The sequence below is a fragment of the Bombina bombina genome, chromosome 4 (genome assembly GCF_027579735.1).
Source record: "Bombina bombina isolate aBomBom1 chromosome 4, aBomBom1.pri, whole genome shotgun sequence".
NCBI lineage: Eukaryota > Metazoa > Chordata > Amphibia > Anura > Bombinatoridae > Bombina > Bombina bombina.
Genome location: NC_069502.1, coordinates 1,043,175,610 through 1,043,247,698, shown reverse-complemented (window position 1 = coordinate 1,043,247,698; position 72,089 = coordinate 1,043,175,610). Strand labels below are relative to the sequence as shown.

Below are 72,089 nucleotides of genomic sequence, written 5' to 3'. Positions count from 1 at the left end.
ACAGGCCGCTCTCATCTTCTTAAGTGGGAGAACTTGCACAATTGGTGGCTGACTAAATACTTTTTTGCCCCACTGTAGGTTGGGAAGGGATAAAAGTGGTTTAGTTATAGTGAGTAGTACATCATCTGTGAAGAGATTCAGCTTATATTCTAATTCCCAGAAACATCTGGGTTGGATCTAATTTTAGCCGCCAAGGGCTCAATACATAGAGCGAACAACAGTGGTGACAGTGGGCAACCCTGTCTTGTGCCATTTAGAATTGGGAATGGCTTGGATTTGTATCCATTAGAAGACACCTGCACAGTCAGAGATGCATATATAGCTCTTAAGTCTTTAATAAAAGGTCCTCCAAAGTTCATATGCATCAAAGTCATCATTATATATCTCCAATCTACTCTATTAAACGCCTTCCCTGCATCCAACGAGAGGACTGAATAATATTTATCAAGCACCTGATATTGCCTGGGGCCTCCCTGTCTTTAATAAAGCCCACCTGAGCCTTGTGGATCAGTTTAGGTAAAATATGTGTGAGTCCATTGGCCAGAATTTTAGTAAAGATCTTCAGGTCCTGATTAATTAGGGAAATTGGGCAGTTATTGGAGCATTTTTTGGGGTCTTTGTCGGGTTTAGGTATTACAACTATCTTGGCCTGCAACAGTTCAGAGGGAATTGGGTGTCCCTCCATAATATAATTGCAAAATTTGGTGGGGGACAAGGCTATTTATGAATAGTTTGTAATATTCTCCAGGAAAGCCATCTGGGCCAGCGGCTTTTGCCGGTTTTAAGGCCCTAATAGCTAGAACTACCTCTAGTTTTGTTATGGGATCATTCAGTGTTTTGTTTTGTTTTCCATAAATTTTTATTGAGGCGATAAAGCAAACATTGCAGATATTCACAAGAAAATCAACATTTAGTACAAGAGCTTTTAACAAATGCAGTATATGATAAACACATTAGAAGATTAACAATATCTCAAAACATGTGTGTTAAAAAGGTTCAAACAGAGTACTCTGAAAACAAAATTAGGACTCATGTACTTCAAGAAGCAATGATTTGTGGGCATATATAGAGACAACAACAAAAATATAACATCTCAATTTTTCCTTTTTTTGTTATTGCGTCTGTTAAATATAGGATGTCTATCCCTCTAGTGATTTGAAGCCACTTTTAAGCTTCTAGGCGTTTAAAAACTTTTTTAATAAGAGGGATAGTATATAGTTGTGACAAAAAGAGTCAAAGTAAACTAATAATAAACTGAAATGTCACATAAGATTATAATCATAGACAGCAATATAGGTAGATTAGAAGTTTCAACTGTATGAAGTCAAACAAATAAAGATCTATGCAAGGAATCTATAGGATATATTTCCCTTGGCTTATCTAAATAAGCGCAGTGTGGGGGGTGGAGCTGGGATTAGGAAAATAATTAGAATCTTCTTTAGGGTAGGCAAATATGATCTATATGGGGAGGAGGGATCATTAATGATCGGGTTAAGTAAACTAGTATAAACGACGTTGGCTAAGTATAAGGGATTTTAAACCTATAACTACGGAGCTTGTAGAGTTAGATATCTGGTATCAGTATATAGGCATTGTATGGCTAACAGAGCATAGAATCCAGTACTATGATTATATTCCCTCTTATCATGAAATAAATGTATATAGTTCAACAAGCAAAACACATAATGTTAAAATAGTCAATTGCCAAAAAACAGAATTATCACATATGACATAGTTAACAGGAAAATATTTGTTGCGTGTAAATATATGCCTCCTGCCTCTAGCATGCAATCTCAGAAATAACATAATATTATAATCCTTTACTCTAACATACAGTGAAAAGGTTATATATATATATATATATATATATATATATATATATATATATTTATATATTGAATATTAAATGGTATGGCTGGCTTATGTAGGTTTAAAGCTAAAATGTAGCCATAATATAGTAAGAAAGATATATATTTTCCAAAATCTCATATATTTAGACCTTATCACCCGGGCATGGGTCCTATACCCAGGCAACAGGTGAATTAACAATAGTATAAGCCAGAGTACGACCTGGTATTAAGCTATAGATCTCAACACTGCATTACTTTCTTACAGTCCTACATAAAAATACATAAATGCTGTTACGTTCATATGTGATGTTCAAAATTAAAAAAAAAGAATTAAAATATAATATAACCCTATATACTAAAGGATGACAACCCCTATCATTGGAACATGTATAGCTATGTGAAAAAGAAAAGGTAGTCAGTTTTAAAGATCAGCTTTTCTCATTGAACATAACATTTAGTACAGATGGGGTTATTCTTTGTAGTAGAGGCATATAAAATGGCACAAATCATGAAAAAATATTTAAACTATACTAAGACCATGTGCCTGTATTTGGTGTAATCGTGGAGGGGCTAAATTGGACATTCAGTGTTTTTTTTATCCTCCTCCGACAGCTTTTCTAAAGGAGTCATTTCTAAAAAATCTCTTGTGGATTTCTCCACCTCAGGTGTCTGATTAACTTTTTGTCCATTATAGAGTTCTGCATAGAATTCCCCAAAGTGTCCACTATCTCTTGGGGGTGGGTAGTGAGAGAATTGTCCCTTTTTTCAATAAGTGGGATGTTGGCTGTCCTATACCGTTCTCTAAGCTTGTGAGTTAAAAACTTATCTGGCTTATTAGCATAAAAGTACTGGGATTTCAGTTACGTAATAGCTCTACCTGCCTGGGAGTTCAAAATTCTGGCTAAAGATTCCTTCTTTGTTTGTAATGTGCGTAAAGGGAAGTTTCTCCCAGTGAGCCTATGTTATCTTTCTAAAAGTTCTATCTCTTTGTGTAGCTGTGTCATGTGGTTTCTAGATTTTCTGGTGGATAGCTTTTCCCTGAATAAGTGTTCCCCTGATGACTAATTTGTGGGCCGCCCAAACGTGATTTGGATTGTCAGTAGTTTCTACAATAATGTCCCAGTATTTTGTGAGATATTGTAGAGTTTTAGAGAGTGCCTCTGGGTCTTTATGTAATGTAGGGTCATATGTCTATAATTTTGTTCTGTGAGGATCACAGACACCCTCCTACTGAAGCATTACAATGGAGTAGTCAGACCAGACACAGGGGTGGGGAGCTGTAGAAATGAGTATTGGTTGTAGGAGTTGACTTAGATATATATAATCAAGCCTAGTATAGGTATTATGTGACGCTGAATAAAATGTAGTGTCATCTGTTCTACCATTTAGTGTGACCCAAGTGTCGATCAAGGAGTGGGATCTGAGTGATTCTTGAATGGAGTTAAGCATACTATTGCATCTTTGTTCTTTACTTAATATAGGCTTGTCCTTCTTGCCCTTTTGTGTTGACATGGGGATGTTGAAGTCTCCCGCCAGGTGTTCAAAAAATGTGTGTTAATTTTCGTTGGGTGCGTAGACATTACATAAAATTATATCAGTGTTATTTAGCTGGCCTTTAAATATTATATATCTACCTTCCACGTCTGTGATCGTGGATTCATGCACAAAGTTAACTGTAGATTGAATTAGTATAGACACTCCCCTTTTTTTTGTCCCCGCTGTTGCATGGTAATGTTTAGGAATTTTTTTAGCCCAATAATTAGGAATTTCAGATGTAACGAAATGGGTCTCCTGCAGGAACAATATGCTAACCTTAAGTGTTGTATATTGATTAAAGACCGTTCATCTCTTAATATCTGTGTTTAATCCCCTTACATTATGGGAAATAACATTCAACTTACTTGTCATACCTATGTTGGCTCGATTTACCTATCATATCTCGTTGCAGAAGAAACATATATCTATCATACCCTCAAGGGCTTGTTTCGGCTTTGGCATTGGTGGAATCTATTTGTGAGCTTCCTTCAGTCCTGGCATCCTTAAACATACAATAAGGTGAATAAAACATAAAAAATTTAACATAACAATAAACCTAAATATTGGGTCTCAGTATAAACATTCAACAAAAGTATGAACCCTGTTTTAGGGTGTCGCTACAGCAACATTTGACTATGCAGATTTCAAGTGGTGAACCTTAGAATTAGGTCTAACTTAGTAACCTTTCCACACCATAATCCTATATACCATTTTAATGAAGTGACAATAAAGAAGTAGTCCCAATGTCTTATCTTATCATGTATAGGGCATCTCAGTACCCCATGAAATATGGTGGTAGCTAAAAGGATACTCTTGTAGACTGTCACGGTTCCAGTGAGTCCTCTATAGTGATCATCAATAGTCCTCTAAACAAAGGTGTCCTGTGATCATGAATCAGGTATATAGCAAAGCCTTCAGGTCTTTTGTTTCTTTCGATTAGTTTTAGACCATTTTGTCGGTGATGCTTGTACCATTTTTGGCGGCCGAAGTGAAGGTGTCGAAGATGAAAGTGTCGGAGTCTCCAGTCCCAGTATTTTGCAGACTTCTGGTATATCATTGGGTTCTTTAATGGTGATTGTCCTGGAATCTTTGTTGATATAGAGTGCAAAGAGAAAGTCCCATTTATACAGTATTCGATGTTTCCTTAATAGTAGCTTTAGTGGCCTCAGGGATCCCCTGCATTGCAGAGTTAGAAGGCTGAGGTCCTGGTAAAATTGTATTATGTTTCCCTGGAATTTAAACATGGGATTCCTCCTTGCAGCTTGAAGGATCTTGTCCTTATCTTGGAACAGCACCATTTTGATTATTATGTCTCTGGGAGGCATTCCCTCCTTAGGTTTAGGCTTGAGGGCCCTGTGCACTCTTTCAATCCCCATGTTGAAGTCTTCAGTCTCCACTGTCACCTGATGAAAAAGTTGAGCTATATAGGAGAGGAGATCTTTATTGAGGATGGCCTCTGGCACTCCTTTCAGTCTAATATTGTACCTCCTACTCATATTTTCTAGATCTTCAATTTTCTCTTGGATCTCATTGAGCTCTTGATGTTGGGAAGTCACTGATTGAGTAATATTATTAGGTTCTTCTACTATGGTATCTGTATGCTCCTCCAGGGAGTCAATGCGACCCCCTCTATTTATCTATTTAATTCCATAGCTTTTCAAAGTTTGTTGCAATGTTCTGTTTAGAAACTAAATCCTTTAAGTCAACTTTAGTAACTGGTGTCTGGTCTTCTCCCATAGATGTGGGCTCCATAAAGTAAGCTTTACATGAACTGGCTTAATATTTGATGTTATACCTCTAAGGCCACTATATATGTAGGATCTCCTCCCCCCCCCCCCCTAGTGTTTGTGAAAATGTCTTTTGAGATTAAGGGAAACCTGATTTCTGGCTTTTAAAAACATAACCCAGAGGATTGTGAGGATACCCAGTTAAATTCTTCCTCTGGGTAGCTGGGTATCCTCACAATCCTCTGGGTTATGTTTTTAAAAGCCAGAAATCCGGTTTCAATCTTTATAAATCCAGACCGCCATTATTTTGAAGACAGGAATTCTAAATAGTTTTGAAACATATAATGGCACAGCAAAGCAGAAAATGAGAAAATGCGGCATAAAGTAAAATAGTTGTCCTATAAAAAAATATGAGAGTAGAGACATCTTATGTGCAGTTAGACAGTGTAGACAGTAGTAAAAATAATTATTGTCAGAATTTATTTTACTTTGTCCTATCTAAACACCAAATACAAATGTCAAGTTCCTATACAGACTGCATCTGACAACACCAGGGTCGCTACTAGTGATGACTCAGTCACAACCATGTGCAGCTTGGGCACAATCAAATTTTTCTAGGCAATTACAGTAAGAATCATTTTAATTAAACCATTACAACTTTTGTGGATCCATAGAGATTGGATGAGTTCTTAGGTGTTAGGATGGGGTCCTTAGATGTTAGGAAGAGCGCTGAAGTGAGGGGTACGACAAGTGGGTAGATATATAAGGCACTTAGGAATAAAGGGTTTCAGGTGGTGGGAGTTGTGGGTAATTTCATGGTGGGGCAGGCAGAGTGAAGTGGTGCCAGGAAGGATTAGTAAAAGTTAGTGTTGTTATGGTTGAGGCTGAGTCACACAAGTTTTTTTTGTTTTTGTTTTTTTTAAACAGATTTTTAATGAAGTTGTGATAAAATACAACATATAGGATTTGTCCAAGAATAAAAATAACAATGAAAAAGAGAGAAAAATAATGAAAATATACATTGATGTCCCACAGCGATTACATAGAGTATCATATAGCATAGTTCCACAAAGTAGATACAATGATCTTGGATGAGTATATGGTGGAGCCAAAATCAGAGAGTAAGAAGATATGATCTGAGCTCAGTGATTTATTGGGGACTAGTGAAGTCTATTATATGTGATGAGTATGAATAAATATATACAGACGTTTGGACTTAGTGAGGTGAAACTTAATTTTTATACTGTATGGTCTAGTAAATGTTTCTCACTTATACTGGAAGGGCCACTTTTGGACCCATTAGCTTATAATAAGTTAGGACGTGGTGAGGTATCTTTTGTCTTGGTCAGTCTTATGCCATATTACGTAGGGGGAGGGGAGTTCAGCGGGCAAGAGCTGCTCGTAATAAAGAAAAGTGGGATAAGAGGGGACGGAGCTTCCTAGTATGCCGCAGCTTAATTATGAGGGAATGGAGAGGGGGAGTTTGCAGCAAAAATAGGGGGGGTAGGTTATGGTTAAGTTTGAACTACCAACATGGAATAGTGGTTCATCAACCCATAGTATCTTGCGTGACAAGTAATATATATATATATATATATATATGATTCTAATAGGGGGAGAGCAACAAACCCAGGGGACCTGGAGGTGTATGAGTGAGGATGTCATAAGGAAGTATAGTATTAGAAAAATTGGGACACATATTGCAGTAGGATGCCCTTATGAACAAAAATACCCCTTATAAAAGGCTGACATATGTCTTACTTGTAATATCATATACTTAGAATATTAATTTACAGTGTGTGTGCTTAGTACATCTGTAAAATAATAGAGGTAATATATCAAACTGATCAGAGTACACCTATACGACCCTCTAATGTATATATATAGGGTGTGGCTTAGGACCTGCAAGCAAAGGTATAGAGGCCTCCCAATGAGGTTACATAGGGTATATCTACTGTCCACCTTGGGGCAGACCCTGTGTGCTAGTACTCTGCCAATGTGATTAGCATAACATGAATGTGTACTACCGTCTGGGATCTGAGAGCAGCAAAAGTTATGTTATGGAACTGCATACATACCAATAAAATAAAGAAAAAGAAAATTTGGCTTTCATAGGCCTAGATTTGGAGTTTTGTCGGTAACGACCCGAAAAACTAACGCCGGCTTTTTTCTGGCCGCACCATAAAAATAACTCTGGTATTGAGAGTCCACATAAACCTGCAAAAAAGCTGCGTTCAGCTCCTAACGCAGCCCCATTGTTTGCTATGCGGTAACCCTTCCTACGTCTGCACTTAACACTCTAACATGTATCCCAAGTCTAAACACCCCTAACCTTACACTTATTAACCCCTATTCTGCCGCCCCCGCTATCGCTGACACCTGCATTTTATTTTTAACCCCTAATCTGCCGCTCCGTAAACCGCCGCTACTTACATTATCCCTATGTACCCCTAATCTGCCCCCCTCAACGTCGCCTCCACCTGCCTACACCTAATCTGCCGACCGGACCTGAGCGCTACTATAATAAAGTTATTAACCCCTAATCCACCTCAGTAACCCTATTATAAATAGTATTAACCCCTAATCTGCCCTCCCTAACATCGCCGACACCTAACTTCAAACATTAACCCCTAATCTGCCGACTGGAGCTCACCGCTATTCTAATAAATGTATTAACCCCTAAAGCTAAGTCTAACCCTAACACTAACACCCCCCGAAGTTAAATATAATTTAAATCTAACGAAATTAATTAACTCTTATTAAATAAATTATTCCTATTTAAAGCTAAATACTTACCTGTAAAATAAATCCTAATATAGCTACAATATAAATTATAATTATATTATAGCTATTTTAGGATTTATATTTATTTTACAGGTAACTTTGTATTTATTTTAACCATGTACAATAGCTATTAAATAGTTAAGAACTATTTAATAGCTAAAATAGTTAAAATAATTACAAATTTACCTGTAAAAGAAATCCTAACCTAAGTTACAAATAAACCTAACACTAGACTATCAATAAATTAATTAAATAAACTACCTACAATTATCTACAATTAACCTAACACTACACTATCAATAAATTAATTAAATACAATTGCTACAAATAAATACAATTAAATAAACTAGCTAAAGTACAAAAAATAAAAAGGAACTAAGTTACAAAAAATAAAAAAATATTTACAAACATAAGAAAAATATTACAACAATTTTAAACTAATTACACCTACTCTAAGTCCCCTAATAAAATAACAAAGCCCCCCAAAATAAAAAAATGCCCTACCCTATTCTAAATTACTAAAGTTCAAAGCTCTTTTACCTTACCAGCCCATCCAAGATGGCGTCCCTCGAATTCCGATTGGCTGATAGGATTCTATCAGCCAATCGGAATTAAGGTAGGAATATTCTGATTGGCTGATGGAATCAGCCAATCAGAATCAAGATAGAATCAAGATAGAATCCTATCAGCCAATCGGAATTCGAGGGACGCCATCTTGGATGACGTCATTTAAAGGAACCGTCATTCATCGTTCAGTCGTCGGCCAGGATGGATGTTCTGTGGTGGAGGTCTTCAGGATGCTGCCGCTTCGCTCCGGATGGATGCCGCTTGGATGAAGACTTCAATCGGATGGAAGACCTCTTCTGCCCAGCTTGGATGAAGACTTCAGCCGGATCATGGACCTCTTCAGCCCCCCGCTTGGGCTTGGATCAGGACATCGGAGGAGCTCTTCTGGACGGATCGGTGTGATACCCGGTGAGGTGAAGACAAGGTAGGATGATCTTCAGGGGCTTAGTGTTAGGTTTATTTAAGGGGGGTTTGGGTTAGATTAGGGGTATGTGGGTGGTGGGTTGTAATGTTGGGGGGCTTGGGTATTGTATGTTTTTTTTTACAGGCAAAAGAGCTGTATTTCTTGGGGCATGCCCCGCAAAGGGCCCTGTTCAGGGCTGGTAAGGTAAAAGAGCTTTGAACTTTAGTAATTTAGAATAGGGTAGGGCATTTTTTTTTATTTTGAGGGGCTTTGTTATTTTATTAGGGGACTTAGAGTAGGTGTAATTAGTTTAAAATTGTTGTAATATTTTTCTTATGTTTGTAAATATTTTTTTATTTTTTGTAACTTAGTTATTTTTTATTTTTTGTACTTTAGCTAGTTTATTTAATTGTATTTATTTGTAGCAATTGTATTTAATTAATTTATTGATAGTGTAGTGTTAGGTTAATTGTAGATAATTGTAGGTAGTTTATTTAATTAATTTATTGATAGTCTAGTGTTAGGTTTATTTGTAACTTAGGTTAGGATTTCTTTTACAGGTAAATTTGTAATTATTTTAACTATTTTAGCTATTAAATAGTTCTTAACTATTTAATAGCTATTGTACATGGTTAAAATAAATACAAAGTTACCTGTAAAATAAATATTAATCATAAAATAGCTATAATATAATTATAATTTATATTGTAGCTATATTAGGATTTATTTTACAGGTAAGTATTTAGCTTTAAATAGGAATAATTTATTTAATAAGAGTTAATTTTTTTCGTTAGATTTAAATTATATTTAACTTAGGGGGGGGTGTTAGTATTAGGGTTAGACTTAGCTTTAGGGGTTAATACATTTATTAGAATAGCGGCGAGATTCGGTCGGCAGATTAGGGGTTAATAATTTAAGTTAGGTGTCGGCGATGTTAGGGAGGGCAGATTAGGGGTTAATACTATTTATTATAGGGTTAGTGAGGCGGATTAGGGGTTAATAACTTTATTATAGTAGCGCTCAGGTCCGGTCGGCAGATTAGGGGTTAATAAGTGTAGGCAGGTGGAGGCGACGTTGTGGGGGGCAGGCTAGGGGTTAATAAATATAATACAGGGGTCGGCGGTGTTAGGGGCAGCAGATTAGGGGTACATAAGTATAACGTAGGTGGCGGTCGGCAGATTAGGGGTTAAAAAAAAATTTTCGAGTGTCGGCGATGTGGGGGGACCTCGGTTTAGGGGTACATAGGTAGTTTATGGGTGTTAGTGTACTTTAGAGCACAGTAGTTAAGAGCTTTATAAACCGGCGTTAGCCCAGAAAGCTCTTAACTACTGACTTTTTTCCTGCGGCTGGAGTTTTGTCATTAGATGTCTAACGCTCACTTCAGAAACGACTCTAAATACCGGAGTTATAAAAATCCCATTGAAAAGATAGTATACGCAATTTACGTAAGGGGATCTGCGGTATGGAAAAGTCGCGGCTGGAAAGTGAGCGTTAGACCCTATTTTGAGTGACTCCAAATACCGGCGGTAGCCTAAAACCAGCGTTAGGAGCCTCTAACGCTGGTTTTCACGGCTACCGCCAAACTCCAAATCTAGGCCATAGTGAGCAGCAAATCTGTGAAAACAATCAAGGTTAAATAGATGACATTACAAATGGACTAGTTAAATAAACATAACCTATGGCATATGGGCCAGATAACACTGCTGGTAACTATACAAGGATTTCTGACTATATGGTCATCATTCGAGTATGTACAGCAATTATGATGTAGAAGCATAGCCCTTTTAAGGTAGGTTGGGAGTAAATCAGTATATAAGAGCATAACTCAGAAACAATAAAAGGTGGCCCAATTTACCATATATATGAGTTTGGCGTATGTGGTCAACATTAGTAAATAAAGTAACAAAATCAAATAACATATGATACTAATACAGTATATAAACAGTGATGAACTTGTGGGCTAATATGTATGCCAACTACAATATGTGTCATAAATGAGACGTATCGGGATAAATCAGTTCTTTAATCTGCTTTAGACTATGGCGGAGGTTAAATTCAGTGTGCAATTACATTTTGTTAATGAATTGTCTCCTTTAGAATAGGGTGGCCTCAGAGATCAGTAAAACACTATTAGAATAAGTAATGTGTGGCTAAGATGAGGAGTACCCAGAAGTGCACTAGTCTAAACCCATAGCCCTGTCTCGGCCGCTGACAGAGCATAGGCATTATGTTTAAGGGATAGCACTCCTTATCAGTAATAAATAGTTAAATTCAGGGGGCATTTGTTGCAACTATAACTCCTGAGATGTAAAATTAAGGTGTAAAATCTGTGTATAGGCCTTACTTGCTGCCCCATTGACTACTCATATAATAGGTTAGATGTTGCATTTAGATAGATAAATAACTAAACCAAGTTGTTATAGTAAGCAAACCTAGATGAACATGTTATTTTGCTTAGCATTCAGTCCACTATAGCAATTGCATATAAAAATAGTAATACACAGCATTCCACTTGGATAAACAATAGTCCTAAGATATGTGCAAGTGAAAGCAGGAGGGGGCAGATTTCTAACATGCATAACTAGTCTCATCACTGATGTTAGGTTAAATTTCTCTATCCTGCTCCCTTATGTATTAGTACATAATACATATCAATTTCCTAAGAGTTATCGGTCAGAGTAAGAAGGAGTTACAGTTAACTATTAACATACAAAATTAAGAGGTAAAATAATCAACAGGAGAACTGAAAGCATGCAAGTAGATCACAAAACCGGCTCCACATAAAACCGTTAGGTATATACAGTCAAAGTGGAGAGTGTGTGAATTGGCAGGTCTTTACCCTACTCTGGTTCTAAGTTCCAGAAACCCAAGAGCCGCTGGGGAGTTCTGCCCAGAAGCCGTGTGGTCACCTCAAAAATAGACCTTCCGAATCTGTAAGATGGGTCCGGTAACAGTCAATGAGCCGTATGTGTGCAGTGTCCCCTCCTGATTCATTACCACAATCAGGTTACCAGTCACATACTTAGGATACCAGGGAGGGCCAGTGCTAAAGCCGAAGTTGTGGGGGATCAGGTAGTAATCTGAACCTAGTCCAGGTCCCATCACATTTGGGGTGACAACAAAAAGGCTGCTATCACACTCAGATGGCATCACACCAGGCAACTGACATCCTGCTCTTTCCCACGAGCAGACGGTATTACCCAGTGCATGAGGGATCCAGGGAGAGGAGGATACCGAAATCTGGTGTAACGGTGTTGTAGCACTCTGTTTCACAGTGATTGGAACCTGAGGTGTCTGTGTGTGAAACCGGAGATCCACTCGTTCCTCCATTGCCACTGCAGATGCCCCTTTGTACTCATCGGATGATGCTACTCAGGCAGTTAAATTGGCTCGTCATTCGATGTTGTAATTCCATTAGTAAGGGTCTTATTTCATGAAAATCCTCCATTGTGCTGTAGTATAGCTGATAATCCTTGGTAGATCAGGCTGACTTTTAGTTGTAGTAGGAGTGCGGTATGCAGAATGGTGGTCAGGACTGCATGGCTTCACTTAGGGGCACATGTTGTTCGTATATCTGCAGAAATGGTGTGTTTCTGTTTCTTGTGCAGTGTTAGGCATGTATCTAAGGTCTTCAGCATATGATAAAGAGAAAGTTTCAGGGTTTAAATTAATAATTTAATCCATAAAATTGCTTAAGAACCAGGAGCTGCATGAAAACACGTCTGGACTGCTCAGTAGTTGGCTCCGCCCCCCGAGTCACACAAGTTTAATTGTATTAAGTACCAAGTTTTATAGATAATTGGGTTGGGTGGCCTGGTCAGATAGTGCTATTTATATGGGTTGGGAGTTTGCAGATGTTCTTCACTCTAGTTCGGGGGAGTTTTGAGTTAGAGTTAATGGGCAATAAGACAGGCACCTATATGGTCTAGCTATCAGTGTTATCACAACTGGGATCAGCATCAACTTACAAACTGATCATTGTGACCAGTCAAAACGGGCCACTATTAATAAATGACAAACAAACGTGTTATATCACTAAAGAAACGCTGCATGGATGCAATACATGTACTAGAGGATTTATTTTCATAGCATCTCAGTTTAAGGGATGATCATATGATCTAGCTCATGTTTAGGCATACCTGGAACATACACATACTACTGACAATGATGACTATAGAGTCAAACACACCCAACTGACTGTGCGCGCTGCAGAGAGGGAGCCACAGATAATCAAAGAATAGGCAAAAGCAGCAGCACTTGTCAAAAAATAAAATACACTTTATTTAGTGCAGAGAAAGATTACATCTACAGGCAGAAGGAACCTAGAAACATATAATAGTAAATATATGGCTTAGTGCACTTTGCTTTGTGAGGAAACAGTAGACTCCCAGGACTGACATAAGCAAGTGAAATAACTACATTTTACATACAGCACATAACATTGTAAGATTGATTTTAAAGATAAGCTAACGTAGATCATTGGGGTCAAAGTGGAAACACTATGGGCAAGATCACAGTAAACAGGATATAAATTGCTCTTTGGCACCTAAACACTTGCACTCCTGTTAGTATTAAAGGGAAAAGAAAGAAACAAAACTGCAGCCAGAGACTTCACGCAGACTTCACAGACTGCACACTGGTAAACGGTACGCCTGAAATATCAGACGTCTAGGAACATGAGAAGGGATTTAGAGTTCCCTTTTAAAACCTTCCCCCTACAGCATTAGCGGCGCACTGAGCATGCGCAAAATACGGGAGTGTGGACGGACGAGAATTAGCAGAGTTAGAGCTGGACAATGAAGATCCTGATGATCCTGATGACGAAATATGGGAGGGGGCAGGCGGGCACAGCCACAATAGAAAAAAGTAATTACTAATGCTTAGAAATGATTTAGGCTACTAAATTAGGCTATAGTGCAAAATAAGAATCGTTAGCAACTTTATAGGAATTACCTATTTGAAAATTTGGGTTGACTGTCCCTTTAATCCATTTAAATTCTCTATAACATTGTTATAATCTACACAGCCATAGTTTGTGCACTTTATCTGTCACTAACAGCCTTCAGCAGAATAAATTAAATAAGGGAATCAAAAGTTTCAACATAGCAGCCTATGGGGAACTGGAAATCTCACAATTTTCTGAGTTAAGTTACAAAAATATAGGACAAAAATTAAGGAAGCATATTGAATTTATTTTTTTACTACATAAAATTAAAATTATGTGTTTAATGTCTTTTTTTAAGGCAATGCTTATTGCTTATTTTTAAGAACACTAAGAGGAATGCCACAACTTCAAAATCTGTAAATTGTGTTTAATCACTCGGTACAGTATATATAGTAAAGTAAGTATTTTACCAAAGTTTATAGAATTTATAGAGTGCACAAGCCAAGTAAATAGAGCTATAGTAAACAATATTTAATTTAACAAACAAGGTAGAAAAAAAAGGTCACAGAAACTGTAAAACTATTCCAAGTGGAATACAACTAGTAACATGTAAATATATACCAGTCCAATAGAAGTAAGAATTAGACTCAAATAACCTCAAAAGAAGAGACTCAGATTAAATTAGAAACATAGGGGCCTAGTTATCAAGCCGTCAACCTCAAATACGCTGGAATTCCACAGCGTATTTGTGGCGAGGCTGATACGCCTTAGTTATCAAAGGCTCGAGACCGGCAAAAGTAGAATTTTGTGATGTAAGCTTCGATCCGCCGGACTCAGTCTGACACAGATCGATTCTTACGTCACTCCAGATGTTCCGCACACAAGTGCGGCACATTCTCACTACTTTTGCTAGTTATCAAAAAACTAGCAGGTACGCTCGGCACTTTTACGGCCCAGCGTACCTGGTTTTCAAACTGCCACCCCTGGAGGCGGCAGATCCCATAGGAATCAATGGGAGTCTGACCATAGCGAAAGTACAAGTTCGCTGCTGCCAGACATCCCATTCATTCCTAGGGGAGGTGTCTGCACCTAACACCCTAACATGTACCCCGAGTCTAAACACCACTAATCTGTCCCCCCCTACACCGCCGCAACTAAATAAAGTTATTACCCCCTAAACCGCCGCTCCCGGAGCCCACCGCAACTATAATAAATGTATTAACCCCTAAACCGCCGCTCCCTGAACCCGTCGCCACCTATAATAAATTTATTAACCCCTAATCTGCCCCCCCTACACCGTCGCCACCTATAATAATTTTATTAACCCCTATCCTGCCCCCCACTATGCCGCCGCCACTGTAATAAAATTATTAACCCCTAAACCTAAGTCTAACACTAACCCTAACGCCCCCCTAACTTAAATATTAATTAAATAAATTTAAATAATATTTTTATTATTAACTAAATGAATCCTATTTAAAACTAAATACTTACCTATAAAATAAACCCTAATATAGCTACAATGTAATTAATAATTATATTCTAGCTATTTTAGGATTTATTTTTATTTTACAGGCAACTTTCAATTTATTTTTACTAGGTACAATAGCTATTAAATAGTTATTAACTATTTAATAGCTTACCTAGCTAAAATAAACTGAAATTTACCTGTAAAATAAATCCTAACCTAAGTTACAATTACACCTAACACTACACTATACTTTAATAAATTATTCCTATTTAAAACTAAATACTTACCTGTAAAATAAACCCTAAGATAGCTACAATATAATTAATAATTACATTGTAGCTATCTTAGGATTTATATTTATTTTACAGGTAACTTTGTATTTATTTTAGCTAGTTAGAATAGTTATTAAATAGTTATTAACTATTTAATAACTACCTAGCTAAAAGAAATACAAAATTACCTGTAAAATAAATCCTAACCTAAGTTACAATTAAACCTAATACTACACTATCATTAAATTAATTCAATAAACTACCTACAAATAACTACAATTAAATACAATTACATAAACTAACTAAAGTACAAAAAAAGCTACTTACACCTAATCTAAGCCCCCTAATAAAATAACAAACCCCCCCAAAATAAAAAATGCCCTACCCTATTCTAAATTAAATAAAGTTCAAAGCTCTTTTACCTTACCAGCCCTTAAAAGGGCCATTTGTGGGGGCATGCCCCAAAAAGTTCAGCTCTTTTGCCTGTAAAAGAAAAATACAACCCCCCCAACATTAAAACCCACCACCCACATACCCCTAATCTAACCCAAACCCCCCTTACAAAAACCTAACACTAATCCCCTGAAGATCATCCTACCTTGTCTTCACTCAGCCGAGCAGCGATGGAACCGAAGTGGACATCCGGAGCGGAAGTAGTTAATCCTCCAAGCGGCGCTGAAGAAATCTTCCATCCGATGAAGTCATCATCCAGGCGGCGCTGAAGAAAAGTCTTCGATCCGGCCGATGTCATCTTCAAAGAGGCGCTGAAGAGGTCTTCTATCCGGCGATGTCATCTTCCAAGCCGGGTCTTGAATCTTCCTCCCGCCGACGCGGAACCTCCTTCTTCACCGACGGACTATGACGAATGAAGGCTCCTTTAAGGGACGTCATCCAAGATGGCGTCCCCTCAATTCTGATTGGCTGATAGGATTCTATCAGCCAATTGGAATTAAGGTAGGAAAATTCTGATTGGCTGATGGAATCAGCCAATCAGAATCAAGTTCAATCCGATTGGCTGATGGAATCAGCCAATCAGATTGAGCTCGCATTCTATTGGCTGATCGGAACAGCCAATAGAATGCGAGCTCAATCTGATTGGCTGATTCCATCAGCCAATCAGATTTTTCCTACCTTAATTCCGATTGGCTGATAGAATCCTATCAGCCAATCGGAATTGAGGGGACGCCATTTTGGATGACGTCCCTTAAAGGAGCCTTCATTCGTTGTAGTCCGTCGGTGAAGAAGGAGGTTCCGCGTCGGCGGGAGGAAGATTCAAGACCCGGCTTGGAAGATGACATCGCCCGGATAGAAGACCTCTTCAGCGCCTCTTTGAAGATTACATCGGCCGGATCGAAGACTTTTCTTCAGCGCCGCCTGGATGATGACTTCATCGGATGGAAGATTTCTTCAGCGCCTCTTGGAGGATTAACTTCTTCCGCTCCGGATGTCCACTTCGGTTCCATCGCTGCTCGGCTGAGTGAAGACAAGGTAGGATGATCTTCAGGGGATTAGTGTTAGGTTTTTGTAAGGGGGGTTTGGGTTAGATTAGGGGTATGTGGGTGGTGGGTTTTAATGTTGGGGGGGGTTGTATTTTTCTTTTACAGGCAAAAGAGCTGAACTTTTTGGGGCATGCCCCCACAAAGGGCTGGTAAGGTAAAAGAGCTTTGAACTTTATTTAATTTAGAATAGGGTAGGGCATTTTTTTATTTTGGGGGGTTTGTTATTTTATTAGGGGGCTTAGATTAGGTGTAAGTAGCTTAAAATTGTTGTAATATTTTTAAAATGTTTGTAACTTAGCTTTTTTTTTTTGTACTTTAGTTAGTTTATGTAATTGTATTTAATTGTAGTTATTTGTAGGTAGTTTATTGAATTAATTTAATGATAGTGTAGTATTAGGTTTAATTGTAACTTAGGTTAGGATTTATTTTACAGGTAATTTTGTATTTCTTTTAGCTAGGTAGTTATTAAATAGTTAATAACTATTTAATAACTATTCTAACTAGCTAAAATAAATACAAAGTTACCTGTAAAATAAATATAAATCCTAAGATAGCTACAATATAATTATTAATTATATTGTAGCTATCTTAGGGTTTATTTTACAGGTAAGTATTTAGTTTTAAATAGGATTAATTTAGTTAATAATAAAAATATTATTTAGATTTATTTAATTAATATTTAAGTTAGGGGGGCGTTAGGGTTAGGGTTAGACTTAGGTTTAGGGGTTAATAATTTTATTACAGTGGCAGCGGCGTAGTGGGGGGCAGGATAGGGGTTAATAAATTTATTATAGGGGGCGACGGTGTAGGGGAGGCAGATTAGGGGTTAATAAATTTATTATAGGTGACGACGGTGTAGGGGGGGCAGGATAGGGGTTAATAGGTATAATGTAGGTGGCAGCGGTGTCCGGGAGTGGCGGTTTAGGGGTTAATACATTTATCAGAGTTGCGGAAGGGTCTAGGAGCGGCGGTTTAGGGGTTAATAACTTTATTGAGTTGCGGGAGGCTCCGGGGGCGCCTGTATAGGGGGTAGAACAGTGTAGTTTAGTGTGAGTGCTTAGTGACAGGCTAGCAATAAAGCTGGGAAAAAGCCGAAGAGCAGCGAGATCGGATGAGTGATAACTGTCACAGTCCGCTGCTCATCACCCCGCGGCTTTTTGACAGCTTTATTTGATAACTTAGGCGTATTTTTTCAGGTCCGCGGCGGCAAAGGTAGGCAAGCTTAGGCGGGCGTATTGGGCCGGCGAAGCCAGAAAAGTAGACGGCTTGATAACTACCCCCCATGGTCAAATTAGAAAATGAAAACAGCAAAATTAAACACATGAAAAACCAAACTGAAAAAATAGACATATTGCAGGGTTATCAGGCAGGTTTTCAAAAGTGTTTTAGAGAACCTCTTAAAAGATACAAAAAAAGTAATACAGAGAGATCATTCATTTACATATATAAGAAAGAAAGTGCTAAAACAGAAAAGCAGTTGGTACAGAAGACTAAAGTCTCCTTGCCCTTTTCGCTCCTGTTTTTGGAAATCCTCATGCCAACCCTACATTTACACATGAAGACATAACAGGGAACGAAACATCCCTCCAAATGCAGGGATTTCCATTTTACTGAGCCTGAGCGTGTGAGGGCTTTAGGAGCCCATGTATCACTTACAGACAACTTGCAGGCATATGAAGAGCCTTTTAAATGAGGGGGTGCATGCCCCTGTGAAATGCAGCTGATCACTGTTAACACAGAAATAACCTGCAAAAGGACTTAAAGTGTTTTACCTTGAAGTGATGATGGTCAACAAGAGAGATCATATCTCCCTCATCTATTTATGTTAGAATGGTCTCCCTCTTTTAAATGAGGGGTTGCTTGTCCCCCTAGGATGCAGATGGTCACCTTTAAAAATGGTGATCTCTTGCTTGACTAGAAAGCAGGTGATTTTGAGTGGTGGGGATAGGGGCTATTATAGAGCACCATCACTCCCTTTGATTCAATTAGATTAGTATAAGACCACTCATATAAAAATGGTGATTCACCTCCTTCAAATGTGCACCCCTATTATTTTCAGTTGATAACTATGGTAGTGGTCATAACCTGTCCCAATTAAGCACCTTTGCAATGTCTGGTGAGGGGAAGTGAGCACTTTTAGAACTCTTACTTCAAAACCACAGAGGGGTATGAGACTCCAGCTTGGAAAGAGGAGCCCGCTCTTTTAAATGTGGGGTCTCATACCTTTGTCATTTGCAGGTGACTGCCATAAAATGGCAATAACCTACCTATTTTTTCTAATTGAGGGATAGTGTCTCCAAAGCAACCTCTTATAACAACGAGAAAATACAACACACATACACCTAAATCACTGTACATGAAAGAAGGGAATACGCATTCTCTTAATTATGGATCTTATTCCTCTTTAGGAACAGATTAGTGCCATAGAATGGCAATAATCTATCTCTTATGAACCTTTTACTGTACTCTGTTCTTTATTAAGGACCCTAGCACCCAAAATAAGCCCTGCAACAGGGCAAATGACCCCTTAAAAAGTAGGGTCACATGCTCGGGTGGCTATCAGCTGATCACTATGGCAACAGTGATTACCTGAAAGAACCATCTGCATAAGGAACAAAATTAGAGGAGTGGGATTTCCCCTATTTTGTCCACCACAATTCAAATAAAAAACGCTCTTTTAAATGATTTTGTATTTATCCAGGTGGCAATACATTATAAAAGCAATAACAAAAACCTTACTGCATTAATTCTATTTTGGGGCACTTTAATTTATTAGAGGTATTTAATACCCATCACCATAGAATAATACCCTAAAACACCTAATTTGAAAGAGGCAGGTTCCATTATATAAATAAGAGGTTTCATGTCCTTATAACTATTAAGTGGCTGTCATAGCATTGATGATCACCGGGCAGCAAGGGCTAGCCTCATTTTTTTGTGTTGTTGGTTTCTGATGTATTTCTGAACTAATAAAAAAGAAAAACCCAGGAATCAAAATGCATAAGAGTACTGGGTTAGTGTATAAAGAGAACACACACATATATATATATATATATATATATATATATATATATATATATATATATATATATACACACACACACATAATATAATATAGCTTAGTGCACCCTCAGCTTAGTGCATCATAGGTTTAGTGCTCAACCAATATCTTAAAATAATTTTACTACATGCCCCCATAGAAGTCTATAATGTAAGGGATTTAGTGGACTTACACTATCTGACATGCAGATGTTAGTTCCCCCTAGACTATACCTCGATATAGTCTAGGGGGAACTAAATATTCTGTTATGAGCATAAACATAGGAGCGCTATTGTTTTTGAACAATATTGTTAATATTATTGTGCTCCACTTTTAACCTAGCCCTTTACGTTTTATGTTTTTTTATATAATTCGATTTGCTATGCTGTGTTAGTTTGGACAAAATTTGGAGCATGCATGCACTGCCAAAATGTGTTAAAGCCACCCATCAGGGAAGTCAAAATTTTGTGTACGTTTAAAATGCATTACATTTTTTTATTGTTAGCATAGCTGCATACATTGCAATATGGTGCAATAGCTTTTAAGAGTACTTATAAAACACCTTGTTTGACCTTTCTGCAAACTAATATTGCTATAAAAATCTGATAAACAAAATAAATATGGATTATACTCACTGCCTCCAAGGGCTAATGAAAATGCTCTGGTATCCCAGTCCTTTGAGTAGCAAGATGCAGCTGCTATTGCACAGATAAATTAGAAACCTTTCAATGTTTTGATAGAAATAACTTTTCATTGGGAAGTTTGATGCAAATATTTGGCATAGTTTAAAAGCTAACACAAGAATTTTCTAGTTCCTTTTTAAGTAATAGCTTGGAGTCTCTCAATGTAAGGTGTGTGTGACTGTAACTCCCATAGATACACTCCAGATTCATGTGAATGCATCTAACCTAACACCTGACAGCTGATTTATGCTTTTGAGTATGGTGAAAAGCATCTTTATGAAGCTCATAAATGATGTCCTCAGTATTTCCAGACCACTCAACAAGACAGGAAGCACCATATGCAGTGGAGGCCTAGTACAAGGCAGTAAATTACTTCAATAGTCAAGACATTTGCAGTATTATGTATGAAAATATTTTATACAAATATACATTACCAATTTAGGTATAGAGCATAGAAGGTGATGTCAAAATGTGCACGCTACAAGGAAAAAGGAGGGAGGCCCGTTTCATTTATCCAAGTGGAATTAATATTTGTGTAATATTTTGAAAGCAATAAAAAAAAATCCTGGCATAGCTGTAATTGGAATTTAGATTATACTGTAAATGTAAAGTGTAGTACAGGCTTGTCCAACCTAAAGGCGAGAGGGCCATTGTGTAGCCCCCAGTTCACTCTATTAGTTCTCTATTTCCCAAACCTGTTTAACGCATATGTATGAATTGAATATTTGAAGGGATAAAAAAAGGTCAAAATTAAAATGTGTATGAATGCACTTTGCTATTAAATAGAAACAATGTTGCTGTATACACCCATTAGCAAACAATGCTTCTAGTAAATGTTATCACTGTTTCAGTGGCATATGCACATATGTTTGACTAGAGCAGTGTTTTTCAACCAGTGTGCCATGGCACACTAGTGTGCCGTGAGAGATCCTCAGGTGTGCCGCGGCAGACTGACAACAGTGTGACATATTTTTTTAAACTTTGCTTGTTTTTTACTCCCAGTGCAGGGGTAGTTTGTAGGAGGCATGGCATAACAGCACAATACATACAGTATGTGTTTGTGTGTATGTATGTGTATATATATATATATATATATATATATATATATATATATATTAGGCTACAATGTGTGATTTTTTTTTAAATTTTGGGATGGTGGTGTGCCACATGATTTTTTAATGTAAACAAGTGTGCCACGGCAAAAAAAGGTTAAAAATCACTGGACTAGAGGATCAAGATACAAACACCATGCCTGTTTAGAGAGCTGGCAGTGCTGTGTATTTTGTCAGTGAAGACAATTTGTGTCATACAAGCCACTGCTGACTCTCTGAGAAGGTGTGGTGTTTGCATACGGGTGCACTCATAGCATATGTGCATATGCTGCTAAATAACAGTAATAACTTTTACTAGAAGCATTTTTGCTCATCTAAGTATATTGCAAATGTCTTGCAATATAAAAGTTCTTGATAATTCCTAATCTCACCTTTACAATGAGGCCTCTAGTAAAAAAGTCTGTGCTTATGTTAGATATCAGGAGCAAAATTCCAGGGTGAGAAGGCATTTTGTTCCTCTTGGTCCCCCCAGACCGTGAGTGTCTGGGGGGGACCAAGAGGAACACAATGCCTCCTCACCCTGGAATGTTGCTCCTTATTATCTAACATAAGCACAGACTTTTTTACTAGAGGCCTCATTGTAAAGGTGAGATTAGGAATTATGATTATAACTGAGCATCACTTCCCCTATATTCAGGTTTTCTTTTGAGCATAGGTTAGACTGTTTTATAGATGACCTTTTTTTTTATTTATTTTTTTAAATCATTTGTTTTGTGATACAGATTTCTTCACTAGCGCCAGACTGGGAATAAAAAGCAGTCCTGGAAAAATTAAAGACCAGAACTATGATTTGTTGACTCCGTAAAATGCACACACCCCCGAGGGAATGCTTGTAATGAAAAAAAATGTTAGATTGTTGTTTATATACTGACTCGTGAAATATTTTTTAGAAAAAGAGCAATACCAGAACAAGAGATCAATATCTCAAATTGGAGGATAGCAGATTCAGGAGCAATTAATTTAGAAAAAGAGTATTTAATTAATCTAGTGGAGATGTAAGGATTAATACAATAAATTCATGAATGCCTGGTATGAAGCATATGGGAAACAAATGCAATAGCATGTATATACATATGCATATGTAATGTATGTATAAACATATTTATGTGTATCTATATATGTAAATTCTATTTACAACACAAACACACACATATATATACAGTATGTACATACACAACACAGACATATATATATATATATATGTATGTATATATATATATATATATATATATATATGTGTGTGTAATTATATTTACATCACACATATAATACATATACATACATCTGGTTCTTAAAATATATTTATTAAATTATATATCCCTGAGGTTATCACCTAAGAAATGACCTTCCTTACAGCTGAATATTGGTCTGTCATTTTTCTCCCCCTGATAACCCCAGACAAAATTCTTATGAGCTGCATTCTGCCCTGTTAGATCCTAACACCTCTAAGAGAGGAGCACACATGCTTGCAAACCCCTCTCCAGCCACTATAATTTGCAGCCCAGGAGGCAATAGCTCATCACACAGATGGCGCCATCCCCAACTGCTGCGACCCACTGGGAAATCTCCTGGTGTTCCAGTAGGCCAGTCCGGCCATGTCCTTCACAGTAGAACTCGCTGTATGCATGGAGAAGGGAATTGTTATAAGATGCTGCCTTATTGGTTATAATGGAGAATGATTAGCAACAAGAAGGGGGTACAAATCCTTTTGAATTACACTATTTTCAAGTTACAATGGAAGAGCATAAAACGTAAAGTCTGGACTACAGCTTAAAAGATGTAAATTTCTTTATTCAGACGGTTTCATTTTTATTTTATTTTTTTGGTAAAGTTTTCAGACAAAGAGAAAACATTCGTCCCACAATACTAAGCCACATTAACCCTTTAACATTTTCTTATATTTTAGAAGAACAGCAATTTTTTCGTACAAGCGAGTTTTCAATTTCGTTCACTGTACAACAACCTGTAAAATAAATATTTCAGTTATTGTTGCAAAATATTACAGTAACCTACTTTATAGCAATAGCAACACAAATCAAACTTATATTCATAGAAACTGTAAAATCAATAAACAAAATATTTGTGACGGTTGCTAAAAAAAATCACAATAGGTTGATAATTTCATGTACATTAAGAATAAATCTGATATCTCCTATCTGATTATTTTATTGTAATTATGATAGTTTTCACACACTTTCACATGTTTTGGTAGAAAAAAAAAAAAGAGAAAAAAATGTAAAAACGATAACTAACATGCAAATGTAATTTTTCTTACAAATATCCATTTTGCAGTTGGGATAATTGCTACTTGTTTAAAGAAGTAGTACAGATAAATAAACCTTAAATAAGGCATGTGGAGGGTTAGGCTTGTGAAGTCTTCCATGAGTAGATCCAATTCTTAGAACTGGAAAAAACCCAATTTACAGACTTAAAGGGACACTAAACCCCAAAAATGTATTTCATGATTCAGATAGAGAATGCAAATTTAAACAACATTCCAATTTACTTCTATTATTTATTTTTCTTAATTTTTTAGATATCCCTTGTTGAAGAAATAGCAATGCACATGGGTGAGCCAATCACACAAGGCTTCTATGTGAAGCAACCAATCAGAAGCTACTGAGCCTATCTAGATATGCTTTTCAGCAAAGATTATCAAGAGAATAAAACAAATTAGATAATAGAAGCAAACTAGAAAGTTGTTTAAAAATGCATGCTCTTTCTAAATCATGAAAGAAAAAAATTGGGGTTCATGTCCCTAGGTCTGTTTTTCAGCAAAGGATAGCAAGAAAAAGAAGCAGATTAGGTAAGAGAAGTAAATTGGAAAGGTGTTCAAAATTACATGCTCTATGAAATTGTGTCCCTTTAATTTAAAGTAAACATGGGTTAAATAAATAATAAAAGCATATTTCAACGTGTTTTTTTTTTACTGCACACAATTGAAGGGACATGAAACCCAATTTTTTCATGATTCAGATAGAACATGCAATTTTAAACAACTTTTCAATTTACTTCTATTATATAATTTATTTCATTCACTTGGTATGTTTTGTTGGAAAGCATACCTATATAGGCTCAGGAGGTACTGATTGGTGGCTCCACATATATGCTTCATGTTATTGACTTACACCATGTGCATTGCTGTTTCTTCAACAAAATATACCAGGTGAAGGAAGCAAATTAGATAAAAAAAAGTAAATGGAAAAATGATTTAAAATCATGTTGTCTAACTGAAATGTGAGAAAATTTTTGGGTTAAATGCCACTTTATTTATTTTTTTTATTTTATATAACAATGTCAAAGTGTTTAACCCCTTAATGACCACAGCACTTTTCCATTTCTTTCATTTAATTAGCAAGAGTCCATGAGCTAGTGACGTATGGGATATACATTCCTACCAGGAGGGGCAAAGTTTCCCAAACCTCAAAATGCCTATAAATACACCCCTCACCACACCCACAAATCAGTTTTACAAACTTTGCCTCCTATGGAGGTGGTGAAGTAAGTTTGTGCTAGATTCTACGTTGATATGCGCTCCGCAGCAGGTTGGAGCACGGTTTTCCTCTCAGCGTGCAGTGAATGTCAGAGGGATGTGAGTAGAGTATTGCCTATTTGAATTCAATGATCTCCTTCTACGGGGTCTATTTCATAGGTTCTCTGTTATTGGTCGTAGAGATTCATCTCTTACCTCCCTTTTCAGATCGACGATATACTCTTATTTATATACCATTACCTCTGCTGATTTTCGTTTCAGTACTGGTTTGGCTTTCTACAACATGTAGATGAGTGTCCTGGGGTAAGTAAGTCTTATTTTCTGTGACACTCTAAGCTATGGTTGGGCACTTTTTTATAAAGTTCTAAATATATATATTCAAACATTTATTTGCCTTGACTCAGGATGTTCAACATTCCTTATTTCAGACAGTCAGTTTCATATTTGGGATAATGCATATGAATAAATCAATTTTTTTCTTACCTTAAAATTTGACTTTTTTCCTGTGGGCTGTTAGACTCGCGGGGGCTGAAAATGCTTCATTTTATTGCGTCATTCTTGGCGCGGACTTTTTTGGTGCAAAAAATTTTTTCTGTTTCCGGCGTCATACGTGTCGCCGGAAGTTGCGTCATTTTTGACGTTCTTTTGCGCCAAAGGTGTCGGCGTTCCAGATGTGGCGTCATTTTTGGCGCCAAAAGCATTTAGGCGCCAAATAATGTGGGCGTCATTTTTGGCGCTAAAAAAAATATGGGCGTCACTATTGTCTCCACATTATTTAAGTCTCATTATTTATTGCTTCTGGTTGCTAGAAGCTTGTTCACTGGCATTTTTTCCCATTCCTGAAACTGTCATTTAAGGAATTTGATCAATTTTGCTTTATATGTTGTTTTTTCTATTACATATTGCAAGATGTCCCACGTTGAAACTGAGTCAGAAGATACTTCTGGAAAATCGCTGCCTGGTGCTGGAGCTACCAAAGCTAAGTGTATCTGCTGTAAACTTATGGTATCTGTTCCTCCAGCTGTTGTTTGTACTGTTTGTCATGACAAACTTGTTAATGCAGATAATATTTCCTTTAGTACTGTTACATTACCTGTTGCTGTTCCGTCAACATCTAATACTCAGAGTGTTCCTGATAACAGAAGAGATTTTGTTTCTAAATCCATTAAGAAGGCTATGTCTGTTATTCCTCCTTCTAGTAAACGTAAAAAAAATCTTTTAAAACTTCTCATTTTTCAGATGAATTTTTAAATGAACATCATCATTCTGATTCTGATAATGGTTCTTCTGGTTCAGAGGATTCTGTCTCAGAGGTTGATGCTGATAAATCTTCATATTTATTTAAAATGGAATGTATTCGTTCTTTACTTAAAGAAGTCCTAATTGCATTAGAAATTGAGGATTCTGGTCCTCTTGATACTAAATCTAAACGTTTAGATAAGGTTTTTAAATCTCCTGTAGTTATTCCAGAAGTTTTTCCTGTCCCTAGTGCTATTTCTGAAGTAATTTCCAGGGAATGGAATAATTTGGGTAATTCATTTACTCCTTCTAAACGTTTTAAGCAATTATATCCTGTGCCATCTGACAGATTAGAGTTTTGGGACAAAATCCCTAAGGTTGATGGGGCTGTCTCTACTCTTGCTAAGCGTACTACTATTCCTACGGCAGATGGTACTTCCTTTAAGGATCCTTTAGATAGGAAAATTGAATCCTTTCTAAGAAAAGCTTACTTGTGTTCAGGTAATCTTCTTAGACCTGCTATATCTTTAGCGGATGTTGCTGCAGCTTCAACTTTTTGGTTAGAAGCTTTAGCGCAACAAGTAACAGATCATAATTCTCATAGCATTATTATTCTTCTTCAACATGCTAATAATTTTATTTGTGATGCCATCTTTGATATCATTAGAGTTGATGTCAGGTATATGTCTCTAGCTATTTTAGCTAGAAGAGCTTTATGGCTTAAAACTTGGAATGCTGATATGTCTTCTCTGCTTTCCCTTTCTTTCCAGGGTAATAAATTGTTTGGTTCTCAGTTGGATTCTATTATCTCAACTGTTACTGGAGGGAAAGGAACTTTTTTACCACAGGATAAAAAATCTAAAGGTAAATTTAGGTCTAATAATCGTTTTCGTTCCTTTCGTCACAATAAGGAACAAAAGCCTGATCCTTCACCCACAGGAGTGGTATCAGTTTGGAAACCATCTCCAGTCTGGAATAAATCCAAGCCTTTTAGAAAATCAAAGCCAGCTCCTAAGTCCACATGAATGTGCGGCCCTCATTCCAGCTCAGCTGGTAGGGGGCAGAATACGTTTTTTCAAAGAAATTTGGATCAATTCCGTTCACAATCTTTGGATTCAGAACATTGTTTCAGAAGGGTACAGAATTGGCTTCAAGATAAGGCCTCCTGCAAAGAGATTTTTTCTTTCCCGTGTCCCAGTAAACCCAGCGAAGGCTCAAGCATTTCTGAAATGTGTTTCAGATCTAGAGTTGGCTGGAGTAATTATGCCAGTTCCAGTTCTGGAACAGGGACTGGGGTTTTATTCAAATCTCTTCATTGTACCAAAGAAGGAGAATTCCTTCAGACCAGTTCTGGATCTAAAAATATTGAATCGTTATGTAAGGATACCAACATTCAAAATGGTAACTGTAAGGACTATCCTGCCTTTTGTTCAGCAAGGGCATTATATGTCTACAATAGATTTACAGGATGCATATCTGCATATTCCGATTCATCCAGATCACTATCAGTTTCTGAGATTCTCTTTCCTAGACAAGCATTACCAGTTTGTGGCTCTGCCGTTTGGCCTAGCTACAGCTCCAAGAATTTTTACGAAGGTTCTCGGTGCCCTTCTGTCTGTAATCAGAGAACAGGGTATTGTGGTATTTCCTTATTTGGACGATATCTTGGTACTTGCTCAGTCTTCACATTTAGCAGAATCTCATACAAATCGACTTGTGTTGTTTCTTCAACATCATGGTTGGAGGATCAATTTACCAAAAAGTTCATTGATTCCTCAGACACAGGTAACCTTTTTAGGTTTCCAGATAGATTCAGTGTCCATGACTCTATCTTTGACAGACAAGAGACGTCTAAAATTGATATCAGCTTGTCGAAACCTTCAGTCACAATCATTCCCTTCGGTAGCCTTATGCATGGAAATTCTAGGTCTTATGACTGCTGCATCGGACGCGATCCCCTTTGCTCGTTTTCACATGCGGCCTCTTCAGCTCTGTATGCTGAACCAGTGGTGCAGGGATTACACAAAGATATCTCAATTAATATCTTTAAAACCGATTGTACGACACTCTCTGACGTGGTGGACAGATCACCATCGTTTAGTTCAGGGGGCTTCTTTTGTTCTTCCGACCTGGACTATAATTTCAACAGATGCAAGTCTTACAGGTTGGGGAGCTGTGTGGGGGTCTCTGACAGCACAAGGGGTTTGGGAATCTCAGGAGGTGAGATTACCAATCAATATTTTGGAACTCCGTGCAATTTTCAGAGCTCTTCAGTCTTGGCCTCTTCTAAAGAGAGAATCGTTCATTTGTTTTCAGACAGACAATGTCACAACTGTGGCATACATCAATCATCAAGGAGGGACTCACAGTCCTCTGGCTATGAAATAAGTATCTCGAATTCTGGTATGGGCGGAATCCAGCTCCTGTCTAGTTTCTGCGGTTAATATCCCAGGTATAGACAATTGGGAAGCGGATTATCTCAGTCGCCAAACGTTACATCCGGGCGAATGGTCTCTTCACCCAGAGGTATTGTTCAAATGTGGGGGCTTCCAGAAATAGATTTGATGGCCTCTCATATAAACAAGAAACTTCCCAGGTATCTGTCCAGATCCAGGGATCCTCAAGCGGTAGCAGTGGATGCATTGTCACTTCCTTGGAAGTATCATCCTGCCTATATCTTTCCGCCTCTAGTTCTTCTTCCAAGAGTAATCTCCAAGATTCTGAAGGAATGCTTGTTTGTTCTGCTGGTAGCTCCAGAATGGGCTCACAGGTTTTGGTATGCGGATCTTGTCCGGATAGCCTCTTGCCAACCGTGGACTCTTCCGTTAAGACCAGACCTTCTGTCGCAAGGTCCTTTTTTCCATCAGGATCTCAAATCCTTAAATTTAAAGGTATGGAGATTGAACGCTTGATTCTTAGTCAAAGAGGTTTCTCTGACTCTGTGATTAATACTATGTTACAGGCTCGTAAATCTGTATCTAGGGAGATATATTATAGAGTCTGGAAGACTTATATTTCTTGGTGTCTTTCTCATCATTTTTCCTGGCATTCTTTTAGAATTCCGAGAATTTTACAGTTTCTTCAGGATAGTTTGGATAAAGGTTTGTCTGCAAGTTCCTTGAAAGGACAAATCTCTGCTCTTTCTGTTCTTTTTCACAGAATCTTCCTGATATTCATTGTTTTGTACAAGCTTTGGTTCGTATAAAACCTGTCATTAAGTCAATTTCTCCTCCTTGGAGTTTGAATTTGGTTCTGAGGGCTCTTCAAGCTCCTCCGTTTGAACCTATGCATTCATTGGACATTAAATTACTTTCTTGGAAAGTTTTGTTCCTTTTGGCCATCTCTTCTGCCAGAAGAGTTTCTGAATTATCTGCTCTTTCTTGTGAGTCTCCTTTTCTGATTTTTCACCAGGATAAGGCGGTGTTGCGAACTTCTTTTAAATTTTTACCTAAGGTTGTGAATTCCAACAACATTAGTAGAGAAATTGTGGTTCCTTCATTATGTCCTAATCCTAAGAATTCTAAGGAGAAATCATTGCATTCTTTGGATGTAGTTAGAGCTTTGAAATATTATGTTGAAGCTACTAAGTCTTTCCGAAAGACTTCTAGTCTATTTGTTATCTTTTTCGGTTCTAGGAAAGGTCAGAAGGCCTCTGCCATTTCTTTGGCATCTTGGTTGAAATCTTTAATTCATCATGCTTATGTCGAGTCGGGTAAAACTCCGCCTCAAAGGATTACAGCTCATTCTACTAGGTCAGTTTCTACTTCCTGGGCGTTTAGGAATGAAGCTTCGGTTGATCAGATTTGCAAAGCAGCAACTTGGTCTTCTTTGCATACTTTTACTAAATTCTACCATTTTGATGTGTTTTCTTCTTCTGAAGCTGTCTTTGGTAGAAAAGTACTTCAGGCAGCTGTTTCAGTTTGAATCTTCTGCTTATATTTTCAGTTTTTTTCTTTATAAGATTTAAACTTTATTTTTGGGTGTGGATTTTTTTCAACGGAATTGGCTGTCTTTATTTTATCCCTCCCTCTCTAGTGACTCTTGCGTGGAAGATCCACATCTTGGGTAGTCATTATCCCATACGTCACTAGCTCATGGACTCTTGCTAATTACATGAAAGAAAACATAATTTATGTAAGAACTTACCTGATAAATTCATTTCTTTCATATTAACAAGAGTCCATGAGGCCCACCCTTTTTTTGTGGTGGTTATGATTTTTTTGTATAAAGCACAATTATTCCAATTCCTTATATTTATGCTTCGCACTTTTTTCTTATCACCCCACTTCTTGGCTATTCGTTAAACTGATTTGTGGGTGTGGTGAGGGGTGTATTTATAGGCATTTTGAGGTTTGGGAAACTTTGCCCCTCCTGGTAGGAATGTATATCCCATACGTCACTAGCTCATGGACTCTTGCTAATATGAAAGAAATGAATTTATCAGGTAAGTTCTTACATAAATTATGTTTTTCTGTCCGTTTGGGACCAAGGCTATTTTTACATTTTTGCGGTGTTTGTGTTTAGCTGTAATTTTCATCTTACTCATTTACTGTACCCACACATATTATATACCGTTTTTCTCGCCATTAAATGGACTTTCTAAAGATACCATTATTTTCATCATATCTTATAATTTACTATAAAAAAAATAATAAATTACGAGGAAAAATTGAAAAAAACACACTTTTTCTAACTTTGACCCCCAAAATCTGTTACATATCTAAAACCACCAAAAAACACCCATGCTAAATAGTTTCTAAATTTTGTCCTGAGTTTAGAAATACCCAATGTTTACATGTTCTTTGCTTTTTTTTTGCAAGTTATAGGGCCATAAATACAAGTATTAGCGCTAGTTACATTAGAACACTAATATCTTTCAGGAATCCCTGAATATCCCTTGATATGTATATATTTTTTTTTAGTAGACATCCCAAAGTATTGATCTAGGCCAATTTTGGTATATTTCATACCACCATTTCACCGCCAAATGCGACCAAATACAAAAAATTGTTCACTTTTTCACAAATTTTTTCACAAACTTTCGATTTCTTACTGAAATTATTTACAAACAACTTGTGCAATTATGGCATAAATGGTTGTAAATTCTTCTCTGGGATCCCCTTTGTTCAGAAATAGCAGACATATATGGCTTTGGCATTGCTTTTTGGTAATTAGAAGGCCGCTAAATGCCACTGCGCACCACAAGTGTATTATGCCCAGCAGTTAAGGGGTTAACTAGGGAGCTTTTAGGGAGCTTGTAGGGTTAATTTTAGCTTTAGTGTAGTGTAGTAGACAACCCCAAGTATTGATCTAGGCACATTTTGGTATATTTCATGCCACCATTTCACCGCCAAATGCGATCAAATTAAAAAAAAACGTAAAATTTTTCACAATTTTAGGATTCTCACTGAAATCATTTACAAACAGCTTGTGCAATTATGGCACAAATGGTTGTAAATGCTTGTCTGGGATCCCCTTTGTTCAGAAATAGCAGACATATATGACTTTGGCGTTGCTTTCTGGTAATTAGAAGGCCGCTAAATCCTGCTGCGCCTCACACGTGTATTATGGCTAGCAGTGAAGGGGTTAATTAGGGAGTTTGTAGGGAGCTTGCAGGGTTAATTTTAGATTTAGTGTAGAGATCAGCCTCCCATCTGACACATCCCACCCCCTGATCCCTCCCAAACAGCTCCCTTCCCTCCCCCACTCCACAATTGTCCCCGCCATCTTAAGTACTGGCAGAAAGTCTGCCAGTACTAAAATAAAAGGGTTTTAAAAAAATATATATTTTTTAGCATATTTACATATGCTAATGTGTAGGATCCCCCCCTTAGCCCCCAACCTCCCTGATCCCCCCCCAAAACCGCTCTCTAACCCTCCCCTCTGCCTTATTGGGGGCCATCTTGGGTACTGCCAGTACCCAGTTTGCAATAAAAAGTGCTTTTTTTTGTTTTGCTTTTTTTTTCTGTAGTGTAGCTTCCCCCCCCCACACACAGACAAACCCCCACCACCTTGCTGATCGTTTTTGTTTTTTTACATTTTGACATTTTTTTTAAAAATTTTTATTTCAGCATTTTCTGTAGTGTAGCGGTTCCCACCCGCTCCCTCCACGTGCACGCGCCCGCCCCCACCCTCCCGTGCATTTTGTGATTGGATTATAGCTGTTGCATGATACAAGGGGCAGAGAAATGTCTTAAAGGGACATTTTTTGTAGCTTATATTATAATATATGTCTCTCTTTCACATCCAGAACCCTACATAGCGAAATAAACTGCTCGGAAGGAAAAACTTCAATTTCTACAATTTTTTCAGGGACCTCACAGTACTGACGTAACTTCTTAGATCATTTTGCTAGAGTGGAGAACTTTGAATCATCAGGTTCTTAGAGAGAACTGTTGAAAAATAACATTGTATTACTTATATCTGCTATCTCCACTGGGAGTGTAATTTATTCTGCTGGCTATGTTTACATAGCTTTTGCATAGTCCATACTTAATGAGACAGTCAAGTCAAAATTAAACGTTTATGATTTATATAGGGCATGCAATTTTAAACAACTTTCCAATTTACTTTTATCAGCAAATTTGCTTTGTTCTTTTGGTATTCTTTGTTGAAAGCTAAATCTAGGTAGGCTCAAATTGATTTCTAAGATGTTGAAGGCTGCCTCTTATCTTAACAGTTTTACACAGTTAGACACTGCTAGTTTCTGTGTGCTATATAAATAACATTGTGCTCACCCCCGTGGAGTTATTTATGAGTCAGCACGGATCAGCTAAAATGCATGTCTGTCAAAAGAACTGAGATAAGGGGGCAGTCTGCATAGACTTAGAAACAAGGTAATCACAGAGGTAAAAAGTGTATTCATTTTAAAGCATTGATCATGCAAAACTGGGGAATACGTAATAAAGGGATTATCTATATTTTTAAACAATAACAATTTTCAAGCAGACTGTCCCTTTAAAGGGGCAATAAAGTCAAAATTAAACTTTCATGATTCAGAGAATGCAATTATAAACAACTTTCCATTTTACTTCTGTTATCAAATTTGCTTAGTTCTTTTGGTAACCTTTGTTGAAAAGCATACCCAGGTAGGCTCAGGTGCAGCAACGCACTACTGGGAGCTAACTGCGGATTGGTGGCTGCACATATATGTTGCTTGTCATTGCCTCACTCAATGTGTTCAGCGAGCTCCCAGTAGTGCATTGTTATTTCTTTAACAAAATATACTAATACAATTAACTAAATCTGATAATAGTATAAAATTGTATGCTCTGTCTTAATCATGAAAGAAAAATTTAAATTTTCAGTATAGGTTGGAATACCGCAGGCAAAAACTACCATTTCAAATACAAAAATAAATGTAAATGAATGTTTTTTTAAACAATTGAATACAGGTAAAATGGATACTTTTGAATATGTTACAGTGGAGAAACAATTTGCAGTGCACTGTCCCTTCAATTATTTTCATGCGTTATCGTAAGTAAAATCAGTTCTATCGTAAAATTATTGTAGAAAGATTTTATACAAAACCTTTGGATTTAGGTTATAGATTTGGGTATACAAGCGCTCAGATTTTTATTTATATTTGACTGTATTCTGTAAATTTTTCTCTAAATAGGGTAAATAATTCAGCTGTTGTGTAAAGACAAGTTGACTTTGTATTAAAAGAAATAACCATACTCTAGTATGTCAATGCAAAAAAGAAACACAATGACCTTCTGACCTGCAAGAGCCATAGCCAATCTAAATTCATCCATGAGTATTTGAAGGACATCCTTTACTCCATCTTCTCCCTAATTAATCAAATAATAGATTAATGGATTAGTCTTGGTATTAGTTTATATTGTTTGACAGTTTTACACAGCATTTACCTGATATGCTAATCCCCAAAGAGCAGGTCTCCCTATAAATACTGCTTTAGCCCCAAGTGCCAAGGCTTTCAGGACATCGGTTCCTTTCCGTACTCCACCATCCAGGTATACTTCTGCTTGTCCATCTACAGCCTCAACTATTTCTTGCAACACATCAATCTGCCCAAAGAATATGTACATAAGATGGTTAAACTTAAAAACAAGAAACAGCTTTCAACAATCGCACAAAAAGTAAAGAAAACTGTTATGAAGGCATCTAACAGCTTGAACAGGCTTTGTTACTACTGTACGATCTATAGTGAAACATTTAGGGCTAGATTGTACATAGGAAAATATTAACGCTTTTATTTTTTTATTATTAAAGGGAAAGTTTCTGACATCTGTATGCAAACATTGAGACACCACACTCATAATTCTATGGGCAAAGTGATTATTGAAGTCACCAACAACATCAATTAGTTATAGCAGCTAGTTGTTAATTTAATTGTACTTTACTAAACAACTAATAAATTAAAGTTTTCAAATGAAATATGTGGAAAGGAAGTTTAATAAAGGAATAACTGCAAACTCATGGACAATCTGAAATTATAATTTTTACACAAAAACCTTTATAGATGCAGTTTCTGAGCCCAATTGGTGCAAGCTTGTGAGTGAAAGCCTGTGACACTAGCTGGACTCTCATGGGTGGCAGATCTGACCGGGAATATTGACAATCCCCGGTCTTATATACTGGATGTCGTAAACCGATCGCTAGTATATAAGCCTTAAGCTCACTTCCAAAAGTCCCCTAGCGGACTTAAAAAGTAACAGATAAGAAATGGGTAAGGAAGTGAGCGCTAAAAGCTAAAAATGGCTAAAAACTGTAACAATTTATTAAATAAAAATGGCGATTCAAGCATATAAAAATACAATTAAGCAATTAAACAATTACTAAAACCTACATGGATCCATGATATATTTAAAAGAGTATGATACACGTGCTATACCATAGGTGATAATGTACAAAGAATGCAAACACAGCGAGGATAAAAAACACAAATATGGGTAAATAACCAATCGTGTGATGTGTGTGGCAGTCACAAGTATAAAACTTGAGGTGAGTGAAAAATGTACAAAACTCACAAAAAACTCACAAAAATGCAAAAGTGTCCAAAATAAATAAAGTCCAAAGTGTCCAAATGTTAATGCCCTAACGCTGATATGTGGTAGTCAATCCACCTTCATTGTGTCGTGAAAAAGTGAAAAATATATAACATAAAAAATACAAAAATACAAATCGATATCCAAAGAGTTAATGCAAAATGTTAATGCAAAAAGTAAATCCTATAGATAGAGTAAAAATCAAAAACAAAAAAGGGAAATGGAGAAAAATAAATAAAAATCCAAAAAATCCAAAAAATGGAATATCCTGAACCTGCAATTAAACAAGAAAAACAATGGTGCAATAAAGTTTATACACTTTGCAAATGATAGAAATAAGCTCACCAGTATATCAACGCGTTTCTGCCTTTTCCAGGCCTTTTTCAAGACCATAGATCATAGCGCTCCCTTCCTTACCCATTTCCAATCCCCGGTCTTACACAATTGGTTGTGCAAGAGCTGGGGGTTTGCCTTCACAAGAATTTGCTTGTAAAATGTTAAATGCAGGCAGCAGGCAGGTGTGCCTGCAGAATGATTTTTTTTTTAATCTTTGTGAAGTTAAAGGTACATTAAACTACTTATTTTGCATGCAAATTGTAATTTCTCGCACATTCCCCAGAGCAGTGCTTTCCAAACTGTTTGTCGTGACACATTAGTGTGTCGGCAGCAGTGTGTAAGTGTGTCCCTGCTTTAGCACAAATGTTTTTGAATTTAAAAGTCTTTTTAAATTATTTTTTGGTTTCCGACTTTCCGCCTGCCTGCTACGCATATCACGTGGTTGACACGTGATTGATACCTAGTGGATCACAGATAATCTTAACCTATTGGCGCAGCTTAGCGGGAATTTAAACTATTCCAATTGGCGGTACATTTTCTTCTGACTGCATGTGTAGTCTCCTCAATTGGCTCATGATTGCACGTGTAGCCTGTGAGTGGGACAGCAGTGTGTTTGCAAATTGCAGCCAGTCGGACTCGCAGCGCTCTGAGGACAGCAGCTTAAAGGGACACTGTACCCAAATGTTTTCTTTTGTGATTCAGCTAGAGCATGACATTTTAAGCAACTTTCTAATTTACTCCTATTATCAAATGTTCTTCATTCTCTTGGTATCTTTATTTGAACTGCAAGAATGTAAGTTTAGATGCCGGCCCATTTTTGGTGAACAACATGGGTTGTCCTTGCTGATTGGTGGATAAATTCATCCACCAATAAAAAAGTGCTGTCCAGAGTACTGAAACAAACAAAAAACTTAGATGCATTCTTTTTCAAATAAAGATAGCAAGAGAACAAAGAAAAAATGCTTAAAATTGCATGCTCTATCTGAATCACAAAACAAAAAATTTGGGTTCAGTGTCCCTTTAAACACTGAGCTGAAGTCAGAAGTCAAAGTGTTTTTTTGTTCAGCTTGCTCCCAGTAATGCATTGCTGCTCCTGCTCTTGATATATGGATAGGAAGGGGAAGCTTAAAAATGCTTAATGATGAAATGCGAGTGTCTTTATCTAATATTCCACCAAATATTCATAAACTGTGTTCATCCCATCAACCTCATACATCCCATTAAAATAGTAAGTAGCTATTGGTGTTATTAAACTTATTTAGTTCTTGCACATACTTACATACTGTTACTTGTAAATACATTTCGTTATTATATAATTTATGTGTCCGTATCTCTTAAAACAAGTTAGTTTAACCTCCTGTTTGCTAGTACAATTACATCGCGAAATGATGTAGGTCTAAAAAGTGTGTCACCAACATGAAAAGTTTGGAAAGCTCTAGTCTAGAGAGGCCAAAAGGCAAAATACGTAATCTATGTTTTCAAAAAGGTGCAACTTGCCTAAACCTGGTATTTAGTTTGTAACGCTTGTACGTTACAGAATTTACTTTCTGGCACAAGCAGGCTTTTTTTTATGTGTTTAATGTCCATTTAAGGGGCAACTTATAATAAAAACAAGAACATACCAGTCTTTTATATCTAAAAATCTAAATACTGTTGTTTGCTGACCTAGAGGTTTGAACATTTCTAAAAATAATACCAAGTTTATTTGTGTTTCCTTTTTTCAGGTTTGCATTTTTGGGAACCTATAAAAAAAGCTAAGTAAACAAGGAAAAAAAAACAACAGTTAGTCACTACTTGTTTATGTAGTCAAGCTGCTGCCAAGTTTACAAATACCCATCCCTATCACCGAAGGCCACGCACATATTTTTGTGCTTTGTTTAAATAATTAATTGCTCCTTTTGTAGAACTTTAAGTTAATTTAGATTTTTGATATACCACAACTGTTTAAGAACATGTGGAATGACTTCAAAAAGGAAGATAATTGGTAAACATGCAATGCAGTGATCTAATAGTTATTTAATGCAAGCATAGATTATTTTTCTCAAGGAACATGTGATAAGTAAATATTTAAAAACCGGTATAAATATAGACTTGAAAAAGGCTTAATCATAGGAAGATTTATCATTTATTTAAAGAGAAAATGTTAGTATTTCAGGACCTGTAGATCTAATCATATTCCAGTTAGCAGGGATATACTTAACATTGCAGACGTTACATTAGATTGTTTCACCATTTTTATTTATTTTTTAAATAAAAATCAGAGTTGAAATAAAAATGAATAAAATGCTTGACAAATTGAAAATAATATAGATATCAGATAAAATACTTTGTATCTCTGGGGTCTATCTATCAAGCTCTGTATGGAGCTTGACGCCCCGTGTTTCTGGCGAGCCTGCAGGCTCACCAGAAGCAGCATTTATAAAGCAGCGGTCTAAAGACCGCTGCTCCATAACCCTGTCTGCATGCTCTGATGAGGGGGACAGAGATCGCCATAATTCAACCCGATCGAGTAAGATCGGGTTGATTGACACCCCCCTGCTGGCAGCCGCAAGTCTGCAGGGGGCGGCATTGCACCGCAATGCTGAATACGGAGAGCGTATTGCTCTCCGCATTCAGCGATGTCTGTCGGACCTGATCCTCACTGTCCGATCAGGTCCGACAGACATTTGATAAATAGGCCTCTATGTGTGTAGAGCATCACAAGTTTTTCTGTTACAAAATGAGGACACAGTAGAAAATGATTTTCAATCCAGTTGCTAGAATATAATACATGCTAGTAATGGGCGAAAGTGCTGAAAGTGTAATGTGTTTGGTAGAACGAATAGCCCTGTGGACATTTGTTTTGGACAGAATGAAAATCCATTAAAATTCAGTAATTGAATATTACTTTTGTTTTCAAATGTTCATAATTAAATTGAATATCTACATTTGAAATTTCGATTGTAACATTCAATTTAGCAAATACTATTCAGAAATTCAATATTTCATTTGGTAGGGAATTTATTAAATTGATACATAAGAGATACAAATATATCAATTCAAATGTTCCTCTTTCGAAAATTGCATAATTTGAATATAACATTTAAAGAGAGCATTAGAAATACTATTACATAAAAAAGAATGTTAGAATGTTATGCAAAGATTCGAATTACGAAACAAACAAATGTTTTTGCTTTCTTTTCCAAGTTAATCCACTCCACTGAATTAGCCACAGTTAAAATCAATCAAACCACTCCAATTGTAAACATTATAACAATAAAACATATTTTTGTACACAGGAATATTTTTTGTTGCAAAGCTAAAAGCACATAATACTAAAAAATGTGTAGCCTGAAAGTGTTAAAGGAACATGAAACCCCAACTTTTTCTTCATGATTCAGACAGAGAATGTGATTTTAGACAGCTTTCCTATTTACTTTAATTATCACATTTTCTTTGTCCTTTGTTGAAAAGCATGGAACATACTCAGGAGAGTGCACGTTTCTGGAGCACTATACTGCAGCAGTTTAGCAAGAATGTTATACATTTGCAAGAGCACTAGATTGCAGCAGTTTTTCCTGCCATGTAGTACTACAGATATGTGCACTCTACCTACCTCAATATCTCTTTACAAATAATACTATGAGAATGAAGAAAATTTGGTAAAAGAAATAAACTGGAAAGTTTTTTTAAAAAAAATGTATGCTGTTTCTAAATCACAAAAGAAACAAATTGTGTTCCTTGTTTCTTTAAAGGAATAGTCTAGTCAAAATTAAACTTTCATGATTCAGATAGAGCAGGCAATTTTAAGCAACTTTCTAATTTACTCGTATTATCAATAGTTCTTCATTCTCTTAGTATCTTTATTTGAATTTAAGCTTAGAAGCCGGCCCATTTTTGTTTCAGATCCTGGGTAGTACTTGCTGATTGGTGGCTACATTTAGAAACCAATCAGAAAATGCTACCCAGGTGTTGAACCACAAATGGGCCGGCTCCTATGCTTACAGTCTTGCTTTTTCAAATAAAGATAGCAAGAGAATGAAGAAAAATTGATAATAGTAGTAAATTAGAAAGTTGCTTAAAATTGCATGCTCTATCTGAATCATGAAAGTTTAATGTTGACTACACTATTCCTTTAAGGAAAAGTGGTTGAAATCTAAACTAATATAGCAGTATAAGTTGTGAGCTGAGCATAAGCAAGATAAACACAAATTATACTGCTCTAAAACACTACTGGTGGAGTGAGAAACTGTTCTGAAGGTTATTTATTAAATCAACATGCACTTTCAAAAAAGATCTTAATTTTTTTATTTTTTTATTACATTACACTAAGAAAATAATTGAATACAATGTCCCTTTACGGTAATAATTTTGCATATTTTACTTACATAATAGATAATAGCATAGCCCATATATATATATATATATATATATATATATATATATATGAAAAGAGGAAAAAGAATGCAGAGTCTTCAAGGTAGATGAAATGGAGTATTTATTAGGAGCAGGCTTATCGTCAGACACAGGTAAGCTCCTATCTTACGCGTTTCGCGCATGGGCATATATATATATAAGTTTCAAGCTATGTTATGGTGAGGAAAAAAAAAACATTGGGCAAGAAAAGAAGCAAATGCCCTCCTGGAATTTTGCTCCTGATATCTAATATAAGCACTTACTTGAGTCACTATTTTGATGCCAATGGGCCACCATTTTTAAAATGATGTGTAGAGCTCTCAGTGTTTTCTACTGGAGCATAGAACTCTGGGTAAACATATGCAAATATGCTTAACGATACTCACTGTAGCTGGCACACCATCCAATTGCCGTGCACCATGATTAGATACAAGGATACCACTCACTCCATGTTTCACAGCTTCTTTAGCATCATCAGCTGAAAAAAAAAGGGATTTAGTGTTTTACATACTATAAATCGATAAAGGGTTAAAAAACTTTAAATCTAAAAAACACGTTATTAAAGATATAAACATATATGTCATAATATAACATTACTTTATTCTAGAAACAAAGCCTCAAAATAATATCAAACAATTTTATGAGTGGTAACGACCACCCAGAAAAGTAGGAGTACTGTATATGTGAAATGACCTTACGTGCCCCATCCAAGAGCGCAGCGGTTGTGCCCATTTAACATTCACAGGACAGTCTTTAAGTCAATATAGTATGCACAATTTTTACATTGTACATAATACCCTAAACCTCCATGTGTTAATACCGCTCACATGCACAGATATTCCTGCACCCAGGGGTTCTGGATAAAGACGTGCATCATTAGAGGGGATAAATTATGCGCATGGGTTGGGCTGATAATGTGCATGTGGGCCGCCATAATGTTTCTATCTAGTTAGAACTCCATTCCAGGACTGGCATAATGAGGGATTATGGGTGTTTGGTGGATTACTACATTTTAAACAGAAATAACTGGAAATCAGGGGAAAAAAAAGATTTAAAAGGTACCTATTACAAATATTTTTAGGGGGAGAGAGGGGGGAGAGAGAGGGGGGAGAGAGGGAAAGAGAGAGAGAGGGGGGAAAGAGAAAGAGAGGGGGGAGAGAGGGGAGAGAGAGGGGAGAGAGGGGGGAGAAAGGGGGAAAGAGAGAGAGAGAGAGGGGGAGAGAGAGTGGAGAGAGCGAGAGAGAGGGGAGAGAGCGAGCGAGAGAGAGGGGAGAGAGCGAGAGAGAGGGAGAGAGAGGGAGAGAGAGAGAGGGGAGAGAGAGAGCGAGAGAGAGAGGGGAGAGAGAGAGCGAGGAGAAAGGAGAGAGCGAGGAGAGAGAGAGGAGAGAGGAGAAAGGAGAGCGAGGAGAAAGAGAGGAGAGAAGAAAGAGAGGATAAGTTTTAAAAGAGAAAATATATTTTTTTGAGTTTCTTATTCCTTTAAATTTTATTTTTTCCTTATTTTGGAAGGATTCATCAAAAGACACTACTTTTTTATTTTATGTGCATCTGTAGATCATTTCTGTCTGATTTTACAGACTGGCCTGCAAGCATTTTAATGATTACTTAAGTTATTAGTTTACTGTAATATTGAACACAATATTAACATTGTTTTGTAGCTTCAATTATAATAACATCTTTTTTAATAGTTTTATAGATTTTGCTTGCAAACATTTTTATTAGGTATGAAAATAGTTAATTATTGTTTGGTCAATTAAATTCAGCCTAACAAAATATGTTTTTAATGTAGAGTTAATAGCTTCCTGTTAGACATGTAAATATATACTTTATCATAATTAACAAATACCCTCTGTTATATAATTAGACATTAGCAAAAAAAAAATGAAAATATGACTGCAGTTATGAGTTTAACATAATTACATAATAATTTACAAATAAGTTTGATTGATTACGTCTCTAGAACAGTCTATGATAGTATTAAAAAAAAATCCCCTGTTTTCCAACTTGTTAGAAAATTCGCTTTTTTCAGAAATCTCATAAGTATTTTGTTACACGAACATTTTTTTAGATTATGCATTAAGATTACTTTTTGTGTCGCATTTTTAAAATGTATTTTAAAAAAAAACGAATGTATTTTTTTATTTTATTTTTACAAATCCTACCCTGAATAAAACTACTTGAGAAACATGTCACTGTGTACCAATAGATATGTGCATTAGTGAGTGAGCAATTAAAGGGGCAGCAAAATCAAAATTAAACTTTAATCCCTTTGGGAGAAAAGCTTGCCCAAAATACAGGATTTTTAGCATTTTTGCTATTTCTCCATTTAAAAAGAAATAGAGCCTTGTTTTTTAATTTACCTGTTAAAACTATATATATATATATATATATATATATATATATATATATATATATATATATATATATTTAAGTAGACAACCCAAGATATTGATCTAGGCCCTATATTTCATGACACAATTTAACTGCCAAATGCTTTTCCATTGCTTTTAGGTAATTAGAAGGCTGCTAATTGCAGCTGTGCACCACACTTCTATTATTCCCAGTAGTGAATGGGTTAATTAGGTAGTTTGTAAGGTTAAAGGGCCACTGTAAGTAAATATTTTCTATGCCTGTTACTAACTAACTACCCCAAATACACTTTTTATCAATAGCATTTCATTAACATATCTATCTTGTCTGCAAATTTAATTGTTTTCCAAACCCACTCTGTGGGTATCCTTTGCTCTGTACCAATCCCTTTACAATACCTAGGTTTCAAAATGGCGCTTTAAACACAAAGTTATTGGTTTAAGTATTTTGAACATGCAGTGCTGAAAATAGTGGGCAGGATAACGTGACATCATCGGCGAAAAAAAGATATAACTTTTAGAACGTTATGAAACTTCGTTTTGGAAAAAATATAGGTCAGTAGGTTTTAATTAATGTTTATTAACTTTAATATGTTAGTTGTTTAGCTTAAAAATTATAACAGAAAGTAATCCTTTAATGTTAACTTTAGTGTAGAGATTACCCCCACACCTGACACTTCCCACCCCCTGTTCCCTACCTGATCCCTCCCAAACAGCTCTCTTCCTTCCCTAACCCCCCACTGGTCACCCCATTTTAGGAACTGGTAGACAGTCTGCCAGCATGAGCATTTAAGGCATTTTTTTTTTAAAATTAAATATTTTTATGTCAGCTGCAGTGTGGGATCCCCCTTACCCTCCAACCTCTCTGATCCCTCCCAAAAAGCTCTCTAACCCTCCCCCCTCTAACTCTAGTCCGCCATCTTAGCTACTGGTAGCTGTCTCCCAGTACTTATAAAATGCTATTTTTTCCATTTTTTTTTTCATTTTGATTTCTTGATTGTCTGTAGTGTAATGGTCACCCCACATACCAACCTCTCACGTTCATTAGTTTTGGGCCCCCCACATCCCCACCCCACCTGTTTTCTGTAGTGTGTTTTCCATCCCTCTCCCTTTTATTCATTTTTTTCTATTGAAGGGCCTTCAAACTTCCGCCGCCCACCTCCTCCCTGCCCCCCTCCACTGCTGTGCCACTCACCCGCCTCCCGGAATCCCTCCTGCACCTCCCCAGCAGAAGATCATTACAGACAGTGACACACAGTGTCACTGTCTTTAACGATATGGCATCTGCCCTCACCGATCACGCTCCGGTTCCATATGCAGGCAGATACCTGGAACTTCAGGAACTCCAGCCAAGACTGCTGGAGCTTCCTAAAGCACAGAGACGTATATATATATATACATATATATATATATATATATATATATATATATATGTATATATATATATATATATATATATATATATATGTTGTGCGGTCTGTTAAAATGGTTTCATTCTCTTGCACTTTATTTCATTCTCTTGCTCTTTGCTGAAGAGTAAACTTAGGAGCAGCAATGCACTACTGAGACACCCAGCATATGTACAGCCACTAATCAGCAGCTAGCTCACAGTAGTGCAGTTTACCAAGGTGTACTCTCAACAAAGGATGCCAAGCAAACAAAGAAATTTGATAATAGGGGTAAATTGGAAAGTTGTTTATAATTGCATGCTTTATCTTTAATCATGAAAGTGTAATGTTGACCCTTTAAGCTATCGGGACAGATTAGACTGAAACCTACATTTTATGTATGGAAAATTCAGCACTAAAATTATACAGAAAGTAAACAAATAGAGGCCCATTTACCAATGGAGCTTGAGGGCCCGTGTTTCTGGCGAGTCTTCAGAGGGGACTGCTTCATTCAGAAGTAAAAATAAAATGTGGCCACCTTTAATTCTATGGACAAACTTCTGTTACAAGAATTCTAAATGTCACATTTTTTTCAAGGCTGCACCAGAAATTATTTGATTAAAGAGCCAGATCAGTCCAGCTAAACCTCCTTTTTCCACAGGAATCTAGATTCTACAAACCAACAGGATCATGTTCCTCATCTAGCCATACCTGAGCATACCAATGTAGGTTACCAAATATTTCCACAAAATATTTTCCTTGCAAGCATTTCAGGCAGAATTGTAACCATTTTCATATGAAGCTCTTTTACTGCAGATATGAGGGTTGTGCAGACTCTGCAGTGTTTCCAGTTTAAATGGATCACCAGATAGCACCCAGCAGTAACAAAATTGCATGCTCATTCTGACTCATGAAAGTTTAATTTTGACTCAGATGATCAACTTGTTGCCTTTTCCCACATCTATACAGAACAAAGTAAATTAGAAAGTATTCAAGGGTACTCTAAACCCATTTCTTGGTAGCTTCCTCAGCAACATTTTCTGGACAGAAGAAAAATTGCAAATTCAGACAAACCTGAAATATCTGGGTGTCCTTCCTTCCCTTTCTAAATGTACCAAGACCTTTTTATTTTAGATATTCTACCCTAACCTTCCTCAGGATCCCCCTCTGATTCCTTCATCACAACAATCTATATTTTTCACACAGTAGCTTTTAACCTTTTAACCACCTATGTTGTCTCACCCTCTGGTTTTCTATTTTACAAAACATAGGTATGTTAAAACTATAAAAATATAATTCTCCTGTCTTGTAACAAAATAAAGATATCACCAGCTTATCAACTTATTCTATTGTCATTGTTTTGCTTTTCTTATTTGGTCATAGTTTACACAATCAGATTATTGTACGTTATTTGCAACTATCAAAATTTAATAAAGATTATTCAAAATACTCATCTCCTATATTTAATAAAATTAAAAATATAAAACATCTTTATTATAGAAAACTAAAATACTGCATTAAATGATTCTAGGACATATTAACTGATGCATTGTGTGTTCTAAGCTTAATTTGTGTCACAGCACCACAAGGGGGCTTTGGTCTCTACAGGAAGGCAAAGGAGGAGCTTTCCTTTTAAGTGGTTGCTAGGAGAATTGTGCTCTAGCTCTAGGCAGCTTCTTGCCCATGCTCAGTAGATGTATTTTGCTGCAAAAAACATGTGACAACAGAACTTAAGTACTATAGTGGTAGCTCCCTTAATTTGCTACAGGCAGTGGCTAACCTGAGAACTGAGAAAAGTGCTCATTTTGCAAGAAAACAAGTTCTGTTTCCTTTCATGTTTCTTTTCTTTTTTTTTATTGTATTTTTTACCAAAGAAACACTTTTCCTATGCCTTTAAAGATGTCTTCTGAAACTTCAGATTAACTCTTTTACTATTTTCATGTGCGGCGATTCGGCTAGTTGATGTCACAAGCACTAAGAGCAGGAGTGGTGTTACTGCTCAGTGCAGAAGTGATTAACATAAACAGATCATTCTGTCTAAGAAAACTCATACAATGATTAGATGTTTAGATGGACACATAAAAACTTATTTCGCAGAAAAGAACCATAGACCTAACAAGTCTTGAGGCATTTCCTATAAGTCAACACTTATTAGTAGGAAATCTATATGCTTTCCCAGGCTAATGGAAGTTTACTCCATGAGTACCCATTCGATGAAGAATTGCTTCCATAAATGACTCCTGGAACTGCTATGATTTATCTTCATAAGCCCTTGTTCTAGTGTTGCTCTTTTTATGAAAAATACTTACAGCCTCTGCTTTATTAAGCACCTTAACATACTTAGAAGTTTCTATCACATCACCTCTTTCCCTTCTCTCCCTTCAGGCTATACATACTCCTACTACAAACATTTATCCACATTTCTTGAGAAAAGAAGACCACATTTGTCTCATTCAGAATTACCAGAAGTGTTTTTTTTTTGCCATTGTTTTCATTGGATTATATTAGCTATTGAATGCATACACAAGCCTTAAAATATAATAGCTTTAACAATGCAAGGTGACTAAATATTGTAGCTCTCCATCAAAATCAAGATATGATGAACATCACAACTGAAGATTTATTTAAAAAAAATACTGTATAAAGAAGGCATTTACAAATGCTATCAGTCTATTTCCATGTCTTTTATCGCAAGCATTGCCATAAATTAATAAAGTATAACATTAGAACTTTACAAACCTCTTAAAATTCCTTTTGCCACGATTGGTAGTGAGGTTAGTCCTTTGAGCCACTCAATGTCATCCCAACTGATAGAAGAATCAATAGCTTGAGCTACATAAACAGCCAGGCCACTATTTTCACCATATCCTTTCTTTGATGAAAAAGCCAAGTCTTCAGTTTCAAAATTTTTCATCCTTGAATTAATATAAAATTAATAAAATATTAAATTATATTTATATAATATGCAGAAAAGAATAGGCACATTAAAAGTAAAAAATAATAATTGTGAATTAAATATTAATATTTATGTCAAATTATGGAGATGGACTTTCAAAATATATACTTTACATAAATGTTTTTGTCTTGGTTTATCAGTTATGGAAATGTTGCATGGTTCTGTATAAAAAATAATGTTACAGTGCGTATACAAATAATCTGCAGATGTGATGTAAGATTACCTTAGAAAATACATATTTATTATTTTAACAAATTATGATATTTAACTTAACCTGTAAATACTTTTTACCTACCTGTATATGAAAAATATGTGTTTTTGTTAAGGAAGAATTTATTACACTAAAATGTTTAATTACATTTACCTTGACTAATCAGTATGCATTTTCACTTAAAGGGGCAAGGTTTCCTGCCATGTATATGAAAGAACAGCAGTTTAACTTGTCACAAATATTTTTTTCATGAAAATGGTTAAATAAAAGTTGCTTACATTTGTGAAATTAACAGAAATGCATGATTTTGTACCACTGAGTTCTGAGACCCCTGGGATAGTCCAGGAATTAAAAATCTTTCAACAATGCTTTTATATAATTTTAAGAAATTATTTAATTGTCCTAAATTCACTTACATTTTATTATAGTCACAAGGTCCCTAATCCGCCCGCTTTCATTATCAATAGCTTGGACCTTATATTGAAGTGTCGGGTATCATTGTACTTGTTTGCTGGCACAATCAAACACTGCATGCTGTGAATGTGCATGTCGTAGAGCAGGGCTTAGGAGGCAGCACTCTAGTACTATATAGACAAACCAAACTGCCTTAGCTGGGTGTCATGTGACATAAGCACACCCGACTGAGCATGCTCATACAACATAAAAACACTGAAACTTATTTAGGTAGCAGTGCTTTTAGCCCTTTATCTCTGCCAATGCAAACAAAGTTAAAACTAGTGTGCTATCATTGCATTTAATCCTATCTTCTCCTAGTTCCATTCCAATGCATTCAAAATTATCTGTTGCTGTCCCATCTCTCATACTACAGTTAATTCTGATCTGATCAGTGTTATTACCCAATCAGAATAGCAACTATTAAAATAATTTTAAAATCACATTTCAGTCTGCCTGTCAGTCAGCAATCCTGATTGGTTATCCTGTGGGCAAGGTCATGGTTAGGGATAATTGCTCTGGGATAATTTCACGATTAGCATTTATTATTCTAGGACAAAGGGTAATAAGATTGTGGTTAGGGTTAACTGCAACTTGGAATCCAAGAAAATGTAAGATAGAGTCAATTGTTGTAGAGCTGCTGCAGTGTTGTGCAGTTCAAGTTGTATCGTTCATTGGCTGCTATTGAGAGCAAAGGTTTCGGTAAACCTATGGATTCAAAGAGACCTTTGACATTTGAAGAGGGTATATATATATATATATATATATATATATATATATATATATATATATATATATGTATATACACACACAAAAATAAGCAAAGGGCCAGCACTCACGGTTTCCAAACATCCACCCAGGGTGCTTCCAAGTATAGGTAGTGGAGAAAAGAATGTACTCACCAGGATTTTCAAATCGTTACCCTTATTTCTTGTAACATTTCAGGGTGTTACCCCCTTCGTCAGACACCAACAAAAAAGTGTTGGTGTCTGACGAAGGGGGTAACACCCAGAAAAGTTACAAGAAATAAAGGTAACAATTTGAAAATCCTGGCGAGTGCATCCTTTTTTTCCACTATCTACAGAATATGTATATATATTTATATAATAGTAGGAGTAGGTGCACTCTCACAAACTAAGTTCAAATGCCAGGGTGCTGAATAGGATAAGCATAAGTACATAAAAGACAGCACTCACTGGGCTTGAAAAAAGGTGCAGCAAGTGCCTTTTATTCAGTGACGTTACTGGGTTTGATGAAGGGGTGTATTCCCCAAAATAGGAATCAAATTGAAACAGCTGCCTGAAGAACTTTTCTACTAAAACTGCTTCCGAAGAAGCAAATACATCAAAATGGTAGAATTTAGTAAATGTATGCAAAGAAGACCAAGTTGCTGCTTTGCAAATCTGATCAACTGAAGCTTCATTCGTAAAAGCACACGACAAGGAGACTGATCTAGTAGAATGAGCTGTAATTCTCTGAGGCGGGGCCTGACCCGACTCTAAATAAGCCGGATGAATCAAAATCTTTAACAAAGATGCCAAGGAAATGGCAGAAGCCTTCTGACCTTTTCTAGAACCAGAAAATATATCAAAAACACTAGAAGTCTTCCTGAAATCTTTAGTAGCTTCAACATAATATTTCAAAGCTCTTACCACATCCAAAGAATGCAAGGATTTCTCCAAAGAATTCTTAGGATTAGGACAGAAAGAAGGGACAACAATTTTTCTATTAGTGTTGTTAGAATTCACAACCTTAGGTAAGAATTTAAATGAAGTCCGCCAAACTGCCTTATCCTGATGGAAAATCAGAAAAGGAGATTTACAAAAAAGAACAGATAATTCAGAAACTCTTCTAGCAGAAGAGATGGCTAAAAGGAACAACACTTTCCAAGAAAGTAGTTTTATGTCCAAAGAAAGCATAGGCTCAAAAGGAGGAGCCTGTAAGGCCTTCAAAACCAAATTAAGACTCCAAGGTAGAGAGATTGATTTAATGACAGGCTTGATACGGACCAAAGCCTGTACAAAATAGTGAATATCAGGAAGCTTAGCAAACTTTCTGTGAAATAAAACAGAAAGAGCAGAGATTTGTCCCTTTAAGGAACTTGCAGACAAACCTTTATCCAAACCATCCTGAAGAAACTGTAAAATTCTAGGAATTCTAAAAGAATGCCAGGAGAATTTATGAGAAGAACACCATGAAATATAAGTCTTCAAAACTCGATAATAAATCTTCCTAGAAACAGATTACGAGCCTGTAACATAGTATTAATCACTGAGTCAGAGAAACCTCTATGACTAAGCACTAGGCGTTCAATTTCCATACCTTCAAATTTAATGATTTGAGATCCTGATGGAAAAACGGACCTTGAGACAGAAGGTCTAGCCTTAATGGAAGTTGCCAAGATGTGCATACCAAAACCTGTGAGGCCATGCTGGAGCTACCAGCAACACAAATGTTTGTTCCATGATGATTTTGGAAATCATTTTTGGAATAAGAACTAGAGGCGGGAAGATATAAGCAGGTTGGTAACACCAAGGAACTGTTAATGCATCCACTGCTTCCGCCTGAGGATCTCTGGACCTGGACAGGTACCTGGGAAGTTTCTTGTTTAGATGGGAAGCCATCAGATCTATTTCTGGAAGACCCCACATCTGAACTATCTGAGAAAACACATCTGGATGGAGCGACCACTCCCCCGGATGTTAAGTCTGACGGCTGAGATAATCCACTTCCCAATTGTCTATACCTGGGATATGAACCGCATAAATTACACAGGAGCTGGATTCCACCCAAGCAAGTATCCAAGATACTTCTTTCATGGCTTGGGGACTGCCAGTCCCACCTTGATGAATGACATATGCCACAGTTGTGATATTGTCTGTCTGAAAACAAATGAACGGTTCTCTCTTCAACAGAGCCTGAAGAGTCCTGAAGATAGCACGGAGTTCTAGAATATTGATTGGTAACCTCGCCTCTTGAGGTTTCCAAACCCCTTGTGCTGTCAGAGATCCCCAGACAGCTCCCCAACCTGAAAGACTTACATCTGTTGTGATCACAGTCCAGGTTGGACCAACAAAAGAGGCCCCTTGAACTATATGATGGTCATATAACCACCAAGTCAGAGAGAGTCGAACATTGGGATTTAAGGATATAAATTGTAATATCTTTGTATAATCTTTGCACCATTGGTTCAGCATACAGAGCTGGAGAGGTCTCATATGAAAATGAGCAAAGGGGATCATGTCCGATGCTGCAGTCATGAGACCTAAAACTTCCATGCACATGGCCACTGAAGGGAATGACTGAGACTGAAGGTTCTGACAAGCTGAAACCAATTTTAATCATCTCTTGTCTGATAGAGACAGAGTCATGGACACTGAATCTATCTGGAAACCTAAAAAGGTGACCCTTGTCTGAGGAAACAAATAACTTTTTGGTAAATTGATCCTCCAACCATGTCTTTGAAGAAACAACACTAGTTGATTTGTGTGAGATTCTGCAGAATGTAAAGACTGATATCGTCCAAATAAGGAAATACCACAATACCCCGTTCTCTGATTACAGAGAGTAGGGCACCGAGAACCTTCGAAAAGATTCTTGGAGCTGTCGCTAGGCCAAACAGAAGAGCGAAAAATTGGTAATGCTTGTCTAGAAAAGAGAATCTCAGAAACTGATAATGGTCTAGATGAATCGGAATATGAAGATAAGCATCCTGTAAGTCTATTGTGGACATAATGCCTTTGCTGAACAAAATGCAGAATAGTCTTATAGTCACCATTTTGAAAGTTGGCACTCTTACATAACGATTCAAAATGTTCAGATCCAGAACTGGCCTGAAAGAATTTTCTTTCTTTGGGACAATGAATAGATTTGAATAAAACCCCAGACCCTGTTCCTGAATTGGAACTGGTATGATTACCCCTGAAAGCTGCAGGTCTGAAACACACTTCAGAAAAGCTTGAGCCTTTACTGGATTTACTGGGATGCGTGAGAGAAAAAACCTTCTTACAGGAGGTCTTACTCTGAATCCAATTCGGTACCCTTGAGCGACAATACTCTGAATCAAATGATTTTGGACAGAATCTGCCCAAAATAATTTTGGAAGAATCTTAATCTACCCCCTACCAGCTGAGCTGGAATGAGGGCCGCACCTTCATGCAGACTTGGGGGCTGGCTTTGGTTTCTTAAACGGTTTGGATTTACTCCAACTTGAAGAAGGTTTCTAATTAGAACCAGATTCTTTAGGGGGAGGATTAGGTTTCTGTTCCTTATTTTGTCGAAAGGAACAAAAGTGGTTAGAAGATTTAGATTTACCCTTAGGTCTTTTATCCGGAGGCAAAAAAACTCCCTTCCCCCCAGTGAGAGTTGAAATAATCGATTCCAATTAAGAACCAAATAACTTATTACCTTGAAAAGAAATAGATAGTAATCTAGACTTAGATACCATGTCAGCGTTCCAATATTTAAGCCACAAAGCTTTTCTAGCTAAAATAGCTAAAGACATAGATTTAACATCAATTTTGATGATATCAAAAATGGCATCACAAATTAGCATGTTGAAGCAAACAAACAATGCTAGACAAATCAGGATCTATCTCCTGTTACGCTAAACTTTCCAACCAAAAGGTTGATGCAGCTGCAACATCAGCAATAGAAATGGCAGGCCTGAGGAGATGACCAGAATATAAATAAGCTTTCCTTAGATAAGATTCAAGTTTCCTATCTAAAGGGTCTTTAAAAGAAGTACTATCTTCCATAGGAATAGTAGTAGTATGTTTAGCAAGAGTAGAAATAGCCCCATCAAATTTGGGGATCTTTTCCCAAAACTCTAATCTAACTGCTGGCAAAGGATACGATTTATACCAGGCCTATTCCATTCCTTAGAAATCATATCAGAAATAGCATCAGGAACTGGAAAAACCTCTGGAGTAACAGGAGGTTTATAAACAGAATTTAAACGTTTACTAGTTTTAATATCAAGAGGACTAGTTTCCTCAATATCCAATGTAATCAACACTTCTTTTAACAAGGAACAAATATACTCCATTTTAAATAAATAAGTAGATTTGTCAGTGTCAATATCTGAGGAAGGATCTTCTGAATCAGATAGAACCTCGTCAGATGAGGATAATTCAGTATGTTGTCAGTCATTAGAAATTTCATCAACTTTATGAGAAGTTTTAAAAGACCTTTTACGTTTATTAGAAGGTGGGATGGCAGACAAAGCCTTCTGAATTGCATCAGCAATAAAATCTTTTATATTCACAGGTATATCTTGTACATTAGATGTTGAAGGAACAACAGGCATAGTACTATTACTGATGGACACATTCTCTGCATGTAAGAGCTTATCATGACAACAATTACATACCACAGCTGGAGATATAATCTCCACAAATTTACAACAAATGCACTTAGCTTTGATAGAACTGTTATCAGGCAGCAGGGTTCCAACAGTGGTTTCAGAGGATCAGATTGAGACATCTTGCAAATGTAAGAGAAAAAACAACATATAAAGCAAAATTATCAATTTCCTTATATGGCAGTTTCAGGAATGGGAAAAAATGCAAACAGCATAGCCCTCTAACATAGAAAAAGGCAAGAGGCAAATAGGAATGGGGTTTTAAATAATGAAATTATTTGGCGCCAAGTATGACGCACAACATAACTGAATTTTTTTTTGGCGCTAACAATATCCGGAAATGGCACACTCACGTCATTGATGATGCAACCTTGAGCAAGGAACTCTGCGTCAACTAAGACGTCAGAAATGACGAATTTGCATCATCGGATGTAACTTTGTGCCAAATAAATTCTCACGCCAAGAATGACGCAATAAACTTCAGCATTTTTCACCCTAGCGAGCCTAATTTTGCCCGCGAAATTTAAAGAGAAAACAGTCAATAGCAAAAAGACTATACCCCAGGTGAGAAAAAATATTTTCCTAAATATGCTTTTCCCAAATATGAAACTGACAGTCTGCAAAAGGAAATATACATAAACCTGACTCATGGCAAATAATTACAATACATATATTTAGAACTTTATATTAATACATAAAGTGCCAAACCATAGCTGAGAGTGTCTTAAGTAATAAAAACATACTCACCAAAAGACACCCATCCAAATATAGCAGATAGCCAAACCAGTACTGAAACAGTTATCAGTAGGGGTAATGGAATTTGAGAGTATATCGTTGATCTGAATAAGGGAGGTGGGAGATAATTCTCTACGACCGATAACAGAGAACCTATGAAATAGATCTCCTGTGGGGAAAACCATTGCATTCAATAGATGATACTCCCTTCATAACACTCTGACATTCGCTGTACTCTGAGAGGAATCGGGCTTCAAAATGCTGAGAAGCGCATATCAACATAGAATGTAAGCACACACTTACTTCACCACCTCAATAGGTGGCAAAGTTTGTAAAACTGAATTGTGGGTGTGGTGAGGGGTGTATTTATAGGCATTTTGAGGTTTGAGAAACTTTGCCCCTCCTGGTAGGATTGCATATCCCATAAGTCACTAACTCATGGACTCTTGCCAATTACATGAAAGAAATTGGTATTTAGATTTTCCTTGAAAAATAAAGGAACATGTGTTTTACCATTTCCCCAAAATCAACTTAAGGGGGGTCAAAAGGGGGGGGGCTGATTTAAGAGGATATCTATATCTCAAAAATCGACTATGTTACAGACTTGAAAATTGGTATTTAGATTCTCCTTGAAAAATAAAGAAACACAGGTTTTACCATTTCCCCAAAATCCACTTAAGGGGGGTCAAAAGAGGGGGGGGTGATTTATGAGGACACCTATATCTCAAAAACCGATGATGTTACAGACGTGAAAATTGGTATTTAGATTCTCCTTTAAAAATAAAGAAACATGCATTTTACCATTTCCCCAAAATCCACTTAAGGGGGGTCAAAAGAGGGGGGCTGATTTATAAGGATACCTATATCTCAAAAACCAATGATGTTACAGACTTGAACATTGGTATTTAGATTCTCCATGAAAAATAAAGAAACGCTTGTTTTACCATTTCCCCAAAATCCACTTAAGGGGGGTCAAAAGGGGCAGGCTGATTTATGAGGATACCTATATCTCAAAAAACGACGATGTAACAGACATGAAAATTGGTATTTAGATTCTCCTTGAACAATAAAGAAACACATGTTACAGATGTGAAAATTGGAATTTAGATTCTCCTTTAAAAATAATGAGTCAAAGGGGGGGGTTGATTTATGAGCATACATATATCTTAAAAAGCAAAGATGTTACAGACGTGAAAATTAGTATTTATATTCTCCTTTGAAAATAATGAAATACGTGTTTTAACATTTCCAAAAAATCCACTTTAGGGGGGGATCAAAAGGGGGGCAATTTATGAGGATACCCATATCTCAAAAATCAAAGATGTTACAGATGTGACAATTGGTATTTACATCCTCCTTTAAAAATAAAGAAATATGTGTTTTAACATTTCATGAAAAAACTATTAGGGGGGTCAAAAGAGAGGGGTGATTTATGAAGATACCTATATCTCAAAAACCAAAGATGTTACAGACGTGAAAATTGGTATTTAGATTCTCTTTTAAAAATAAAGAAACACGTGTTTAAACTGTACCCGAAAATCCACTTAAGGGGGGTCAAAAGGGGGGGATTTATGAGGATACCTATATTTAAAAAAACAAAGATGTTACAGACATGAAAATTGGTATTTAGATTACGAGAAACTAATGAAAAATGAAGTTCATGTCAGTGAGTGTGCAACCCGAACGGCACATGTCGTTGCGAGTGGTTAGTGTTTTTTGCTATTTTTTACAAATCATAAAATCCATGCGAGTGAAGCTGCGGGCAACAGCTATTATATATTTAAATGAGGGATAATCTACTAGTTTGTTGGCGGTTGTGAGCAATTTCTATCCATCAAAACTTAAAGGTTGCGTTTACCCATGTAGTATTTGTTGTTTTGGACCATGAATATTAAATTAATGATTAATGAAAGCTAAATGTCCATTTTCAAATGCCTTTTCAGTAATCAAAGTAATTTAAACAACCTATAGATTATATATTATCAATATAGAGATGTATTTAAATAATAATACCTTAGATGAGGAGGCAGCTGAAATTTATTGTGCACATCATCCAAGCGTCGCCCAAGATACGGGGTGTCCACAGTTAAAAAGATCCCTTTATAACCAAATCTTTCAGCTCTCTGCACAAGTGACTTTGTAAGATTTCTATCTTTATAGATATAAAGCTGTATCCAACGTAAGCTGTCTGGGGCAGCCTCAGCAACTTCTTCTATGGATGAGGTAGCCCAAGAGCTTAACATCATCCCTACACCAACAGTTCCACAGGCTGAAAAAGTAAATTTGCCACCAAAAGTTATTGGTTTTAACAATGTCTTCATATAACTATGACACAATTTATAACATGATAAATTAAAGAGATTGTTATATAGGGTTTCATTAATTCATTTCTTACTGCATCTCATTGATTTTCAAAGTTTTTTTTAATTTGAGTTAATTTGAGTGTTTGAAAACTCAACAACCACCTATTCATCAAATGCTTTCAAAGCCATTTTGCAGTATGTCTTGGAAAGTTTGACAGCAGTATTCCAATCACCAAGAAAAACGTTTCTCATGGTTTTTCAAAAGCATTTGAACTTTTCAAATGTCACACTTTTATGGCTCTTTGACAGGCTTTTTTTTATGAAAGAGAGGGGGGGAGAGAGAGAGCAAAAGAGAGGGGGGAGAGAGAGCAAAAGAGAGGTAGAGCGAGAGAGAGCAAAAGAGAGGGCGAGATAGAGCAAAAGAGAGGGGGAGGGAGAAAGAGCGTAGAACCGATGTACTGCAAAAAATGATCCATGTGAACGGGCTTTAGGAAAAATCATAATTTTATGATTTTTATGTTTTGAATAGAAATACTTTAAATTCCAATGTTCTTCACATAGAAATGTCCTTTTTATTTTAAAATAGACAGTTCTATATATATATCTGTATATAATATATATATATATATATACATATATATATATATATATATATATATATATATATATATGTGTGTGTATATTCGTATAGATATATATCAATAGATAAAAAAATGTTTTTAAAAGAATAATCATATATATGAAGAACATTGGAATATAAAGTACTTAGTGCAGTTGGTCTACAGTGAAAATAAGTTAGCGCAGTTGCAGTATCAGAAGTCCTGAAGTTAGCACGCAAGCAGAAAACAATATAGCACACCACTTGTAATCTAGCCTATAGTAGTGCAAGGTTCCTAGTCTTAAAATTCATTTTTTGACTATTGAAGCCCTTTAATCATGCATGAAATAAAGACCTAGAGTAAGTGAGTATAGCTAGTACTACTACCAGTTGGCAGTGGCAGCTCCTAACCATCAATAAATAATGTTAGCACCTAATTAAAACCACTGTAAATATTTGATTATTAAATGTTAGAAGAAAAAATGCTTTTGTTGCATTAAAAAAGTAACAATTTTGTTTAGCAGTGAAGGGCCTCAAGCATATTTGTTTAAGAAAAGACACAACTACAAAAAAGTATATTTTATTTTTTATTAAAAACAGGAAGACACAATTTGCAAATGTTTTTTTTTACCTTAAAGGGACATTCCAGACAAAATTTAAATGCACATAGATGAATTACATATCTAAATAGAAACGTTTACAATATATAAAGATAAATTATCAAAAATGCTTCCGGTAAAAGTTATCACTGTTAAAGTGTAAACATTTTTCTTTGCACATGCATTTGACAGATAGCTAGATATTCTAAGTGCACCAGCATTTTAAATACTGCAGTTGCTCCGCTGGCCAATGGGGCTTATATCATGTCCGCAATTAGCAAAGTGAGTCATTACCAGATGGTACAAGCACCTTAGGCTGTCTGACCAAGTGTTGTGTTTAAAATAATAGTGCACAGTGCATACTTAAATACTCTTTTGAAAACAGCTATAGCTTTTATTAGAAGCATTGTTGCTAATGCATGTATATTAAAAAAACTGCTTCTATTCAAAACTGAAATCCATCCATTTGGATTCCAATTTTGGCTGGACTGTCCCTTTAATATGTTTTTCTATCGTGCTCCCTCCACATTCCCTACTTAATTTTCAGATTTGGCAGTAAATTATTTACAACACAATAAACAATGAGTTGCCGGGTGCTAACCAATAACTCAAAATTATTTGCAAAAGTATTGAGTTGCAACCTGTTAACTGGAACCTGACATAAAGTCAAACACTAGTTTAGCCCCAGGACTTTGATTACTTAGTGGCCGCTATTAATAAGAGGAGGGGGCGGAAATTAGCAGCTAAACCACAAATAATTGCAACAGGATTATGATCTAGCCTCGATTGCCAACATGTCAATAAATATTGCAGGTTTTTTTAAATATTTACAGCTGTTGATCCATATTATTTACCTCTCACAGTGGCAGTCTCTCCATCAGGATGGGCCATGCGCTGCATTGCTGTTGCACCTACACATATCGGCATACTGATTTTCTGTCCTAATACTGATGTTGATAAATCAATTGCAGACACATTCCTTAGTACGCGAGGGTACAACCTCAGTCTTAAAATAAAGACAAAAAAAAGTCCTTTTTTTTAAGGTAACCCAAGAATTCTTCAAAAATGGGCAATTTGGTACATGACAAATGCAGGTTAATGTAATGTACCCATCCCCAAGTAATAATGAACAGAAGTATCTAGAGGGCATAGTTATAAGATCCCATACGTTTTTATATCTCAAACAAACATAAACACACACATACACTTACCTGTTTCTCATATAGAGCCTGACGATTATAAACGCATTGTAACGGAGAGAAATCACACAACATTTTTAGACCTTATACTTTAATATACAAGTCTCTCCTACACATACAGAACCCTAGTCAGATGAACATCTCTCAATGTTACATTTGTGTTACTAAAATAATTTGAGAGTTGTCCTACTGACAAGACTTTCTAGATAATCTCACCTGAGAGAAGAGCTTTAGATCTTGGAACCATATTCTCTCTAACTTTAGCAAACTAACGCACATAGAGCAGAATATATTGCAAATACATACCCCACACACACAAAACATGCATAAAGCTTAAAAGGACTATTATTTCCTCTGCACAGTGTCTATTTTTTTTTTAATAAAAAATACATTAGTGATACTCTTTAAAAAAAAAAAATATATATATATATATATATATATACTGTATATATACTGTATATATATATACAGTGTATATATAAATATATAGCTTAATAGAAAATATGCTGAAATCGTCTTTATTTACTTACTGAATAACTAATCATGTCCTTACCTTGAAAATGCAGCTACATTGTCAGCTAACGTTTGCTGATTTTCTGATCCTGATCGATAATAATCATACACAGACTTTTTGAGGAAACTTTTGGCATTCTCTTCAAATTCATCAACTGTTATGGGTTTTCCAGACATTTTTCATTTATGTCAGTTATGCCTGGATCAACGTTTTGTGCTTAGTGTTTGACTATTGCATTGCAAATGATTAATAAAGCTGGTTTTTGTGTTATCATGTCCAATATTTACCCTCTCTGTAAATGTGTAAACAAGGCACTGCAGATTCTGAAACTTTAGTTTGGACTTTCTACTAATGTTAACTTTTGATTATTATGTGATGTATATTTTTTTTCCAGGCACCAATAATGACTTAAATGTCTTTATGATCTATTTATTACAGGAAAAGTGATTATCAGTTTATTAAGAGATGCAGAATCAAAACAATCCTTAACATAAAGCGCTCAATTCAATTTAGATACAGGAGTGGCCACTTACAGCAACTAATAAGGCAACCTCTGATAATGTTACTCACTTTAGCTTACTCCATACATACGTAAGTACCACCTGACAAAGTAGCAAACTCATGAGAAATTAATAAGGACCCTGATGCCACCATCCCTGATGTATTTTGGCTCCATAATGGGATGCTGTATTTCACAAGCACATATAAAATATAAGGATGAAAATCACACTTTATAGGAGGGGAAAAAGAGTAGTTTATATTGGGCTAGATTACAAGTGGAGCACTGTGTGTGATAAAGAAGCAGCCATTACAAGTGGCTGTTATAGATACTGCAAGTTCGCAGTAGCAATTAGTGCTCAGAAAATTAACCAGAGGTCAGACCTCTGCTTAATTTTCTAAATGTCCCCCAATTTCCCAAAAAACCTAAATATTAGTTTTCTTTTCTTTTTTTTTTTTTTTTTTAAAAAAGTAGCATTTTTAAAAAAAACAAAACTGCACTTAGCAGTTGTGGGGTGTTAGAAAAAAAAAAAATGGTACTGAAAAGTGCCTTTACATTGTGGACTATTTTAACTGTGTGCTCCCTGTAAATATATATGTACATGCTTATATGAATATATATTTACGTGTTAATATGGGTAGACTTGATGGGCCTTTTTGGTTCTTATCTACCGTCAAATTCTATGTTTCTATGTTTCTAATATGTGTATAGACAAATTAACACAGAGATATATGTATATAATCATATACATTTATATTTACATTTGCTGCCCAACCCTGCGTGACTTACCCCCTTCACTGCACTCCTATTGGAGCCTATGGATGCGCACTCATGAGTGCAATGCTTCTGTGCAATGCGAACGTGAGCTCAAATTCGCATTGCACCTAACTTGTAATACCAGCGCACATTTGCGAGTGCAAATATCGGTTTCGCGGAAGCAATATTTTGCGCTCCACTTATATTCTGGACCATTATTGACTATCATCTAAATGATGGGAATAAAACAAAATATTGTATTTATACGTTTTAGGAATTAGCTAATTTTTAAAGCATTTAGCAATTTAACTTCAATCATACTAATCCACAAACCTCTTGCCATTTTATTGTGTAATTTACTACTATAATATTTAAAAATCTTAATTCAGTATTGTGATAATGATTAGTTCTGTTTTATTATTGGTTTAGTACATTTTAATAAATGTAAATCATTAAACAATGAACACACTATACTGTAATTTGTGTTCATTTTATATAGATTATCTAATCATCATATAATGAACCCTACTTTTCACAATGGTGTAATCTGAAACACTATAACATTAGTAAGTAGTAAGCCTAGTTATGTGTTAATGCTGTGACTCTGTAGTCTAGGGATAGGGTTCTCTTTGCCCCCTATTTAAGTTGCACACCACAGGCATCTTATAGATTGTACCCCTTCATTATGAGCCATCTTCCTCTAAAAAAGATTTGGTCACTATAAAAGTGGTGACAACCTATACTGAAAGAGAGTAGGGGAAGTAGGACAATAACAGATTACTTATATCCCCATATAAAAGCCCAGGGTAATGTAATTGCCATAGGAACCCCAGTCCCTTAACCATAACAGATATTTAGATGTTAGTAGGGTTACTTTGCGATGGGGGTTGTAGTGGTTTAGGGGTACATAGTGTAGTGGGTTATTTTGCAATGGAGGTTGTGGCAGTTTAGGGGTTAATAGTGTAGTGGGTTACTTTGCGATGTGGGCGTGTGTTGGTTTAGGGGTAAATAGAATGTTTTAGTGCAACTGTTTCCTACGCCAAACTCTGAAAGATTGTATAAAAAGTTTGAGCGTTAAATGTGATTGCGTTTGAGCAATCGCATTTACTTTCAACTTGTAATACGAGCGGACAACACTGCCCATAGAAAATATGGGGAGCGTAAATTACTGCAAGTTTGTGCAAACTAATTTTCAGTCATTTAAACAATGCGCATCTTGTAATCTGGATTTCGATAGTAAAGAACACTGTGATCTCGCAATCTCATTTAAGCTCCTTACGCTAACGATAGCACTACAGTCGAAATCTGACCCTGTATCTCCAAAGCAACCGATTTTAACATTCCAAGTAATTATGCAAAAATGTGACTGTACAAAGTCAAGGGACAATAAATATTGTCAAGCCCAAAAGTCTCAAGCAAAAAGTGTATTCAAATTAGGCAAACTTACATCTCTAGATTGCATGGGGAAAATGCTGTGCATATTACACCACAGAGCTTGCTTTTATTTCTTTTTTTTGCATGTTTTTTAATTCAAAGTGAAGTTATGATTCTATAGATAAGTGATTGTACAATATAACACAGGGGTTGCTTTATTTAACAAATGAACTATGGAGATGTTTTGATGCCTATGTTTTTTAAGTAAACTGTGATTGGGACTGCCGACCCTCCTATATTTCCAGGTATCTCTCTTTTATTTCCAAACTTTTTTCCAATCTCGCAGGCTCCCTTTTTTATCTCCTATACAAACATTTTTCTAACGTATTTACTGTGTACATCATGCAAAAATTTCAATTAATTTCAGACATTTAATAGTGTACTCTCATTTTTATGTATCCGACTGTTTAACGTCTTAGCTCCCACTGTGCCCTAAATGAGAAATATAATTTACGGATTGCCAGAAAGTTGCTGAATGTATTAAGCTAGACTGTGTGAATGAATATGATTTGTACAAAGACTTATGTTGTACCAAGTTGTACTAAATTGTAAAATAAAGATTTGTTTCCCCAGTAACTACTGTATAATTTGGCAATATATTACTCTGTTTCTTTGTTATTTCAAGACATCAAGTAGATTTTAATTACTCAGAGTAGTCATAAACACATTATACTAACTTCCTATAGTCCACTTATACCAGGTATTAGAGAGCATAGGTATTGCAGCTCTTCTGCCTACTAGTAATATATCATCAGGCTATACAGATGTGGTCACCTTAAATGTTTGGCCCAAATCCCTAAAACATTGAAACATTTACAGCCCTCGTCATCAATAATGCTAATCATGCATCTTCATCCTTCCTATCATACTCATAGTTTACTTATGGTGAGACAAAAATAATATCCCTTAAGGGGACATGAAACCTAATTTTTTCTTTCATGACTCAGATAGAGAATGTGATTTTAAACAACTTTTCAATTTTCTTCTATTATATAATGTTTTGTTCTCTTGTAATTCTTTGTTGAAAAGGATACTTAGGTAGGCTTAGAAGCTGCTATTGGTTGCTGCACATATATGTCTCATGTTATTGGCTCAATTACTGTATGGCTATTTCCCAGTAGTGCATTGCTGCTTCTTCAACAAAGGACACCAAGAGAATGAAGAAAAGTACATAATAGGAGTAAAGTGAAAAGTTGTTTAAAATTCTATGCTCTGTCTGAATCATGGAAGAAAATTTTGGGGTTTCATGTGCCTTTAATAAAATGTTTTAGTGTCCTTCCCTTTTCTCAATTACAACAAGTGCCCTCATTAGATTACTCACCAGCAGACAATGAGAAATAACAGTAACAGTTGTGGCTGTGTTAGTGATATGATAGGTACCAGCAATAACATCTGATGACATCACTTTTCATGGGTCAGCTATAGCAACCAAGATGGCCCCACATACACCAATGTTCAATGTCATAGAAACAAAATACAAAGCACAAAAACACCAAAGGATTGTGGCTGGCTTTGTGCAGAATACTCAATGTAACTTTTAGGATACTATATATGTAATAAAGTAATGTAAGGTAGTCTTTTAAATGTTTCAAAGAATTACAGCAACACATGTCCAGGGATGAAGTCCCCAAGTATAAAATAAAAATAATTTTCAATTAATTTTATTGCTAAATTACTTTTGCCCTATTTTATTATTGTGTTCTAAAATGACCCAATAGTGGGCCAGATTACAAGTGGAGTGCAAAAAAATCACTTTCACTAAAGCCATATTCGCACTCTACCGAGTAATATCAGCGCACGCAAATGAGTTCACATTGCATGGAAGCATTGCACTCATGAGAGTGCGCTTCTATAAGCTCCAATGGGAGCCTTGTTCTCATGACACGACATGAGAACTAGCGCAGAGAAGGGGGTAAGTCGTGCAGCGATGGGCAAAAAAGTGTAAATATATATATATTATATACATATATATTTATGTGTTAATATTTGAATATACACATATTAACACATAAATATATATATTTACATAAGCATATACATATACATTTAGAGAGAACACACTGTTCCGATAGACCGCAATGTAAAGGCTCTTTTAAGTGCCGTTATTTTTTTCTAACACCCCACAACTGCCAACCCTGATAACTGCTTAGTTTTTTTTTTAAATGATACTATTTTTTAAATAATCACTACACACTAAATTATGGGGGAAATTGGGGGACATTTAGCGGTCTGACCTCTGGTTAATTTTCTGAGAGCTAATTGCTACCGCAAGCTCGCTGTAGCAATAACCAGCCACTTGTAATAGCTGGTTATTTATTGCACACTCGCAAATGGGCGAATTTGCGGGCACGCAATAAATTAGTGCTCCACTTGTAATCTAGCCCTCAATCATTAATAGGATGTAATATGATAGCTAATTATTATTAAAATGACAAGTTTAAGTCAATGAAACATCCCTGTTGTATTTGTTTTTTGGTTTTTTTTTTTACTAATTATTTGCTTTGTTTTATAGGTTTTGATGTGAGGTATTGTTTGTGTTTCTAAGCTTTAGATCATGACTTTTTTATGTTTTCAGTGAAACTTATGTTTTCTATAACTAACCACTATTATTATTTTTATGGATTCAACATTTTTTTGTTATGATTTGTTTTTCCAATGTCACCCTAATGCCCACCCACCTTTTCCATAGTGCTGCACATTAAAAGTAAACCTTAATAGAAGTTATCATAACATATACTTCTATATACATTCCTAAGGAATATTAATATAGTTTTCTAGCAGACCTTCAGATCAATCCTCTACATGAGTTTGGTTTGACAACCAGACCTGTTAAACATAATCCACATAATTCATACACACAATCCAAACTGACAGCCCAGGAAATAAAGTTCCAAGTAGGGAAAAGATTCCCAATTTTAGAACTCACAGGCAGACCTGAGCAACAAAATATAAATTATAATAATCCCACTGAAATAACTTTTTTCTTTTTTTTTTTTTCAATTGATTTACACATATTCTGAATTTGAAATTTTTCAATGATTTGCATTATATTCTAAGGAAATATTCAATACCATAAGATGTTTAATAAAAATACAAAGCACATCTGTATATTTTTAGACCTATATATATTTTGCTTTGTTTTAAATTATCACATTGTGTGAAAGGTCTGTTTTCTGCCCCTTCTCTTCCTCATACATCTGATTTCAAAGACAATAATGGCTGAGGAATTCACCTATGACAAGCATGGCAAACTAGTTTCTTTAAGCCCTTTTGCCACATATTGGATATCTATAGTTGATTGAATATTGACCCTATTATTTAACATTAATCTGCTTACTTAAAGGGGCAGTAAAGTCCAAATTAAACTTTAATGATCCAGATGGGACGTGTCATTTTAATCAACTTTTCAATTTAGTTTTATCATCAAATTTGCTCTTGGTATTCTTAGTTGAAAGCTAAACATAGGTAGGCTCATATGCTAATTTCTAAGCCCTTGAAGGCCACCTCTTATCTGAATGCATTTCACAGTTTTTCACAGCTAGAGGGCATTAGATCATATTTACCATATAGATAAAATTGTGCTCATGCCCGTGAAGTTATATAAGAGTCAAAACTAATTGCCTGAAATGCAAGTCTGTCAAAAGATCTGAGATAAGGGGCAGTCTGCAGAAACTTAGATACAAGGTAATCACAGAGGTAAAAAGTATATTAATATAACAGTGGGGAATGGTAAATAAAGGGATTATCTATCTTTTTACACAATAACATTTTTGGTGTTTACTATCCCTTTAAACAGACTTTTTTGTATTTGTTTGTTTTTTATTAAACAAAACAACACATTTTAAAATAAATAAATGTAAAGTAACTTTAAATATTTATATTTTTTTAATGTTGTCCAGATGCTGCTTTCTTATTTGTTGAAATTTGCACAAGGAAATAATTTGAATCTTGCATGATTTTATCGGCAATTGCAAACATTTGTGTAAGATCACAGGTTCACTTGGCTGTTCTCAAATGCAAGAATTAAATTCCCAACTTCGTGTACCAAAGCTAAGTTGTAAAGCAATTCTGGCAAAATTTGCAATTATTAAAGGGACATTGTACACTAGATTTTTATTTGCATAATTGTTTTGTAGATGATCAATTTATATAACTCATCTGGGAGTGTTTTTGTATCAATGTATAGTTTTGCTTATTTTTTAATAACATTGTGCTTATTTTCAGACTCCTAACCAAGCCCAACGTTTTAGAAGTATACTGATGTCTACAGATTCCTGCAGCTCCTGTTTGTATCATCATTTGCAGGGAAGGGGAGAGGGGGGGTGCCTGCTGTTCCTGTTTACCCAGCCCCTTTAACTGGGTGTCCATGCTTATCCTCATCAACAATACTAAACTGGGAGCTTTTAAGTAAGTTTTGAAAAGGTTTTATACTGTATTTTTATATCAGCATATGTGCATATTCTTCTTTATAGTAGTGTCTATTACATGCAGTTATATGAAAATAGGTGTTTACTCTCCCTTTAAGGAAAACAATATGGAAATTATATTGAGTATAAACATAATAATAACAATAACAAAATAATAATATCTAATTTGTGAAGTATCTTCTTTTTTTTTCTTGTTTAAATAAATATCTATTAGCAGAGTTGACATAGACATAGATTACAAGTGGAGCGCACTTACAGGATGTTGGTTAAAATGTTTAAACCAAGCTTTTATAATGCACATTTACATAGTGCTCTTTTCAACGGAAGCAGCAGTACCTTACTCATTGTGTTTGTATTACAATTCACTGGTTAAAGGGATATAAAACATATAAACCCAGTTTGTTGGGAAAAAAAAGTGGGTTTACTTAATAGAAATCATTGAAATATGTATTCATAATTTTTAAAGGATTTTACCTTTTATTTTTTTAACTTTGCGCACTGTCTATTACTTCCTGTCAAAGCCCTACAAGGAAGCTGGGGTCCCTAAAGGAAGGTATATCTAGCTTGATTTCATAAATTGTCTACAGTAACATAAGCTGGTTTATTCAGTGAATACTAGAAAAACAAGAGTAATGTTTGCCCATGCTCAGAAGAGGACAGCATGACCATCATGCAAGGCCCTTTATTTCCCTGAGGGCAGTGGCTACATCTTGCAAGAAAACAAGTAATGTATTTGCTATTTTTTTTACACATTCTTCTTATGTTTAACTTGATTTAGCATATTTGTTTTTACTAAAGGCTACTGTTTCATATCCTTTTAATTTTAACACTTTTGAAAAACAGATATTAAAGGGACAGTCAAGTCAAAATTAAACTTGTATAATTCGGATAGGGCATGCAATTTTAAACTTTTCAATTTACTTTTATCATCAAATTTGATTTGTTCTCTTGGTATTCTTTGTTTAAGTCTAAACCTAGGTAGGGCTCATATGCTAATTTATAAGCCTTTGAAGGCCGCCTCTTTTCTAAGTGCATTTTGACAGTTTTTCTCAGTTAGACACTGCTAGTCATGTGTGCCATATAGGTAACGTGCTCACTCATGTGGAGTTATTTATGAATCAGCGCTGATTGGCTAAATTGCAAGTCTGTCAAAAGAACTGAGATAAGGGGGCAGTCTGCAGAGGCTTAGATACAAGGTTATTACAGAGGTAAAAAGTAGATTAATATAACTGTGTTGGTTATGCAAAACTGTGGAATGGGTAATAAAGGGATTATCATCTTTTTAAGGGGACAGTCTACACCAGAATTTGTATTGTTTAAAAAGATAGATAATCCCTTTATTACCCATCCCCCAGTTTTGCATAACCAGCACTTTTATATAAATATATGTTTTACCTCTGTAATTATCTTGTATCTAAGCCTCTGCAGACTGACCCTTATCTCAGTGCTTTTGACAGACATACAGTTTAGCCAACCAGTGCAGACTAAATAAATCCACGGGAGTGAGCACAATGTTATCTATATGACACACATGAACTAGTACTGTCTAACTGTGAAAAAACTTTAAAAATGCTCTGAGCTAGGAGGCGGTTTTCAGCAGTTTAGAAATCAGTTTGAGCCTAGCTAGGTTTAGCTTTTCAAAAATACCACCAAGGGAACAAAGCAAATTTAATGATAAAAGTCAATTGGAAAGTTGTTTAAAATGGCATGCCCTATCATGAAAGTTTAATTTTGACTAGACTGTCCCTTTAACTGTTATTGTTTGTTAGCATGTTAGGTGTATAGCAAAGAACTTAACCAATGCACCACTAGCTGAGCAGGGTTTTTAAGTACCATTGCCTTTGTGCCTGAGCAGCATTACCCAAAATGAATTTTAGTGCAAACCCTCATAGATTTGTTTATCTGAGGGAAAGAAAGCCCCTGTGCTATTAGCCATGGATTTGTAAAGCAAGCAGTATAGATTTTGCGCCAGTGTACGTTAACGCAGCATTTTAACCTGAATTTTAGCGCTCCACTAGTAATCTGGCCCATAATGTTTGAAAATGGAACCATCCAATTTTATTTGTTTTAGTTTTTTTCTTTGTTGTTTAATATTTATCACAGACACTGCAATAATGCAAACTGATTTAAACAAGAACTATTTTTGCAATTTTTTATAATTTTATTCCAAATTTTTTTAAAGTTCAGCTTTGACTTTAAATATCTTCACCATGAACTGTGTACTATACACATAATTATAGCTAGGCATCAAGCCCAGGCTGTTCCAACAGAATAATAATGTATAATTAACAGAAAACCAAATAATAGTGTGACATTCTGTTGTCTAGGTCATAGATCTTGCTTTTATAAAATCTGGGAAATATGTGACTTTCCCAGACTGAAATAATACTGTATATAGTTTAATATTAGTGTAAAGAGTGTTCTCTGGTTTAATGCAACTGGATTAGAAATATTGTGATAGTAATAGTGCAAGAGCTCCATCTAATGGCAATATGGTAGAAAGCATTCATTCTATGGTTTCAGATCCCTATAACATTCATAGGTAGTGTCATGTGGTCCCAATCTCTGGTAGAACGTTCCTGTAAATGTGATTTATATTAAATAGAATAGCTAGGATAAGGCATAGTAAACTTTTACATATTCTATAACTTAGGGTACCATTTATAAAATAGTAAATCCCCCTAAAGCTACATATTGCAGTATTCTAGAATTATTGCAGCTAAATTAATCAAATAAGAAACAAAATTCTACTGAAAGCTTAATAGATTGATTAGGGGCATTGGACATGACTCAAAATACTCTTTATTCTCTGTTAATGAGTTATTCACTGTATATTTCAGTGCCCTGTTTCTTTGGGGGGGGGGGGGTTCAATTGATATTCCTGTGCTGAATAAACTATCTTTTTCTGGTGAAGTTCTCCTTGTCAGCAATGATAGCCAGTGAGCAGCAAATACCTAGGATGCACATTTGTTACATTTTCTGTTAGTTTTACTTAAAGGGGTATTAAAGGGACATAAAACCCAAATGTTTTCTTTCCTGATTCAGATAAAGCATACAATTTAAAAAAAATTCCAATTTGCTTCTATTATCAAAGCAGAAAGGTAAGTTCAGGAGTGTGCACGTGTCTTCAATACTATATGACAGCAGTTTTGCAACAATGGTGTACATTAGCAAGATCTCTAGATGGCCACACTATTTCCTGTCATGCAGTGCTCAAGTATGTGCACACTACCTATCTAGATATCTATTAAAAAAAGAGGTATAAAAGCAAATTTGATAATATAAGTAAATTGGAAACTTCTTTAAAATCGATTTTTCTGGGGGGGGGGGGGTCGGAGCTGGCTGGAGACTAGCATGGCCGCACTAGTGTGAAGCTCCGTGAAGCTGACTCCTTGAAAGACAACTCACAGCTGCCCAGGGAGCAAAACCCACACCATATGGGTGCCATCGGAAACCACTGACCACCCTTACACTCCCGATCAGGTTAATAGACCTTTACAGTGCCGCTTACCCCATCTATGTGAGTCGGTCTCTGTTCCGGCGAGAACTGTGCAACACCAATAAGGCCCAGCCGCATTAGTCTACCGCTTCAAGTCGGTTAAAAAAAAATCCTCACGCCGAAAGGGAACAAGCAGGCAAGAAGCCCTCCTTTCATCAGCCGATTGAACTGATTGTCTACAGGAGAATCCCGCAACCGACCACGTGAGCCGCGAGAATAAAAACATAACAAAACAAAAAAAAAATACACTGCTGTCTGTGGCCTGGTCGCGGCCATGCTACACTGAACATAAGAATCCAGCCTTTTGCCATCATAGTGCACCTAATGGGCAACTCCAAAGCACAAGGGTGAAACATATACAGATGAACTAACTCTAGCATTTGAATACTACATACAGGCAGCGGCCCACATCAACGGCCATATATAAACTCCAAAAGCTGCAAACACAAAACACAGCCACATGAAACCTCAAAACTCACAATAGAGCCTTAATGTAACCAATACTAACCACTTTTAGCCTGCTCAACAAAGTACACAATTACCAACAGCAGGCAGAACACTCTAGCACCAAAAGGATATTATCTCATAAAAAGTGGAGCAGTGAAAAGCCAAATCAATAAGAAACCTACACCCATATAAGGGATAGACCACAAGAAGATTTGGGCTTGAATGTAAATCTTATACAGGGGAGTAATTCTCCATAAGCAAACAATCGCTGCTCTAATACACGTATCACCATTCAGCAATACCTGCAATACGCAGGATCCATAAGAATCTACAACTAACTCTTGGTAAGAGGAATTCCATCCACTATAAATATGGCAACAAGAAGGCAACCAAAAACAGACAAGAATCTGAAACCCACCATAACAAGTGCAAAGTTTAACTCGTATTTCAAAGCCGTAGACACCTTCGCTGCCTTGCTGGCTTCCACATATTCTGGGGCTGACGAGGAGGAGGAGGAAAGAGGCACCACACAACATGATGAAGATCTCTCCTTGACCAGAGCTGACCTAAAGTCTCTACCCTCCAAAGTGGACTTTTTAACTTTCATGACACAAGTCAGTCAACTGAACAAAGATGGACTGGCTGACGTTAAGAAGGATATAACAGACCTTGGCAACAGGGTCTTACAACTCGAAGAGCACGCCAAAGAATTATCAGAATCCACAAATTTAACTTCTATGCAGATGCAGCACCAAACCTCAGAGATTATACAACTTCTTAACCAGGTTGAAGACCTAGACAACAGAGGTCACAGACAGAACCTTAGAATTCGTGGCATCCCAAAACCATTACAGCCTCTGACCTACCTCAATACACCCCAAGGCTATTTAACTTCTTGCTAGAGTCCGAGACAGACACTATAATAAATCTAGATAGAGTTCATAGAGCTCTCCGCCCTAAACCTGCAGCACCAGCTCCACCAAGTGATGTTATTTTGAGATGCCACTACTTCCAAGATAAAAAGAACATACTGACGGCAGCCAGGAAAAAATCACCAGTGCAGTTTGAAGGATCGTCCCTACAAGTCTATGCTGACCTGAGTCCTCTTACAATGATGAAACATAAAGATGTAAGCTTTCTTACAACTCATTTAAGAGGACTCGGCATCCCGTACTGTTGGGGATTCCCCTTCTCACTCAAAGTACAAAGAGACAATAAAGAATTTCTATACAGAGGCTTAGATGACATAGAGAGCTTTTGCTCCCACCTAAACATTCCAATGCCAAAACTACCCAAACAGAAAGACAGTGACTTTTCTTCACAGATGCAAAACCTCAATCAGCCTAAAGCTCAATGACAAAGATGGACCACCATCCCGATGAAAAACAAACCATCAGATGTGGAAAGGCAGCCTATGGACTCTCGCAACAAATCACCACCCTTAGGAGCTACATATCTAACCCAGAAGAAGGACACAATAGCACAGCAGAATATACCCTGTTGTCACCTATAATAATTACTCAGAACTTTAGCCATAGACTTTCTAACATCATGATTCACAACTGAACATACACCGCCTACAAAGACAGGTCTTGCAAGACCTTGACCTTAGATGTCATACATGGCATCCTCTAAGAACATTCCCAGTTAATCCCCTGGACTTGTTCTACCCCATAACTCAAGCTCAAGGAGCAGTTGCAGCCCAAGTTGCTACAACCCCCCACCCTCCTTTTTGAATGACCCCTACCGGGTCTGCAATATTGTTATATTTTAATGTTTTTATTGATTTAATTGTTTTGTTTATTAGTTACTCATTATTTACTGTTCATTTATCCATTTCAGCTAATCCATCTACTAAGACTTGTCCATTATGCTGTACCATTAGATTAGTGTTACCCCCCTCCCCTTGCTCTGAGGATCCTGAGATGGAGAGCTTCACTCCTGCACCAACGAATACACAACAAGGTAATACACTACAGACACTGACTCATCCACACACTTACCATGAATAGACACATACGAATAGTCTCACAAAAC

The 72,089-nt window shown here is 36.3% G+C and overlaps 1 protein-coding gene across 2 annotated transcripts; it reads right to left on the bottom strand.

The window, feature by feature from the left end:
- Positions 1-23,599: 23,599 nt before the first annotated feature.
- On the bottom strand, positions 23,600-59,211 carry HAO1 (hydroxyacid oxidase 1). Of its 2 annotated transcripts, none has more exons than XM_053709334.1 (8): positions 59,030-59,211; positions 58,132-58,283; positions 55,791-56,046; positions 46,800-46,975; positions 40,690-40,781; positions 34,433-34,591; positions 34,277-34,354; positions 23,600-23,792 (listed from the first exon to the last, which is right to left on the bottom strand). In XM_053709334.1, the coding sequence occupies exons 1-8, from the start codon at positions 59,164-59,166 to the stop codon at positions 23,778-23,780; spliced, it is 1,065 nt and encodes a 354-aa protein (XP_053565309.1). In that variant the 5' UTR covers positions 59,167-59,211; the 3' UTR covers positions 23,600-23,777. The 2 variants fall into 2 exon arrangements, with proteins under 2 accessions (XP_053565309.1, XP_053565308.1); XM_053709333.1 differs by having other exon boundaries at positions 34,285-34,354.
- Between the last annotated feature and the right edge of the window lie 12,878 nt (positions 59,212-72,089).

What these genes read in the sequence shown, in the direction of transcription:
- HAO1 (XM_053709333.1), bottom strand. Translation starts at nt 59,166, where the DNA reads ATGTCTGGAAAACCCATAACAGTTGATGAATTTGAAGAGAATGCCAAA. An exon ending in GGCAAAAGGAATTTTAAGAG is followed by an intron (nt 40,782 to 46,799) that starts GTTTGTAAAGTT and finishes TTTTTTTTTCAG; the next exon opens with CTGATGATGCTAAAGAAGCT. An exon ending in TTTGGGGATTAGCATATCAG is followed by an intron (nt 34,355 to 34,432) that starts GTAAATGCTGTG and finishes TTGATTAATTAG; the next exon opens with GGAGAAGATGGAGTAAAGGA.